The 72,089-nt window shown below is 36.6% G+C and overlaps 1 protein-coding gene across 1 annotated transcript; it reads right to left on the reverse strand.

Moving 5' to 3' along the window:
• Positions 1–12,789: 12,789 nt before the first annotated feature.
• LOC145789330 ((-)-alpha-terpineol synthase-like) lies at positions 12,790–27,284 on the reverse strand. Its single transcript, XM_082913304.1, has 3 exons — positions 27,210–27,284; positions 26,696–26,960; positions 12,790–13,082 (listed from the first exon to the last, which is right to left on the reverse strand). The coding sequence occupies exons 1-3, from the start codon at positions 27,282–27,284 to the stop codon at positions 12,790–12,792; spliced, it is 633 nt and encodes a 210-aa protein (XP_082769430.1).
• Positions 27,285–72,089: the final 44,805 nt, after the last annotated feature.

The following is a 72,089-nucleotide window of genomic DNA, read 5'->3' on the forward strand; positions in this document are numbered from 1 at the left end:
GTATGTCTTCCAACCCTCATTTCTTTCTCCCTTTTATTTGCCCACTTACAATGATAGCATAGAGCATCAAGTTTACTTAGCATTCCCATGTTGGCATACACTCGTGTCGCATTCATTTGGGTTTGGCTCATCATGCTAACCAATGTCAATTTCAACTCCAATGTTTGAATACGTGAATATCGCATGTCTTGAATGGAATCATATACCATGCTAGTAGCCAAACCTATTTAATTGCATGATTGTATGTGTCACATTAGTCATTTTGCATAACATAGGAGCATGCATGTTTTCTAATTGTTTCGCTTTGTTTGGCTTGGCTTGGCTTGGAGTACTAGGTGAGTAATTATTGTTTTAGCATCTTGCATTGCGTGTGATTGTTTCCATGCCAAGCATAATACCATGAGGCTAATTGCTTAACTGATATAACTCTTTGAATGCCTATGGACGAAGGTTAATTGTCAAAATTGGGATAAATTGATTAATGCACATACAAACTCACTATTTTAAGTGACGCGTATTCAAAACAATTTTTAAACAAACATGAAATCAAATGTTCCAACTTTTGCAATTTAGTCTATACACGTGTGCATCACCTAGTAAAGTTAGCCTAATAAACTAGAATAAGAGCATATAATGTAAATAAAAATCACATCATGATTAGTAGAGGTTGATCTTTGATCGGGCAAGTGGGGTGCTCAATTCATGACCTTCCCCTCTCGTACCTAAGTTCCCGAGCCGAGACACTTTGGTGATGACGAATAAGTGGCCTTTGGCATGAGTCTTGGGTTTCCTAAATTTCCCAAAAATGTTTATGTGGCGACTCTGAAATCTGGAAAAGCAGTCAATTTTGGCATTTCATTCAAACATCGATTTTTTAAAAAAAAATTGTCAGATTTGGACTCATTTGTGTTTATCTGTTTCACATTGCACTTGTGAAATCAGATTCTGAACCACATGAGTCCAAACTGAACGGCTAATCGTATCCAAAAGTAGCACGAAAAGCATGCTATAGTGGAAAACTAGCAAAATCCTTGGGAAAAACATCTAGATATTCACAAACTACCCTTGACAATTCAACTCGAACCCTATCACTCTCACTACCCAAAAGAGTTGCAAAAACACAACTAAGCTCGCCCATGCTATAGCGATCCCGGTTGTCCTTTTACTGTTCAGTTGTATTCTGGACTCGGTTCCGTGGAGTTGGTAGTTGTATCTATCTTGTTGTCGTCCTTTAAATCCATTTGTTTGAGTTTTAGGATATGTTGGGCTTGGTTGTTACAGGTTGGTAGAGCTTGGCTCCCATTGTTGTTGCCCAGTTTTTGAATGGTCCGCTTGAGCGGGTCATTTTGCGCTCGAGCGGGGTTTACACCCTTCCAGCATTTCGTGTCCCTGTAAAACTTCTGCAGATGTGTTTTCTACGCTCGAGCGGGTTTCTTGCGCTCGAGAAGGTAGCGCTCGAGCGGGCTTGTTGGCGCTCGAGCGGGTAGTTCTTTTCTGAAAAAGTTCTGAGAGATGAAAATCTACGCTCGAGCGGACTGGTTCTTTGCTCTTGAGCGGATGTGTTTTGCTTTTGTTTCTTGGTGCTCGAGCGGGCCTCCTTGCGCTCGAGCGTGTCCAGGTTTTTGTTCTTAACGCTCGAGCGTTCTATTCTCCGCTCGAGCGGGAATGTCATATATCAGTTGGCAGCTAGGCGTTTTAAAATCACTTTTTACATTCTCTCTCTCTCTCTCTCTCTTACTTTCTAAAAACACTTTTTTGAGAGCTTCTCTCTCTAGGATCTCCCTTCTCTCTAGGGTTTGATCTAGTTAGAGTGTCCCCCTATCCTTCGACCTTTGTAAAAAGGGTGTTGATTGTCGAGGGCTTCGTTTTGATCCATGGATCTTGGTATTTGGAGCATTTTGGTTTTCTTTAACTTTTCCGTTTGAGCTCTAACTTCGAGGTAGGGATATCCTACTCCTCTTTATGAGCTTTGTCTTTGAATTTTAGCATTTTGATATGTTGGGGGTTGTTGGGTAATTTTGAGAAAGTTTGGGTCTTCGTGTAATTTTACAAAAGATGGGGTTTTATTTATAATTAAACCTATATGCATGTTTAGCATAGAGAAACGAGATAGATGATGAATTATGGATGAAAATAGAACCTTGGGGTTGTTATGTTAATTATGGGAAAATGCCCTAATTAGATGGATAAATTAATTTGTATAATTAATTTTGAAAAATGAGGAATTGAATTGAGAATATTCAAATTGAAAGATTATGGGACTAAAGGGTGTAGTTGGATTCATTTAATCACTCACCTAGGTTGAATGTTGATGATATATCCTTTTAGTGCATTTATTTTCTGTTTAGAAATAACTGTTTTGGGCTATCGGTGGAGGATAGTCTTGATTATTATAGACAATGCATCATGATTAGGCAAACTAAAACTAATCGACTGAGTATGCTATCGAACATAGCGGTTGGAATAACACATCAACTTTATATATTGGTTAATTATGTATATGATCTATGTTTATACACATGGTGTGTATGGGAGGAGATAGGGGATGTACTCCACGGTTTAGGAAAAGATAGGGGATGGACCTCTAAACCGGATTGTGTGTGACATTGATACAGCACTACAATGTGCATCAAGTGTTGATTGTGGAAGTGTTTAAATTGATTTGATATAGCACTAAAATGTATATCGTTATCAATTGTGAAGTATAGAAGTGTTTCTATGTTATGTTGATACAGCACCAAAATGTGTATCGTTTGTACAGTATGGAAGTGGTCTACGTGTTATTGATACAGCATCAAAATGTGTATCCATCATGAACTTCAAAAGTGTTTTAAAGATGAGTCTTATCCACATTAAGTTATTTGGTAAGTTTTGAGCCTTGTTGTCAAACTCAAGGTTGAAAAAGAAATGAGAAAGGAAATGTAACATGGACTTAAATGTCATGAAACAAGAATGTGATATAAGTGGGTGTATCGGTGTTGACCATCTATAAACTGCTAATCTTTTAGTCATTGCTCATAGCTGGTTTAGTGTATTTCTACTGGGCTGTGGCTCACCCTTTATGGGACATCATTTTTAGGTACAGGTAGCATGCCACCTCCAAGGACATAACTTGGGAGGCTAAAGGCAGACAAACGGCTTTTGTTGTTTGCTTTCTTTTGATATATTACATGTAAATTCAAGCCAAGGGCTTAATATATATTGAGTTAGCACTCTTCTTTTTTGTAACCAAGTGTTAACTTGGAAAGCTGTAAGCCCGTAGGGCATTTGCTTTTGTTGTTAACATGTAATACTTTTGTAAGAACTACTCTGATTAATGGAAAGATGGTTATTTTCTTATATCATTGCATGTCTAAAATGATGGGTTTTACGTATTATTTTGGGGGCGTTACACATGCCATGAGGGTCATAAACTAGCTATAAGACTCTATCAGCTCAGTCCCCAGAAAATAAAAACAGTTACCACTTGAGGTGCACACCATAACTCTTTGATGGTAACAATCAATAACAACATGATATGATGACAACTAATCCCTGCCCAGGATAACATCAAAACCTGACATGTCAAACAATACAAATGCAAAAGGAAGTCGGCGTCCAACAACCTCTATCTCACAACCACGACATCCCCGGTTCAAGTCAACCTTACCTCTAACTGGGGACTCTACCCTGAGCAAAGACACTAACTGTGCCACCTCTAACCCCAAAACTGATTTGAATGTGGATGAAATAAAGGAATGTGATGCACCAGTATCAATCAACACATTGGCAATAGAATTGAACAACAAGAAGTTACCTCTCAAAACAGAGGGTGTTGGCAACTGATCTGGCATGGTAACAACATACACACGCCCGGTAGGTCTTTGCTCTACCTGCTCACCCTTCGAAGTATAGGATTGGTAAATTGATTAAGCTGAAGAGGCTCTTTGTGCAGCCCTTGAGGCCTGAGCTAACTGGGTAGGCTGATGGCTTTGTGTCTACCTTGAACCAGACTCACTAGATGTGCCACCTGCTTGAGAAAAAAACCTCCTTAAATGCCCCAACTACCTACACTGATAATAGGTAGGCGGGGCAACCTTCTTCCCTGACTCTGGCTTTGAAAATGAGCCATCGACGGTGCAGATTGTTGTCCTCCTCCTCTCTGCGAGAAAACTAAAGACTTATGGCCCGGCTGGCCACACTTGAAGCAAATGATCCCACCTTAACTTCCTCACCCTAAACCAGAACTCGATATAGGAAAAGTGGATCTAAACTATATGCTGCCTAGGGCTACTGTAGGGTAGAATCCTTCTACCTCTTATTGTCCTAAACTTCCCCCTTAACCTCCTGACTCCTCTGCCTAGAGCCTTTCATCGTCTCCTCCTCTTACTAAATCACGGTATCTAAGTGAGTCGCCGTAAGACGACTGTAATCCCTAATCATAGAACCAACCACCTTTAATAGGAGCCTGGTCATCAGCCTTTTCTCAAACTCAACACAATGGCATTCCTCCGTAGGCACAAGCTCTGGTGCAAACCTAGAGAGGCTAGAAAAGCTGCCTCAAACTCAACTACAGGCGTGTTCAGTTGCTTGAGCTTCAAGAATTGATCCCTCAACTTCTCCCTAGCATTGGAACGTAAGACTTATCCTAAAAGGCTTTAACAAAGGCCTCTCAAGTCACCCCAATACGCCTACGCGCATACTTCCACCACTGAATCGCGTCTCACCCCAATTAGTCTTGTTGGCTCTTTATACAAGATTCTTTCTAAGGTCCTAGCTTCTAGGCTAAAAAAGGTGTTGCCCAAAATTGTTGGAGAATCTCAATCGGCTTTCATTGGTAGAAGGAACATATTGGATGGGGTGTTAATAGCAAATGAAGTTGTGGATTAGTGGAAGAAGAAAAAACAGAAGGGGTTGATTCTAAAATTAGACTTTGAAAAAAACGCCTATGACACTGTAAACTGGGAGTGACTTTTTGTCATGATGTCAAACTTTGGGTTTCAGAATAAATGGATCAGGTGGACTAAGGAATGCTTACAATCTTCTAGAGTTTCAATTCTTGTTAATGGCTCGCCCACTGCTGAATTTAGCCCTGAAAAAGGACTCAAACAAAGGGATTCAATGTCACCTTTTTTCTTTATTATCGTAGCTGAATGGTTAAATATGTTATTTCAAAGGGCTAAAGCATTGGGGTTGATTAAAGGAGCTATTATAGGTCATAAGGAAACTAATGTCACGCACTTGCAATTTGCAGATGATACAGTAGTGTTTTGTAAGGCTAAGGAGCAGGAAATTCTGCATGTGAAAAGAATTCAAAGATGCTTTGAAGTGTTGTCTGGATTGAGGATAATTTTTTACAAAAGTCATGTCTGTGGGGTTGGAGTACAGGAGGAGGTTCTGGCTGGTTTTGCTGAGAAATTAAATTGTCAGAGTAAAAAGTTGCCATTCATGTATCTTGATCTGCCACTTGGTGCCAGCCTAAAGAGGAGGAGCATATGGTTGCCTGTGATCAATAAGTTTAAATCTAAGCTTACTTCTTGGAAGAGAAAGTTACTTTGTTATGGGGTAGGTTAACTCTAATCAAATCTGTGTTATCCTCATTACCAGTTTACTACCTTTCTTTATTTAAAGTACCTGCTGGTGTGGCTAAGCAGATTGATAAAATTCAAGCCATATTCTTGTGGGGGGTTCGGAAGATAAAAAGAAGCTTCATATGGTAAAATGGGAGGAGGTTGCAATAAAGAAAAGTTTGGGAAGGCTGGGTATTAAAAGGTTGAACAATTTTAATGAGTGTCTTCTAGCTAAATGGTGGTGGCGATATGGTACTGAAGATACAACATTATGGAAAGATATTGTGATTAGTAAGTATGGCAGCTTTGGTGGGAGATGGAGACCGTTTTTGGCTAATGGTGTCCAATGCTCCAAAATTTGAGGAGATATACTTAATCTGGAACATAGCAGCCCCAATCTATGGAGTTTTTTTTATGAATAATTCTGTAATTAAAGTGGGAAATGGGTTGCGGATTAGTTTTTGGGAGGATCCATGGGCATCTGATGGGTGCTTGAAAGATGAATTTCCTAGAATTTATACCTATCAGCAGATAAAGAGGTCACCATTAAACAGATGTTGGACATGAGAAGTTTAGCAGCTGGGTGGTCCTTTAATTTCAGGAGATGTCTGAGGGCTTGGGAGGAGGATAAAGTGGAAAGATTCAGATCATATCTTTCTTCTCTTGAGCCTATCTTATCAGATAGAATGGATTCTCTAGTTTGGAGTGCTTCATCCGCAGATGTATTCACTATTAACTTAGCTTATAGTAGGAATGAAGTGGGTTAAGGATTGGGGTTTACAAAGTGGATCTGGATTAATATTTCCCCACCAAAAGTGAAATATTTTGGCTGGCTTGTTTGGAAGGGTAGGATTAAAACAAGAGATTTTCTTCAAAGGGTGGCTTGTCTCAGTCAGGATGCTAGCACAGAGTGTGTTTTTTGCAGATGTGGTGTTGAAACTGATTGTCATGTTTTATTATAGTACCAGTTCGCTTGGAGGGTCTGGACAAATATCCTGAATTTGTGGGGTATGCAATGGGTGGTACCTGCTAATGCTAAATGTGTAATGGATTGGTGGAGAGGGATCAAATAGGGTAAGTTAGAAAATAAAATTTGAAATGCAATTCCATTTGCTGTTTTTTCATCTATTTGGAATATGCGTAATGACTGCATATTGAATGGAAAATATCATCTTTTGGAGGAAGTCTGTGAGTTAATTAAGATTAGAGTTGCCATGTGGACCAAAGCGAGTACTAGTGAGTGTAGACGCGCCCGTGGGCCCCATGCTACAGTTCAGACTCAAATTGTCACGGTTCTTAATCTGAACCAAAGAGTCCAAATCCGACAAATAGTTTTAAGAAAACAGATTTTTAGAAAAGAAGTGCCAAACATGGACTGCTTTGCCAGATACAGAGTCGCCACCTAAATATTTTATTTTTGGGGAATTTAGGAAACCCTGACTCGGTGCCAAAGTCCACGTGTCCGTCATCACCAAAGTTGCCTCGGCTCGGGAACTTGGGTACGATTGGGGAAGGTCAGCTATGAGCACCCCCGCTCGCCCGATCAAAGATCGGCCTCTACTAACCATGATATCTTGTTTTGAAAACATTATATGCTCTTATTCCGGTTATTAGCCTAGAATTACTATGTTATGCGCACAGCAAACAAGTATAGACCAAATCGCCTAAATTGGAACAAAACATTTCATGTTTGTTCTGAAAATGGTTTGTTACTCGCAAGTAGGCTAAAATGCAGATTTTGCCACCCTCAAGTGGGCTTTAGAAAAGATGCTTTTGCCACTATCTAGTGGGCTTAAAACTCACAGTTTTATTGCATTATTCCAATTTAGGTAATTCAACCTCCATCCACAGGCACTCAAGCAGTTATATCACATAAGCAGCTAGCATCATGGTAAGTATGCTGTCATGGCAACACTCACACTCATGCAAGATGCTAAAGCATAAAAGCTTACCTAGTACTCCGAGCTAAAACAAAAGCTAGTTAGTAATCAATGCATGTTCCTAACTCATGTTAAGATGGCTAATGCAACACATACAAGATGCAACTATAATAGGCTCGGCTATTCTAAGATGGCATGTGATGATGCTACAACTAACATGTATTCAACTTTGGAATTGAAATACAAATGCAGTTAGTATGATGCGCCGAGCCCGGTGCATGCAAAACGAATGAATGGATGCAAACGTGCTATCATACTGTATGCTAATTGAAACATGCCCTAGACTAACTATCGAAAGCTAGTAAATAAAAGGGAAGAAAGACGTGGGGTTGGGAGACATACACACACTCACGCACACTTATTACGCAATTGCCCTCACTTGGAGGGTCCGAATAAATATTACAGTCCGAATAAATAATACTAAATTAATTATTACAGAATTTCTAATTAATTAACAAATTAAATGCAGAAAGAAGGTGGCCATAGCCCTGCCTCGGGATGCGTGAATGATGCATGCTTGACTCGTCTCGCCCGGAAACTCGCTGCCATAGCATTGTTGCCTCTGTTAACACTGCCCTGCTCCTTTGAGGACTGTGAAAATTCTTGGGGCACCTCTGAACTGATTCTTGATCACTCTGGAATATCACCGACCAATTCAAAGCACCACCGGCCATGGGGATGGGCTTATCAGCTAACTGTTGTACCACCGGCCAGCCACCGATGGTCGGTCGGCACTGTAGGTGGCCGGCCGGCCATTTCTTCCTGCAGAATCCTGCAGTTGACAACAGCAGAGGGCAAGCAGTGTATGGCATGGAATTTTCAAGCAAATGTGAGCATGGCCACACTCCCTATCATGCAATGGACTCAAGGGAGCATGGCCCTTGACCCTCGGGCTATCAATCACGCATTTCAATGCATGATGGCCCAAAAGCCAAGTGTGCAACTTCGATATCAAATGAAATGCAAGCACAAAATGCATCAAAGGGCCCCAACCCCTATCATGATTGATCAAAAGACAAGGGATGAATGCTCAATGAAATGCAACCTAGGCATGGAGGCAAGTATACAACATGAACATGCAAATGAGCAACGTATACTAGGCACGCAACCTAAACATGTAAACAAACATGGCATGCAACAACATGCGATGATGGACTTAAACTAACATGGATAGCTCGCAAGCATGCCAAAATCAGTGGCCATGTGATGAAAATGAGGCAACCAAGATGCACGCAAACATGCACAATGCAATGGCCCCGAGTCTAAGGCACAAAACACAACTCCACAAAGGCATTGAAAGGATGAATTATGGCATACAATAGCATATGTTCCAGCACTGAAGTATGATGCTCAATGGTCCCAAAACATGCAAATATGCCACCCAATGCATGAAATAGCCCCCGAAACTCAAAACTAGGCACATGTATTGAACTCTAACTATGCAAAGCAAGCATTATTTGACCATGAAGCATAAAGACAGAGCCAAGGCAGTCTCAAAATATGTACAATACTAGTTTAAAGCATGGCCAAAAAGTGCTAACATGTAGGACTAAAACAATATGCAAGATTGGCTAGTAAGCATGGTTTATACCACACCTATATGAAGCATATGAAATCTTACCAAACCAGCCAAAATCAGTGAACAAAACATGTCAAAAAAGGCCCAAATACCCACTGAAATGAGGTCTACACATGCAAGAACGATGAGCTCCTTTGATAAGCTACAAGAGGGGTTACTCTACACATGCATCAAGGATACTAAGCATAGCAAAACCAACTCTGAAAATGAGTTATGGGGGTCCTAAAACCTACTAAAAAATGATAGAAACAAAGCTTGGAAGCTTGCAAATAGGGGGTCCTTTGGAAGGCCCAAAAGGCCATCAAACAAGACAAGGAGAGAGGGGGGTAACCCCCCTCTGATTCTAAGGCTCAAGAATACACCTAAGCCACTGAAAATCCACTAGATTTCAGTGGCTAAGAGGCCAAACCAAGGCCAATGCAAATGCTCTAATGCGTAGCCCTAATCATGAGGAAATGAAGCATGCAAAGGGGAAGATGACCCCAAACAGAAAAATACCCTTAATCAAACTTCAAGAGGGGCTCAAAATAAGACTTTTTTTAGTTCATAGAAAATCTTGAAAATGCTTGCAAGTAAGGCTAAGCTAGGATGCAAAATTAGCCCTAAAAGAGAGATGGAAGATACAAGAAGGTAGAAGACCTCAAACAGAAAAGTGTCGTTAACCAATATTCAAGAGGAGCTCAAAATATGACACTTTTTAGTTTATGACAAAGTCCAAAAATACTTGCAAGTAAGGCTAATCAATGGAGCAAAAAAAATGCAAGTTTAAGGGGAATAGGTGCTTACCCTTGGAGAGCAACAAAGCTGGAGCCTTTGGACCAAGTTGGTGAACCTTCAACCCTTGCAAATCAGTCCCAAAGTGCTGGAATGGATGATGGAGGTGTGGTGCTAAGGGTTGTAGTGCAAATGGTCCAAGAAAACTAGGGTTTGAAGGCTCAAGTGTAGAGATATAGAGAGAGTGAGAGTTGTAAGCCTCTGGAATTTCAGACCCCATGGCAAAGGAGAGGGGAGCCTTCCTTTATAGAGCCAAGAGAATAAAGCTTCTCTTAGAAGTTTCAAACCAAGAGCAAAGATCCTCTATACACGTATATGGAGAATCCAGTCTGTGCCCTCCAGCTAGCACAACTAACATCCATTCAATCTGTAGAATACACCGGAAGGTCATTAGCTAGAAAAATTGGTCAGCCAGCTACTTTAACTGGTCAGTCGGCCATCTATTTGGTCGGTCGGCCATCTGTTCTGGTTCGTCGGTAGGAAAAATCTGCTCTGCAGGTCCAATTTCAAATGGGCATAACTCCTTCATGTGAACTCCTTTTCAGGTCATTCTTGTGTCCAAATTGAAGCCCCGGAAGTAAGATTTCCAATGGAACCAGCCTTGCATAAAAATTTCAACTATGCAAAAATTTATGCTTGTTTTGGTGAAGGTTGCTCAGTTTCAGTCCAACCGGGATGATGCCCAACTTCAACCAATCATATCTCCCCCATCCGGACTCGGCCTTAGGATATTCTTGAGCGAAAAACGAAGCCCCAGAAGTCTTCTTTCCAACGGTGGTGGCCTCATAGCTTAACTCAGAGTGCATAGACAGATAAACCTAATTTAGCGAGGACTACTCGACTCTCTCTTAGCGATTCATACCCAACTTCTTCCCCAGCTAGGTTTCTTCTCTCTTCTCCTCTTTTCTTCAACTCTAAACCCCTAAAAAAGGTGTTTTGGAAAGATTCTTCAAAGATTTCATCTCTTTTTCATTCATTTCCACTTTGTCCTTGCTCGGTTTATCGAAAAGCGCATCATTTGACAAAATGTGAGCCTCAGAACATTGTAGAAACTTTATTTCAAAGATGTTTTGAAAGAGAGGGTTCTAAGGTCTAAAAACCATCCAAAATAACTTTGGTCCAAAATGGGGTGTGAAGTTGAGATTTGTCTCTTTCCTTACCGAAGAAACTGAACCTTTGTCCTGCACACCTTTCTCCACCAAGTAAACCATCAATAACGCCCAAGTCTTGAGGGCGGTCAAAAATAGGGTGTCTACAGTGAGTTGCAATACTCTGTTCTGCTTTGTTGGTAGAGTTTTGTTGCTATGTTGTTGATGGTGTTAGTTGGGTGGGGTTGATAGTTGGGCTCTGTTGCTGATCCTGGGGTAGTAGGAGCTATGATGTGAGGCTTGAGAGTTTGTCGTGAAGCTGCAAGGGTAGTTGGCTGCTGTGCAGTACAGAAGTGTAGATGTTGTGGTTAACTGCTGTTCAGTATAGAAGTATAGAGCTAGTGGTGAAGCTGCAAGGTATGTTGGCTACTGATGCTGTTTTGTTAATGATGCTGGTTCTACTTGGTGAAAATGAGTATATTCTCTGTGGTGTTTGATCTGAGCTGTTGCTGATGTTTTTTATTTGAAGCCAATTCTTACTAATTAGGTTTGCTGCCTGTTTGTGGGGGAATGATTTTTTTAGGCTGCTGCAGCTGTTATTATTGTTGTTGTCCTGTTGTTTTGTTGTTTGCTACTTTTGGGTTGTCTAGTGTGTATTAGGCTTGGTTAGATTTTACTTAGGTGAGGTTGTTTTAGGTGTTTATGGTTGGTTCCTCACCAACTCTTGATGTTGTACTAGCATATGATTGGATGATCCTATTGGTGCCAACCTAGTTGAGATTGATTTGGCTCGCTATGATGTTCTTTGCACTCATCCTCTTTTTCGTTTATTGATTTATTAGTTTTCTGCTTCATCAATAAAGTTCTTTTTTGCTGATCAAAAAAAAAAAAAGACAAAATATCACATCAAACCATAACCATTTCACTTTTTCTCTCACAAACATCACATCCATCTACAAAACAAATCCAATCATCTTCCCAAACACACAAATTTTAGCCTACTAAGATAGCCAAAAACTAAAATAGCAACTTCCCAAACACCCAGATTATATCTATTATTTTCATTATCTTTTTCTTGTTCCTCTATTACTTCTAATGCGTCTAGACTATAGTTACTTAGATCTATTTTTTTATTTTTCTGGTGGTATTAACTCAAAAGGTTCTTTGGGAGAGTTCCCCCTGTAAGGATATGAAAAATTATTTTTAGGTTTTTCTTGATTATTTTTTATTACAGCTAACTGCTTATTTTTATCTAATCGTAAATGTCTAACTTCGTGTATAATTTCTAATTTATTTTCTTTAAGATTTTCGTTAAGTTTTTTTCAATAACCCGATTATAGTATTACATTTTGTTCAATTATTATTTGTAGTGTAGTACTACTATTTAAATTATCCAATTCAACTTCTTTAGTGTATCTAATGCTCACATATTAATATTGGTATGGCTGAAAAATCATATTTTGATATAAATTTCAAACACATACAAGTTTATAGGGATTTTATAATTATACTAATAAGGAAATAGGGCCTTATAGTAATTAATAGGACTTTGGGGTTTTTATATTACTTTGAAGGACAAAATTGAGTCAAAATTGAAACTTGAGGGATTTAAGTGTCACAATTGGAAATACAATGACTAAAATAATAGAGATATGAGAGACTAGCTATAAAAAAACACCCTAAATAAAAACACATCCAAAATATTCACACAAATCTCATACAAGTAACTATTTTTCTGAGATTTCACTTTCTGCAGCTAGAAGTGTTGTATAAATATGATATGTATGATGGTATTGTGAATTTTGCATGCATTCCATATATGATCAATGAATATATATATATATATATATATATTTATCTCACCTTGACATATGCTTCAGATCTTCTTGGTAAGTTGCTTGCAAAATGTTATAATCCAATTTAGCAAGGTGAAGGAATGTTGGATTCACATCCGGTCTTCTCTCATACACATCAATGAACCACCTTGCCTCCAACCTTAGCACCCTCCAATGCAGTGGCATCTCTGAAGCATGAGCCACTAAATTGACAAGATTTTGATCAACCTCCTTCTTCAGGCTTTCTTTGAGATTTTTAGTTGTGAAATCTCTAGCATCCTCCAATATACTTTCACCCTCAATTGCAAGATACGAGGCTCCATACAAATATAGTAACCTTTTACATCCTCACAAAAGCAAGCCTTGAAATTTCCCATCTCATCCTTAAAATAGTTAAAAACTTCTGAAATCAAAGGTACCAATTACTATTAAGATAGAAAAGCTAAGAGCATCAAATTCATCCCTATCTCAATTATTATCAGTAAGGAAAATATTGATGTACCAAAGAACCTAAGAGCAGTGCTAAGTGTACAAAATTAGAACAATGCTCTGTACAGAAAATATATTATGTGGCTGATATTTATTTTAAGAGTAAAAAGCACTTTTGACATTGAAATATTTTACTCCCTTTAATTTGAATATATGCAGATACTTCCCATATAATTTTAGACTAATGGGCAATCATGATGCCGTTAACCGTAGACATTAAAATGACTAAATTAACTTAAACACCATAGTATATTATTATAAAATAAATAATAAAATCACCTTAATTAATTTTTAATTTTATAACATTTTAAATTATATATATATATATATAGAGAGAGAGAGAGAGAGAGAGTAATTGATGGTGGATGATCCTCTGATGTAGCTCTGGCTGAGTGGTGGAGTGTTGTATTGCTCTCCATCTTTTGTAACAATGAGAGGTTTTTGGAAGATTCAATGGGTTTCACTTGGTCCAGTCTGGCTTTTCTCAGCCTTGGCTGGTTTAGGGGTTTCTTATTGGTTGATCAAACATTATGGTGATCTTGTTTTGGGTTCGTGTGATGTTAAGCTTGGGGCTACAAATGGACAATTCCTAGGTTCGAATGCATCTCGCATGTATTCCCTATGTAGGAGTGTAAAAATGGCCCGTGAGCGACCCGAAGCCTGCCTGCGGCCCAGGATGGGCCGGGGCCTTTTAGGCCCATTTGGGCTCAAGCCCGAGCCCTTGGGCCATCGTTTTGAAGCTCAGCCCGGCTCGTGGCTCAGCCCATCAGCCCATTTAAGGCCCATTCAGGGCCTGGCCCAAAGCCCGACCTAGCCCGCGTGAGGCCCAGTGTATTTTTTTTTTTTGTGAAAAATGATAAAGTTTCGGTAAAAAAAATAAATAAAATAAAAAATAAATGGTCAGGCTGGCCTAAGCACGAGGCCTTACTCAGCCCGACCTACTAGCCTGTCTAAGGCCCAAATATACCAGGGCTTGAGCATGTGCCTGGGCTTGAGCCTAATTTTTTGGCCTGTGAGGCGGCCCGAATTTTGGTGGGAGCCTGTGAGGCCTGACATGGACTGGCCCGAGCCCGAGCCCGAGTGGGCCCGGCCAAGTTGGGCCGGGCCAGATTTTACATATCTATCCCTATGAAACTTGGGTTCATTTTGTCTATAATCCTTTAAAAATTTGGATTTGTTTGTGGCATGTAATTGAGCACTATTAGTATCTCGGTAGTGGGTCTCTTTATTTGAATTGGATTAAATTAAGCCGGTTATCTGCTATCTCTGGGATTGAGTTCACGGATACAGTAATGATACTTTAAAATATTTTTTTTTTATGATTAAAAAAAAAATCACATGGGTGTCCTTTGATTGGATAGTGGGGACCACCTATGATGGGTATATGATGTGTATGAGAGTATTCTTACCAGACTATCTAAATTTTACCCTAAAATATTATTAAAAAATTCATTCTCTATTTTAAAAATTACTTTTTTATTTACTTTTTTCAACGAACTTCCAATTCTTTTTCTATTTTATTAAAATAATACTTTTAACTACTTTTAAATTTAAATATTTTTCAATAATAAAATAATAAAAACACATGCAACATCACAACATGTGCTAGCAGCAAAGGAAAGCAAACAGGGGCTGTCAACTGGCCGAGCGACCGGGTTGTCGGCCGGTCAAGTTAATTTTGGATATTTTTCTTTTTTAGCTCTAGAATACTCACAAGACATCTAGGGGACGTTCGGGAGGACATCTTTCTCACCTTCAATGAAATAAAATAAGAATTTATCAGATATGAAAGAGCTACAATGACTCTCTACAAATTGAGAGTCACTACAGCAACACTTATATTTGGAGGTTTGGATAAGAGAACTGCTAAGGTGTGTTTTGATAAAAAAATTTCTATTGGAGGTTTGGATAAGAGAACTGCTAAGGTGTGTTTTGATAAAAAAAATTCTTATTTTAACTAAAGAAGTAATATAAAGGAAGAGATGGAGATGCTCCATGTCTCTCGTGGATAAGTTGTGGCTTTTCCCATCTTGAAAAAGTTGCGTTGGTGGGAAAATCAAATTCGTGGGTGTATCTATTGGAGTATATTTTGTGTGTATTAGTTTTTTTTTGGCAGAAGGTTACAAGTTATTTTTTAATTTCTTTAGAATTATATTATTTTTTATACATTTTTTTAATTTTTTTTAAAAAAAATTAACAAATTAACTTTTAATAAACTTTTCAAATCATAGAGACCTAATAAATGATCGAGGAAATTATCTAATGACATGACACCTGTGTAATGCCTGGCCTATCATTTCAAAATTACTTGAGTTACTATTGAAACTCACGTGAGCCGTACACAATCAATTCTACCGAGTAGCGTAGATTTATTAGACTATTTGATTGCATAAATTTATATTATATATATATATATTTATTTATTTTAAAAAATATATTCAATATTACAACAAATTAAAGTTTTTTAAAAAAAATTTAGAAATAAAATTATTTTTTATGGGCAAAATATTTTTGTTTTAAAAAATATCATTATTATATTTTTATTTATAAATTTAGATATTTAGTAATGATTCATTTTTCTTTTTTAGATTAAATTACTTTGTTACCAAATTTTTTAGAAAGCTTTTCAAAACAATCTTTAGCGATTATTATAATGATAATAAGAATTGATCCCTACATATTTTTTATAATAAAATTTTTATTTTTAGAAACAAAAGAAAATTAATTTTTAAAACTCTTATTTGTTATATATGGGTATTAGTATCTTCTTAATAAAAGAGGTGAAATTAAATTATTGAGTAAATTATAAATAAACACTTTGATATTTATTTAAAATATAATTTGTCTTATGTAGTTCTGAAAATTACATTCTATATCTTTAAATTTCTAATTGCATAACATATGAGTCATTTTATTAATAAATAACCAACTCAATTAACAATTTTTAATAACATTATAAATATATTTTTATTAATAATTTAAGTAATTTTATTATTGTATAGAAGAACAATTAAAAATTTTATTTTTCTATTAAGTTTGTTAAATAATAAATTCTGACAATGAGGTACTTATAATTTTCAGTACTATAATGGTCACTCCATATTTTAAGCAAACTTTAGAAAATGTATTTGTAATTTACTAACAAATTCTTTTAGAGAATGAGGTAGCTTAAGGGTGCTTTTGGCAATAGACTATTATAGTTTTTTTTTTTTTAAAAAAAAAAAAATTCAATCTTTCAAGATTTGAGTATTGTAAAAAAATAAATTATAAATTATTAATTTTATTAATTTAAATCCTAATCTTTTAACTTGTTTTCAAGTTAAACTATTTATTTATTTTCGTTACGTATAACTAATAAAAAAAATCAGTCATTAAATTCAATAGAAATTGAAATATTAAACATTTTCTGTATAACATTGAGTATAATGATTAAAATATTATGTTTTCATCAATTTTACTTAAAGAAAATAAAAAATAATAATTTATAGTAAAAATAAATCAAAAAAATATTATTTAAATGAACCAAATTAAAATTTTAAGATTATTATAACAGTCAAACCTTTAATTTTTTTTATTAAATTATTTTTTGAATTTTTATAAAAAAAAAACGAAAAAACAAATTCAACACCAAAAAGAGAACTGTACAGAGAATCACGTGAGTGGAGCACAATGGTAGGCCCTTTTGTTTGGTAGTTCAGTCGGTCATTATGTTGGGGTCTGTCTGGGCTTGCTTTGTATTATTGTACGGCCCACCAGTGTTATGGGCTGAAAAGGTTGGTGTACTCTTGGTGGTTTCTTGGGCCCACGAGTTGTTTGAAATGTGCTGTTTGCGGTTTGATTTTTATCCGTCCGCATCTATGAGGTTTGGGAAAAAGTCAACCCGCAACCATCCGTAGTGTAATTTGCGATTTGTGCGGATAGAGTTTGCAAATGTGTGGGCGGTTGCGGGCGATTTACGGTTTATACTTTTTTCTTTAAAAATTAATTTTTAATTTTTTTTTTCCCATCGAATTTAAGTTTCAGATTCTTTTTATATATTTATGATCATTTGAAAACAATTTTCTGATGAGTTTACAAATAAAAATTGAATATCAATGCATTAAATGAAAGTACCCAAAACAAAGAGACCCTACACTAGCATTTTTGTCATGAAAAAATATATATCAATGCATTAAAGGTTATACTCAATTAGAATTGTCAGTTCAGTAATCAATAATCAAACTAGAAGCTCCATCGATCACTAGAAGGAAAATTTTATTAGGAAAAAGTGGATGAGTCACCAATAAAAATCATATAATAAACCAAGTTTAGGACTTGATAATTCTACGACATTAAGAAAGTTGAGAAATATTTAAAAATAAGAATCCTAATGTCATAGAGAACATAATGGTGCTCCTGTTAAAGTTACAAAGTTGGTATATAAAAAAAATAATAATAATAATTAAAGTGCAGGCGATTTTTGCAACCCGCCCACAACCCGTAAATTTGTCATATTTCAAACCGCATCCGCCCGCATTATATTTGCGAAACCGCCCATTTATATGCGGGTTGGGCGGTTCGGATAAACCGTTGCCCACTCCTAGTTTGAACCATGTAGAGGTTGTCAAGCAGATCTATGGCCTAGTTTGAAACAGGTTATTTTAATAATTTTTTGATTTTTGATTAAAACATGAGGTAAAAAAATTAGTATGTTTTGAATGAATTTTTATTTTTTTATGACAAGATGTGCAAAAAATAAAGAGAAAATGAAATCTTTAACTTTTTTTATATAAGTTATAGACTTTTTGATTTTTTTTAATAATTTTTTAGCTTTTAGATTAAAACTGTTGCATGTCAAACGAGACCTTAGGACTCTTTTTGAAAAGATGGTTAAAGTCAAATTTTAATTTTTAATCTATTTTGAGTCATATTATTTCTCTATTTTTTCACACATTTTTTTAAAAAATTAAAAAATTAATTTTTAACTAACTTTCCAAAATAACTCTTATTTTTTGTGCTCCATGTGGTTTTTTGGGCCCCCTTGTGAAGAATTCAATTTTTTGCATCAGGTGGGTATTTTGTCGTGGCTCATTGATTTGTAAGTGTATCTGTTAGGTGTTGTATGTCGTTTCTTTTGTATACTTGTCCATATATATTTCCTAAGTTTTCATCTATAATCTTTGATGGTAAAGGTTATTTGGAGATAAAAAAAAAAAGAAAAAAAAGGACATATAGCCAATTTTGAATTTTTATAGTTTGCTATGGGTTGTTTTTGTTAGTGTTGCTAATGTATTACCTTAATTTCTTTGTCTTTTTTATTGGTGGCTTGAGTTATTAGGGAAAAATATATTAGTAATACGTAGAATTTTTTTTTTTTTTTTTTTTGGGCTCCCCCTCTTTTTAGGGGGGTGTAGGGAATTATATGCCTTGTAGGGAATTGTAATAACCTGAGGTATACCCCTTATAGACATGTATATTTTGCCGTTTTATTGTATGACTTACTTTGTGATATTATGCATGAATCAGATATATCATGACGAATTCTTCAAAAAAAAAAAAAAAAAAAAAAAAGTTTCTTCCACAATGGAATCTAACAAGTGAGATTTCGAGTAAGTGTTTACATAATCTTCTTATGACCAAAGAAATGATTCATCGAAAAAATGAGTCACTATCGACACATTTGAGATCGCCAAATGTTCGGGAGTTCCTTTATTCAATCATTTTCCTTCTTTTTGTAGTTATATATCTCGTTCATGTTACACCCAGCGGTGTGTGTGTAAATTAAATGTGTAAATAAAACAAACAACAAAATAAAATAATTTAGAAAATAATTATGTAAATTAAATTCCGAATTAAATGCTTATAGTGTAAGAATTTATTCTTAATTAGGCTGTCATTGACTATATTTTGTTTGGTTTGTGAAAAACGAGTTGAACGTGATTCAGATAGATTGATTGGTATGAGCTCAAAATTATTATTGTGATCCATAAAGTTTGGACCATGGCCATCTTAGTGTATATATTATTTTATATGTGGATATGTGATATGGAGGTGTAAGGCCTGTTTTAAGTTATTTGGGTTCCTTAATGGGAGGGCCCAGTAATTGTTTTATTTAGGCCCAGTCCCCTCTCCTATCCTTATTAGGGTTTACATATATCTATATATATGTAGATCAAAGAGTTGTCAGTCCCATTGAAAGACAACAAAAAGATTAGAAGAATGAGGGGAAGAGCTAGTGCTAAGGTTTTCCGATTGTGCATACCACCTTCTTTCAAAGAAGTAAAACTCAAGACAATCATGGAATTAAACGGTATGTATTTAAGTTTATATTTTAGTAATTAATTATATTCATAGTGTTTTGATTTCTAGTATATAGATCCTATAATCTTACATGTGGTATCAGAGCAAGTTTATACTAGAATCAAAATCATGGCAGATTATTTCAGTAAAATTATTTTATATAATGATAAGGAATAAATTAATATTTCTTTTACTGAATAATGTTTTTGCATCTCAAAATTGTGCTTTAGTAATTTCAAGCAAACTTTTTCAATGTAACGAGTTCATACTGTTTGAGTATTGATAGTTTGCTTCCAATTGTATTATATATATATATATAAAAAAAAAAAAGTAATTTAGATCTAGTAGTTTTACGAAAAATGTGAAGTATGGACATGTGTATATTGAATCTGTATTGATATATATATATATATATATATTTCAAATCTTACCTAATCAAATATTTGCAAAACATATGAAACATATTTGAGAATATTAATTGTGATTATGAAACATATGAAACATATTTGAGAATATTTGCAAAACACATGAAACATATTTGCAAAATGCTTTCTATATATTCAGTTTAAGAGTGATACATTTTAAATATTTGAGAATATTAATTGTGATTATAAAATTATTATTGTCCATATATAATTCAATGATATTATATTGAATTGAAAGCAATGAAATGAGATATTTTTATGAAAATCAAATTTACTCCATTAAAGTTTTGGTTGTGAATCCGTAAATGGATATTGACTTAGTTTTAAATCTAACTAATTTAGATGGTGAAATACTTGAGAATGCACCTTCTTAACCATTTATATTAACACCTCAATATAGTGTGAAAGATTGAAATTATATTCAATGTTAACTATTTAAGAAAGTAGAGTTTTAAAATATTCACTAGGTGATTCTTATAAGAAAATCTAAATTATACTCTACAGTGCTCTATATAATACATTCGACTTTTACAAATCGTTATCTCTCTTCAGTATTTTATGTTTTCATTTTCAGAATATTCCGCAAATCTCTTTATATATTATTAACTCAAGTAAGAAAAATTCTTTAGAATTTTTTGTGAGCTATGACGCTCTTCCCACCTTCGGAATATCCTTATTTATTTTTAAACTGCTTTTAAAAAAAAAATGCTTGTGTTGATCAAAATTTTATTTTATGGTCAAGTTATTTAAGTTATAGTTTAGTACTGATCTTATTTTAAAGAATGTTATTTTTATATTATCCATGAGATACAGTTCAATTTTAATGTCAACAAAATAAGCATTGTTATTATTTTTAATTTTGGTAATAAATAAAATAAAAATAATAATAATTGAAATAGATTTTCATTTATCATAAGGTGTGTGGGAAAAATTATTTTATTAATTTCATAAATGAGTATTGATGTTATGCATTTGTCTAATCTCGTTTATGTTGAAAAACACACTGATAAAAATTTTTAAAATTATTAATTGAAGATCGCTATTATAGTGAACATGATAATTTTGGTTAATATGCATAACCTCTTATTAATTTTTTTTTATAAAATTGTGGAATCAATTTAAACATGTCATGCTTGTAACTTCGAAAGAAAGTTGAGTACTTGAGTGTCGTAATTGGACTCCAATAAAATGATGAGGTGTATCTTAACATGTTTAAATTATACACGTTTTTGTGATAAAATATTTTTAATTACTATGTATACTTATGTATACTTTATATATGGTACTAAGTTAAAAATATTTTTAAAACACTTTTGAATTATGAACTAATATAAAATTTAGTTAGAATAACTTTTGAGTTTGGGATTATACAGAAGTAAAAAAAAAATTTATGATATTTTTTTAAATCAAAATGGGACCTATAGCTATTTGTTGTTACTTTGTAAGTTGTCAATGGTTCTATTATCTTGCTTCTGACATAAGAATCTTTTAAAATTTTAAAATGTGAAGTTATTAGATTGGTGAACAATTTAAATATATAAATCTTCGTGTATACTTGTGCCTATTGTAATAAATTGGTCCGTTCATTCTCACATAGAGAAAGTGAGAGTGCAAGTAGAATCTGAAGTGTCTATTCAGTCTATTAATAAAAGTTGAACATGTATGACATGTGCAACCTTCTAGACATTCTCATACAATTAAAAGATCCTTGCGATTATATTATTTTTTCTAAATGAGCAATATCAAGAGATTGAAGAGATGATTGTTACGTATGATGAAAATATTGGTGATTTGTAATATGGTAAATGAATTGGTACAAATTATTAATTAGATATGAGATCATGTTATACTTTTTAAAAGTTTGAAATCTAATAAGTATTTTTTTTAAAAAAAAAAAAGATAAATAAATAAATACAATGCTATTGCAAGAGGTTGTGATTTGAAAAGAGTATTGTTCTTACCAATGTCATAAATATAGGTTTATAATTATTATAGTGGTATTGTGACATTTTTATCTTTTGCTTCGCCAAACAAAATAAATTTGATTTGTAAGTTAAACAAATTTATCTATGGTTTTAAACGAATTTCTGAGTAATGATATTTAAAGGTTCACCAAATATTATTACTTGGCTTTATGGATAATACTATTAATTTATGCATACATCTCAAGGTCAGTGGGAGCAATTTATTTTTCTTGATCCTTTATAGCGATGGAATTTTACTTATTAGTAATAATTTCGAATTAATACTTGATGTGAAGATATTGTTGTTAATAATTTTTTGGTATAAAATATCTTGATAAAGTATTTTATATGTTTGGCATTGAGATTGAAAAATAACTTAGAGGATTATTTGTCTCATCTCAAAGAGCATACCTAGATCACATTTTTCACTGAATTTAATATGCAAAATTGAAAGCTTTACGTTGCTCTTCTTAATGATCGAGATTAATTAAATAACATTCAGTATTCATAAAATGATTTTGAGAAAAAGTTCATGAGGAATGTCTTGTATGCTAGTGTTGTGAGAGTTTAATGAATTATTTAAACTTGGTGCATATGCAATTAGTTTGTTAGACAATTATTATTTTAATTTAAGCCTTGACCGTTGGGTTGAAAGACATAAAGTGTCATGATATTTATAGAGAATTAAAGATTATACAATTAGCTATGGAAGAATTAATCACGTTAATATTATTGGTTGTATAATGTCGACTTTGGAAGTTGCTCAAATGATATATAGTGTCTGTTACTGGTTACATTTTTTATGTTTGCATGAGATCTTGTTTCACGAAAGAGTTTCATAAAATCTCTTATAATTTTTCACTATACAAACATGTTTTAGAGTTCGATTTGAGTTATGTAATTAAAGAATTTTATTTCAGAGTTTGGAATTGTTAATTTCATCTCCAAACCTATAAAGATGTATTATGATATATGGTTTTAATTTTCTCTATGAAGAATAACAAAAACTCTGATGGTGTTAAATACATAATTTTAAAGTATTTCAGAATTACAGAGTTGTTAAAGATGATATTCTTTATGAGCACATGTTATAGAATACATACTAGTTGATCCTCTAAATATAGGGCTTAGGCCAAATTTTAGTTTGCTAAATATATTGAGCATATGGGTACTTTACAGTTTTTTATGTGCTTGGTTAAAGAAATTTTTTACCCATGAATATTATCTATGGTATATTTCAGTTAATAAAGTTTAATGTGCTTATTCACATTTTGTTTATAGTTATGTGTGTGTACGCATAAATGGTAATTGTCATATATGTATACCTCTTACATGAGCTCTTACAGTTATATTTTAATTTTGAGATATAAAGATTAACACTTTGGTTCAGAAGTATATATGGATCCATAAAGTATGATGCTTGGTTTAAAGCATGAAAGACCTCGATTTAGATGAATAAAGGCTTCTTTTGGAAGTGTAAAATGGAATAAAATTCCTTGCAGGGTCTTGTCAAGACCATACAGAGGATTGAATGTGGAATTAGCATATTATATAATTTTTGGATCAATTATGCCGAAATTCCATACTACACTTTATCACATATAGGAATCCATGTTGGTGAGATATTAGTGTTTGTAATTGTGGAAGGTGTTATGTTGTTCAATAGCATAATTACCGCTACAGTTCGATATTAATATTTCCCATTGAACGGGATTTTGTACTGAGATGTTTTTATTCTGAATCATGTTTATGTGGCCACTAAAGTTGTTTAACCCGAAAGTCATCTTTCTTAAATAAAATATTTTCTTAAAGTAGTAGTCAATGTTGCCTAAGTGGGAGAATGTAAGAATTTATTCTTAATTAGGCTGTCATTGACTATATTTTGTTTGGTTTGTGAAAAACGGGTTGAACGTGATTCAGATAGATTGGCTGGTATGAGCCCAAAATTATTATTGTAATCCATAAAGTTTGGACCATGGTCATCTTAGTGTATATATTATTTTATATGTGGATATATGATATGGAGGTGTAAGGCATGTTTTAAGTTATTTGGGTTCCTTAATGGGAGGGCCCAGTAATTGTTTTATTTAGGCCCAGTCCCCTCTCCTATCCTTATTAGGGTTTACATATATCTATATATATGTAGATCAAAGGGTTGTCAGCCCCATTGAAAGACAACAAAAAGATTAGGAGAAGGAAGGGAAGAGCTGGTGCTAAGGTTTTCCGATTGTGAATACCATCTTCTTTCAAAGAAGTAAAACTCAAGACAATCATGGAATTAAACGGTATGTATTTAAGTTTATATTTTAGTAATTAATTATATTCATAGTGTTTTGACTTCTAGTATACAGATCCTATAATCTTACATATAGAAAATAAAGTCGAGGCTTGTGTTGGATACAATCTCCTTAAAGTAGATTTCGCCCTCGCTCTAGTGCTTCGAGTTTTAACCAGCGTCTACTTCCTAAGATGAAACGACTAACACTTGAATTTGCAGCACTACAAAATCAAGTCTGGCGAACCAAACGATGCTGTAACTCATTCTCTTTTTTTCCTAAAAATAAATGCAGAAACAGATGCAGGAGCAAAGGAGGACAAACAGAAGAAGAAAGGGAAGAAGTTTGGAAAATTTTTGATGGAAATGAATGCTAGATGGCCAACTATTTATAGGAGAAATGGTGGCTGTTCGAATAGGTACCAAACAAATAGAAACTTGTTTGGATTGATTCGGTTGGAATTCAACAATTATGAACCTGTTCGGGTGGGTCTGAACCTATTAGGGATGTGTTTGGGTGAAGGAAAAAATTCAAAAAAAAAAAATAAAATAAATTATAAATGTTTTTTGTCCCAAAAGATAAGTATTGAGTCGGACAAGCCCAACCTAACTTCACACTACGCACACACGCCCAAGCCCAGCCAGACTAGACGAATAGCGGAGCGCGCATGTGGTTTTTGTTTTGAGTCCAATGGGTCTAACCCACTTCACCTATAACCTCACCCTTCTACAAACTTGGGTACCCCTTGGGGCCTATCCCAAGTATCTCAAATTAAGGTATATAAACCCAAATAAATCCTTAAGGCTTTCCAATGTGGGACAAACACATTTCACAAATGTGTAGAAAGCTCACCAAAAGCTAGTTCCATGAATCCGAAAACGTGCATCGAATTCTCATTCATTCGGAAATGGTTTTGAGCAACCAAATACACAGTTTTATTCACTACGCGGCATTAAACATGAACCCAATTAGAAACGTTAAAAATAACGCTTGGGTTTCACCTTAATTAATATTCAAAGTTAGCAAAAAATAAGAATTTTGGAAAGCTATTTTCCAACAGTTCGTACACATCTTCCCTTTATTTAAGGTAATTTTATAATTTGATTTTATGGTAATAAAGGTGTTTTTGGATGGTTTGGTTAAATAATAACGTATTTGATGTCATTTGCTTATATAGTGGATGACAAGGTCATTTTGGTATTAAGCACAAAATCATTTTTGAAGGGAAAAACATAAAGCAGAGGCATACATATACATTAGGCGCATGTAACTCACCTCCTGTTTGTTTAGATGGAAAATTAACAGTTACACATTAGTCTAAAATCACATGAGAATAAAGTGCTTCAAAGCCAAACCATATATGAGGGGTGTTGTACTTTTTATCATTATTTTAAATATAACCCACATCATACTCAAGATAAATTTTAACTACACAATACATTTTTTGTGCACAACTTAAGTTTTAATTTTTCACACCTAATATTATTGTGAAACTAATTGGGATTTATGTAGTTGGCCAGAAGAGGGTAAGGTTTCAAGCTTTGCAGAAGCAAGACTCCCCACCCCAATCCATACCATAATCTTTATTGTACAAGTAATAATAAGGACAAAATTCATTTTAGTCCTTCGTGGGTTAAGACTGGAGTACTTTATCTCATCAAAAATGATTGGTGGCCCTAAAAAATTTGCCCCTAATGCCCCTAATTTCTAATTTTGGAAACTGTTTTTTTTTTTTCTTTCTTTTTTCCTTTTTTTTTTTTTTTTTTTTTTACCTTAAACGGAATTTCGGGGCATTCGAGCCCCGAAAACGTCGGGCCCTCAATCACTGCGCTTATCTCATTATGCTTCAAATATAATCAGAATGTCCCCACTTAGTTTTGAGAGTAAAATGCATCTGTTTATAAATGGAAATGACTTTAATACCCTCAAGCCCAAAGCCTTTTTTTGTTATTTTCTTTCTTTCTTCTCTCTCATACACATAATTTATTATTTTCTAACATTAATTTAATTAAATCACAATAAATCATAAATTCTTAATTATTATAATTCCTACCTTTTTAATCTAATTTTAATTTAATTATATTTTAGATCACAATTAATCTTTATACTTAATTATTTATTGTAATTATGAATATCATAATATAATTTTAATTTAATTATATTTTAAATCAATCCTTAATTATATTTTAATTTAATTCGGTTTTAATTAAGATCTTAACTTAATTTTAATTTTCAAGAAGATGAGGGTAAAATTATCCTTTGGTTAAGTTAATATCACTTTATTTTTTCAGAAAATTAATCCTACTTTAAAAAATAGTGTGTGATACACCTTCCGTTAATTTGGATTGAAAAACTAACGGTTGCACCTTGATCCAAAATCATATGGGAGCTTTCTGGCGACATTTGAACTATAGGGGATAAAGTGGTTCAGTCTCAAACCACAAGGAAGTAAAATGAATATCGATAATAAAAAAATAAAAATAAAAAAAGAACTTACCTTGAGAAATTTTGTAACTATGTTGTCTGAAAAGTCTAAATTTGAGAGCTGTAGCATACAAATCCTCTGTGCTCCAATTGTAATAATTTATATTGTTGTAGATGCTATCCAAGACTCTCTTTATTTCATCCTCAAAGTGGTAAAACACTCCAAGCCTTTGCAAGTCACCAATCATCTCAAGTCCAGCCAATGGATCCGCCACTTTGTCAAGCATTCTCTTTACATCTTCCTTCAACTTAGCAGCATGTTTTACATACATGTCTCCCTACAAAAATAGAACTAAAATGTTAGCAAAAGCAAGCATTGCTTCCAATAATGTACAACAATTTCAAAACTACACAAAATACATTAACCATGTATCTGATCTGATCTGCTCTACCTTATATTTACTATCTAGTGTCTGGTCATAGTCTCAAATGGGAGGTTGGTAGTTGGCAGATCGCCTAACAATCTTTTGATCGCAAGCCATGCATCGAACGGTATGCACAACTCTGCCATGAATGAACAACTTTACTTGAGAAGATGGTAGTAGCCTAATACTACTAGTGTGAAGAGAGTTGGGAACCACAGGGATAAGAGCAAAAGCCATTGCACTCTCAGTTTCTAACAAAAGTTGCTGTTAATCATCTGGCTAGGTTGCCTGACCGAAGCTAGACTTAAATAAGAGTAATATTAGAAACTAACCCATTTACATCTACAAATTCACCAATAATAATATGGCATGAGAGTTGTGCCCACCATTATTGTGTATTAAATCAGAAATTAACACATATCCGACCAGTAGCGGAGCCAGAAAATTAAATTAGAGGGGGCACTTATTAATTACAATATCAAAAAATTTTACAAAAATATGTCATGCAAATTTTTACGATTGATTTCGAGAAACATCAAAAAAATAATGTTATTTATAACTAGTGTATCATGGATAATATAAAAAAATATGGATACTAGTCTTAAAATAAATTATATAATGATAAAAAAAAAATTTATACCAAATTTGATTAAAAATTCAATATAATGGTAATACCACGTCATCATTGATATGTGATATTACCAACTAATAATACATAAACACATGGAGAGTGAACCTCACATGTCAAATATAACTAACAATCTAATAAATTTCATATCTTTATAGTGAAATTACTTATACTTGAATATCAATAATAATGACATCACCGTTACATTCAAAAAATTTCATAAATAATATGATTTAAGTAGTCTCTTCATTTTCAATCAAAACAATCATTATTGTTTTCATAATTTTTAAAATGTCATTGACATTTCACTCTAATAATATTTTTATAATTTTTTTTATTTAACATATTTTCTTTATGTTTACAAAATTAAAAAAAAAAAGAAAAAAATTCTCAAAATCTAGGAGGGGCACGTGACCCCCTTAAGCCTGACTTCCCACCGCCACTGTATCCTACTACATTATAGAATTGTGGATATTTTTTAGGGTCTTAAACATTTTTCCTTAAATAAAAGAGGAACCACCATCACACTTGTAGTCAGGAAAATTATTTACATAAACATAATAAATATTAGTAGTTATAATTATAATTTTTTTTACTAATTTGTCATAATTTATCAAAACATCTCCTGAATGGTAATTAAAAACATAGTAAATATTAAAAGCATTAATAATTTTAATTTTAATTGTTTTTAAATATTAAAAGCATTAATAATTTTAATTTTAATTTTTTTAACTAATTTATATTAATTTTTTAAAACATCTCCTGAATGATAATTTTCCCTAAATAATATGCTCATGTTACTGTTTGAAGGCTAATGCTATATATATCTAACATTTTTATGGATTGATGATCCTTTTTTGTCTTTTGCTTTTTTGTGTTTTTTTTTTTTTTTTTTTTTTTGGGTTTTGGGTCGGTTGAGGGAAATAGGAAAAGAGAATCTCCACGCTCGAATTCAATAATGCACTACAAGAAAATGCAGAATTGGCGACTAAAATAAGTATTTTCGTCGCTGAAAGTAGGACAAATGGCGACTAAAATCAGTTTAGTCGCCAAACTTGAGCACTTTTGCCGACTAAAGCACTTTAGTCACCGAATATAGGGCTTTTAGCGACTAAAAGTCAGTTTAGTCGCCGAATATAGGAGTTTTAGCGACTGAAAAAATTTTAGTAGCTAAAAGGCACGTTTTTTGGCGACTAAAAGCATTTAGTAGCCAAAACTATAGGTTTTGGCGACTAAAAAATACTTTAGTCGCCGAATATAGGTGTTTTACCGACAAACAAATTTTTTGTAGCCAAAAGTAAAGGTTTTTGGCTACTAAAAAAAATTTAGTAGCTAAAAGTGGACAAATGGCGACTAAAACTGAGTTTAGTCGGCAAAGGTGGAGCTTTTGGCGACCCAAAATCAGTTTAGTCGCCGAAAGCTGTTTTTTTGGGCGGAAATTAATGTATTTAGCGACAAAACAGCATTTAGTAGCCAAAAAACATAGAATTGGTGACTAAAATTCATATTTAGTCGCCAAAAGTGCTCCCCTATTTTTTTTTAGTAAATACTTTATTTTTTTTGTAAAATATATTAAATAAAAATAATTATTTATATATATATATATATATATATTGTTTTCTATTAATATCGGTCAATATATTATATAAATAATATATGTTGCGAAAATATTCATGTGAAGTTCTTGTGGCGTAGTGGGGAGAGTGTTGGTAAAGGTTAAAGTGGCTGGGACATCAGTGGTTCGAAACTTGGGAGTAGCAATGGCTGAATTTTTTTTTTCAGAAAAATGCTTTCAGCGACTAAACTGTTTCGTCGCCAAATGTGTTGTTTTGGGCGACTAATAAGTTTAGTCGGCGATTCATTAGGTTTTGGCGACTAAAATATTTGTCGCTAAATGGATAATTTGAATAAGTGGAATTGAGTATTGGCGACCAAAAGTTTTGTCGCTGAAGACCTGACTTTTTGCCGACTAAAACGTTTTTAGTCGCCAAAACCTTGGGCGACCATTTATTGGCGACAACACTGGCGACAAAAAAAATTAGTCGGGGAAGGTATAAAAGTGACTTTTGGCGACTAAAAATGGACCTTTGGCGACTAAATTTCGCCATAGGTGATTTTTGTTGTAGTGATGGTAGGGGAACACCATTCAATACTTGTAGGGGGAACACCATATCAGTGTATATTTTGAAAAAAAATTCAAATTAATAATAAATTTTATCAACTTCAATTGTTAAGAGTATAAATCTTTTCATGTTTATATAATTATTTGTTGTTAAGAGTATAAATCTTTTCATGTTTAGATAATTATTTTTAAAAGTATAACTGATTTGTAATATGGCCAAATTTGGCTATCCTAAATAAGTACACACTTTTTATCTTTTTATCTTTTTATCTTTTTTTCATCATATCATCTCTCTATTTTTCTGCATATCTTTTCATAAAAAGATAAAAAATATACTTATTTAGGTCATCCCAAACAATCCTCGGTGAGAATTGCATAACTGAAGTTAGACTTAAATAATAGAAAAATACTAGTGTGTATACCATGTGGCATAACTCACGTCATAACTACCAAAAAAAAAAAAAAAATTATAACTAAACATGACATAAGACATAATTGAACATATTTTAGATCATATGTAAAATAATGTCATAATTAACAAAAATGCTAGAGGCCCCAAAAATTTTATCAAAAGTTTTACCAAATGTCTCACATGGGTGTAGGACCCACATGGGTCCCACATTGTGTGGGTCCCACACCCATGTGAAACATTTGGTAAAACTTTTGATAGAATATTTGGAGTCTCTAGCATTACTCCATAATTAATATCACAAAATGTCATAACTAACATTACATTAGACCATAACAAAAACGGTGGTGTTACATGCACTAATTAATGTACATACTAGTGTACCAACTAGTGTTATACCATTATTACTGACTTCAACCATTATATAAATTATAAATACTCAAAACCTCTAAGATTATGACACATCATCTATTAGTATACTAATTAGTACATTAATTAATACATATACCATTATTCTAAAAAAAAAAAAATGCCCATAAAATTTCCCTAAACAATATGCCCATGTTACCATTTTGAAGGCTAATGCTAAGGGTTATTTTAAGATATTTTTTTATTTTAAATTTTACAAAAAGGTGTAAAAAATATAAGAATAGTTTTTTTTTGTAATAACTTTTTATTTTTATTACTTTTAAATGATCTCTAATGATGTGATATTGAGATTAAATCTCACATAATAGAATGTTTGATAAATTAAAATTTAACATTTATCAGACACAATATTAAAATTATTTTTTAGAAGTAATAAATTAAATATGAGATATTTTTCTCTAATTTTTTTTAACTAAAAAACTAACTTTCCAAAATAGGTTATAACAAACCATTTTATATAGATTGATGATTCACGTGGCTTTGGATTTTTTATTTTTTTGTTGTTGTTGTTGTTTTTTTTTTTTTTTTTTTTTTGGCTTTTTGGGTGGGTCGAGGGAGTTCAAATCCTCTCCTTGAGGATCTTCTTTCATTTCCTCCTTACAATGGCTGTGATCAGCCATTGCACATTCAACGGTTATAAAAATATATATACTAAAACAAATTCAATTTTTGTATTCCTGCCCAAATGTATATACAGGCTTAGCTATCATTCTCACCTAGGTCCATTTGAGCTCAGCCCCTTTTTCCTCCACCGAACCTCTCCTTCACCGACGACCCACCCCCGACGACGGCGAGAAACTCATTAAACCCAACCGGCCGACGCCTTTCATTGGTTCTCCTTGTTGTTCAAAATTGTGAAATTAAATAAATAGATTTATGAAGAAAACAAATTATATACCAAGAACATATGCTGATAATTACAACTAAATCTCAACAGAAATACACAAAAAACAATAAAGGGTAAAGGGACAAAACCGAAGCCTGCACGGAAGCAGTTTCCTTAAAACAGATTTCGCCGCCTCACGGGTCGAGTGCTTGAGGAAACCCGGCATCTGTCTCCCAGGATACGACGGTCAAAACCAGCTACGGCAGAAGCACTATCTGTCTAGCTTAGCGAATAAAACAATGGCAGCACTCTCTCACAATAGGAACTATCAAGCAAACTGACTTATAAAATGGAAGCAAAAATTTCTATCTTGAAACTTGACAGGAGGGTCTCAATTTATACATGTATAGGGGAGAGAGGAAAAGCCTCCAGCCTTTAAAACTAGTCATTAAAACACCAAGCATCCATAGCCCCTTTCCACAAAATGAAAAGTATGGATGCCCAAAGGATTCACACCCTTTAGTCAAGAAAAAAATATTTAAATACTCTTTAAAATTCTATTCATGAATCTAACATCATGAAGCAATTTCTTGGCAATTTCTTGATTGGGTTTTTGGCTCACTTGGACCCAACACAAAAAATGGTTAGGACCCACTTTAATATTTAATTAAAGTCACCACACTTTAATATTAAATTAAAGTCCCCAAAAATCATTTTTTCCAACAATCCTCCACATGAATAAAAATTGACCAAATGACTCAACAAACGGACATCGTTCAACAATAAAGACTCTGAGAGAGAGTACAACGGACTAACCCCGACATCAGAGAAGGCAACTTTTGGCTTTGAACCTCTCCCAGTGAAAACCTATCGAGTTTACTGGCAGATCAGTGAATAAGACATCTTGAACTGCTCTACCGTTTATATAAACTGAGACAATAGATCTCACACGGAAATTACTCCTACCACCATTATGTTCTCACTGGTGTGCCCTGTGTGGCCCTAGACACTAGCCTGGTTCAGCGAGTGGTTTCAAAGAATCTTGGCCTGCCCAATTCTTCTAGAAGCGGCCCCACTTCAAACTCACATAGGTGACTCTACTAAAGTATCCTGCAATACTTAGCTCAACAGCTTAACACATAAGAGTCATTAAAAGCTCAGCTTATCCTCTACACTTGCAGGTATCACTAATAGAAGGAATGGCTGGAGGTTTAACCTCCTCAGTGACATACCACCGTTACACGCAATTAGGTTGTCCCATTGAACCTAGATCTTGGGATCTCCAGTCAACTAGGTTGGGTTTCCATTCTGGTAACTTCCAAAGGCCTTAACCCCATTCCTTTTGACGACGTTTCGACTAACACTCGACTTAACCCTTTGGTTAGCGGATCCGCAATGTTGTCCTTAGACTTTACATAGTCTAAAGAGACAACTCCATTCGAGAGTAGTTGTCGTATGGAATTATGTCTACGACGGATATGTCTAGACTTTCCATTATACATATTACTCTATGCCCTACCAATTGCAGATTGACAATCACAATGAATACAAATAGTTGGCACAGGTTTAGACCAACGTGGAATATCTTCAATGAAATGGCGAAGCCATTCTGCTTCTTCCGTTGCTTTATCCAAAGCAATAAACTCTTATTCCATCGTTGATCTAGATATACACGTTTGCTTGGAAGATTTCCAAGACACGGTTGCCCCCACCAAGAGTGAACACATATCCACTAGTGGACTTTGAGTCCTTTATATCTGATATCCAATTCGCGTCACTATATCCTTCAAGCACCGCTGGATATCGAGTATAATGCAGCCCATAATCCCGAGTGTAGCGTAAATACCTCAACACCCGCACATAGGGATGGCAATTTGAAACCGGCCCGACGGGGATCCCCGATCCCGACCCCGATTTAAGCGGTTTTTCCCCGAAAAATACCCCCGACGGGGAGGTGACGGTATTTGAAAATCAATCCCCGATCTGTCACGGGCCGGGGACGGTGATCAGTGTTTGATCCCCGGCCCGGCCCGATCCCCGGCCCCGCCCCCGTCCCCGGCCCCATTCCCGAATTTCCCCGAAGTGAAATTACTTTTATACCCTTATATTTATATATAATAATAATAATAATAATAATAATAATAATAATAATAAAAAACCAACTCTTGAACTCTCTCCCTCACTCTCATCACTCAACTCTCACTGTCGTTCATCTCTCTCTCCCTCACGCTCATCTCAACTCTCTCCCACTCTGTGTTCATCTCGCTGTCAACTCTCTCTCGCGGTCACCGACGGCGACGTCAGCACCACCGCTGGCCCCGACTCCCCCTCTCTCTCACCGACGACGACATCACCACCACCGCCGCACAACGTCTGCCTCTCTGCCACCACCACCGAACCCACAGCCACCGCCAGCCACTCTCGATCTCTGTCACCACCACCGAACCCACCGACGGCGTCGCTCAGATCTGTCTGTGTGAGATCTGTCTGTGTGTGTGTGTGAGAGATCTGTCTCTGTGTGTATGTGTGAGATCTGTCGCTCAGATCTGTCTGTGTGAGATCTGTCGCCGATCAAATTTTTTTTTTAGATCAATTTTTTTCTGTGTGTGAGTGATCTGATATGATCTGTGTCTGTGTTAGATCAATTTTTTTTTTTAAAGTTTAAATCTGTATTTGTTGTTGTTGATGATAAAACATAGTATTTTTTGTTTCAGATCTGTGTTTGAGGCATCTGAAATTTTTTTTTTTTTTTTTAGCCGGGGAATGCTCGGGGTCGGGGAAACCCGATCCCCGTTGGGGGCGGGGGTGGGGGCAGTGATAGGATCCCCGTCGGGGATCGGGGCCGGGACAGGGGAAAATTCGACCATCGGGGATCGGGGACGGGGAGTGCGATCCCCGGCCCCGGCCCGCCCCGTTGCCATTCCTACCCGCACAATGCCCTTCCAATGAGAAGCATCAGGATTACTTGTGTATCTACTAAGCCTGCTAACCGAGTGAGCTATATCTGGCCTAGTACAACTCATTAGATACATTAAACTTCCAATTACCCGAGAATATTCTAACTGGGAGACACTCTCTTTATTATTCTTGGTAAAGTGTAGACTTAAGTCTACAGGTGTCGATGACACACTTGTATCTGATCCACTAAACTTCTCAAGTATCTTATCAACATAATGAGACTGAGAAAGTACAATTCCGCCAGAGATTCTGGTAATCTTAATTCCTAGAATAACATCTGCAATGCCCATATCCTTCATGTCAAATTTAGAGTTTAACAACTTCTTGGTAGTTTTGATCATTTCATCGTTACTACCTATAATGAGCATATCATCAACATATAGACACAAAATGACATAACCTATGTCAGTGTCTTTGACATAAATACACTTGTCACACTCGTTGATTCGAAACCCATTTGACAACATTACATTGTCAAACTTCTCATGCCATTGTTTAGGCGCTTGCTTCAAACCATACAAAGATTTGACAAGTTTACAGACTTTCTTGCTTTGTCCGGGAGCTGAAAACCCTTCAAGTTGCTCCATGTAGATTTCTTCATTCAAATCCCCATTTAAGAAAGCTGTCTTTACATCCATCTGGTGTATCTTAAGATTGCGCAAGATGCTATCGCAATCACTATGCGAATGGATGTTATCCTAGTTACAGGTGAGTACGTATCAAAGTAATCCAGGCCTTCTCGTTGCTTGTACCCTTTGATAACGAGCCTCGCCTTATACTTGTCAATAGACCCATCGGCCGTCATCTTTCGTTTAAAAATCCATTTGCTACCTAAAGGCTTACAACTTGGAGGTAAATCTACCAACTCCCAGGTGTGGTTCTGTAAGATGGAGTCAATCTCACTTTTGATTGCTTCTTTCCATAAAGGACTCTCAGGAGAAGTCACAGCTTCGTGGAAAGTTTGAGGTTCGTTCTGAACCATATAAGTCAAGAAGTCTGGACCAAAAGATTTGGATGTCCTAGCCCTTTTACTCCATCTGGGCTCATCTAAAACCTCAATTTGATCATCACCTGGATCATCAACATGATCATCCTCACTAGCAAGCTCATCAAATTGCTCCAAAGACCTTGGAACCCCTGCATGGGTTCGGCAAGGAAAAATGTCTTCAAAGAAACATGCATTCCTTGACTCCATAATGGTATTCCAGTGTATGTCTAGAATTTCAGACTTATGAACAAGAAACCGATATGCACTACTATTATGTGCATAACCAATGAATATACAATCCACAGATTTCGGGCCTATCCTAACCCGTTTGGGTGTAGGAATCGCCACTTTTGCAAGACACCCCCACATTCATAAGAATTTATACGAAGGCTTAACGCCTTTCCATAACTCATACGGCGTCTTGTCCACCTTCTTCTGGGGTACTTTATTCAGAATGTAATTTGCAGAGAGAATTGCTTCCCCCCACAAGTTCTGTGGCAATCCAGAACTTATCAACATTGCATTCATCATTTCCTTTAGCGTCCTATTCTTCCGCTCAGCAATCCCATTAGACTAAGGAGAATAAGGCGCCGTGGTTTGGTGGATAATCCCAGATTGAGCACAAGTCTCAATAAACGGAGATTCATACTCACCACCACGATCACTTCTTAGAGCCTTAATCTTGCGGTCTACTTGATTCTCAACTTCATTCTTATAAAGAACAAACTTGTCAATCGCCTCATCTTTGCTTTTGAGCAAATAGACATAACAATACTTTGTTCAATCATCAACAAAAGTGATGAAGTACTTATTGCCACCACGTGATTGTATAAATTTTAAGTCACACACATCACTATGCACTAAATCCAACGGTTCTGAACTTCTTTCAATAGAATGAAACGAAGATCTTGTCAACTTCACTTCAACACAAGTTTCACACTTGTGTTTCGGATTAATCTTAAAAGATGGTATGTGATCTAACTTGATTAATCTACGTAAAGATTCAAAGTTCACATGTCCTAGTCTACCATGCCACAAATTGGAAGACTCAAGCATGTAAACAGAAGAAGATGCACCTTTATTCATCTTTAGGATAACAGTCATAACATTGAGTTTAAACATACCCCCCAACATATAACCCTTACCCACATACATTTCGCTTTTGGTAAGACCGACCTTGTTGGACTCAAAAACCATGCGAAAACCATGTTTACTAAGAAGAGACCCTGAGACAAGATTTTTACGAATGTCCGGAATATACAGGACTTCGTTCAAGGTCAGCTCCTTTCCTGACGTCAACTTCAGGACCACCTTTCCTTTCCCCTTAACAATCGAGGTAGCAGAGTTTCCCATAAACAACTTCTCACCATTTGTAACCGGTTCGATAGTTGTAAACAGTTTCTGCTCGGAGCAGATGTGGCATGTAGCCCCAGTATCAATCCACCATTCTCTTGGGTTTGAACCCACCAGATTCACCTCAGAGATAACAGCAGACAAGTGCATATCATCCTCCTCATGGGAGTGCTCTTGTAAGTCTACCATATGAGCATGAGGTTTGGTCTTGTATGGCTTCTTCTGCTTGCGGCAGTCACTAGCCCGATGCCCCTCGTTACCACAGTTATAACACTTCCCAAAGAACCGATAACCAGGTTCGTGCGGCTTGTAAGCCGACTTCTTTGCAACACCACCCCTTGGCCCCAGCTTAGAGCTCTTGTTCACAGGGGGCTTCTTCCTTATCCCAGAAGATTTGCCATGCTCAACGACATTGGCCTTTACTGAGGAGGTACTCCCTCCTTTCTTTCTATTATCCTCTTCAATCCGGAGTCGGACAACCAGCTCTTCAACAGACATTTCCTTGCGCTTGTGCTTCAAGTAATTCTTGAAATTCTTCCAACCATTGGGAAGTTTCTCAATGATCACAGCAACTTGGAATGACTCGTTCAAAGGCATCCCCTCAGCATGAATTTCATGCAAGATCACTTGGAACTCCTGGACTTGGCTTATCACAGTTTTAGAATCTACCATTTTAAAATCAAGGAAACGGCCAACCACAAATTTCTTTGCCCCGGCATCCTCAGTCCTGTACTTTTTGTCCAGAGATTCTCATATTTCTTTTGCTGAGCTCTTGGAACAAAACACACTATAGAGTGAGTCTGCTAAGCTGTTGAACACATAGTTCCGGCAAAGATAGTCTGTCTGCTTCCATGTGTCAAGCGCCATGACTTTCTGCCTGTCAGGCTCATTCTCTGCCACGGCTGAAGGATCCTCACTCAGAACCTTGGCAAGGTTTAGCGTGGTCAAGTAAAACAGCATCTTTTGCTGCCATCTCTTAAAGTTTTCCCCAGCAAATTTTTTTGGGCGCTCATGGTGACTAAACGGTACTCCGGAGGGTTGACCACAGAGGTCACAGCAGTAGGGGTTGGCAATCCAGTTGCCCCGGGGTTCAAATCCCCACTAACATTAGCAGTAGCAGCAGCATCAGTGATAGTTTCCATTTCGAAAATTACACCAGAATATCACTTCTGTGTTTCCAGAAATTAAACTTAACCCTTAGAAAATCCCTTAGAAGAAAAATTAATTCAAAAATTAGTCTCACCACAAAACCTAGAATCGAATATGGTCAAGAAAGTTTCTAGGAAGACTGGAGGGGTCACATCGGTCCCACTTAAAACCCAGTTAACCTTTTGACAAAACTTTTAAGAGCATGTTGACTCCTAGTCCGTGATAAACAAATTAAGAATTAAATTTTCTTAGGGATGAACTAGGTTAAAGCAAACCAGGGTCCAAAACTTTTACAAGTAATGTAAAACCATTGCTACAACAATATAAGCAAATAAAACTTGCTACTACAAATTGGTAAACAAATCAATTGCATCTCAAGCAAACATGCTTCAAACATTTTGATAAAATAGCCAAACCATAAGGATTCTATGTAGTCCAAAAGTTTTTCCACGCTTAGGTATTCCTATTCAACACAAACGTTAGTAGTCCAAACATTTTTGTTTTTACATCCCAAATTCTATTCATTTGGTTTTATATTTGTTTTTTGCATTGGTATCCCTACAAAGAAAGTTAGTAGCAAACCACAACAAAATACAAACAAATAATCTAAAAAAATTAATTATAATAAATAATTGAAACCATCTAGCCAACTATTAATTATATAAGTAACCAACTAATATAAGGTACCAAAACAAAATACAATTTGTAACTTCAAAATTAAATTACAACTTTAAAATAAAGTTCAATACTCATGAGTCATGAATGAAATTAATTCATAATAAATATTTAAACTAATAACTCCAAATAGATAAGTCAAATTCAAAGTTAATGCACCCAATTAAATAATTCAGATTAATGCATCTAATTAAATAATTCAGATTAATGCACCTAATTAAATAATTCAGATTAATGCACCGAAATAAATAATTTATATTAATGCACCCAATTAGATAATTTAGATTAATGCACACAATTAAATAATTCATATTAATGCACACAATTAGATAATTTAGATTAATCATGTACACAATTCATAAAACTCTATAACTCCAAATACATTAAATTATGTAATCTAACCTAGAAAATAATAAGCATGTAACAAATTGAGACTAGAATAGAATTAGCATGTCAAAATTGCAACATCCATAAATTATATTTTATAACCTTAAAATTCATGCAAATCATGGTAGGGAAATGATGAACCATACGCATAAAACAAGATCATACTAATACAATTAAGTATGCAAATTATAATAGAGCATTCTAATTAAACTAAGCAATTAGAGAGTACCATTGCATAATTTACAATTATTGAAATAGTGAGCAATTCCGCAACAATTCATAGTAACATTATACAAAGCTAAACTAATAGTCTATATAAATCTATTCGATCAATTTCATAGAAAAGATATACAAAATCTGTTTTAAGCTTGTTGTTCAAAATTGTGAAATTAAATAAATAGATTTATGAAGAAAACAAATTATATACCAAGAACATATGCTGATAATTACAACTAAATTTCAACAGAAATACACAAAAAACAATAAAGGGTAAAGAGACAAAACCGAAGCTTGCACGGAAGCAGTTTCCTTAAAACAGATTTCGCCGCCTCACGGGTCGAGTGCTTGAGGAAACCCGACGTCTGTCTCCCAGGATACGACGGTCAAAACCAGCTACGGCAGAAGCACTATCTGTCTAGTTTAGTGAACAAAACAATGGCAGCACTCTCTCATAATAGGAACTATCAAGCAAACTGACTTGTAAAATGGAAGCAAAAATTTCTATCTTGAAACTTGACAGGAGGGTCTCAATTTATACATGTATAGGGGAGAGAGGAAAAACCTCCAGCCTTTAAAGCTAGTCATTAAAACACCAAGCATCCATAGCCCCTTTCCACAAAATGAAAAGTATGGATGCCCAAAGGATTCACACCCTTTAGCCAAGAAAAAAGATTTAAATACTCTTTAAAATCCTATTCATGAATCTAACATCATGAAGCAATTTCTTGGCAATTTCTTATTCAAAACCCAATGGTTTTTGGCTCACTTGGACCCAACACAAAAAATGGTTAGGACCCACTTTAATATTTAATTAAAGTCTCCACACTTTAATATTAAATTAAAGTCCCCAAAAATCATTTTTTCCAACACTCCTTACACAGGCAAGCTCTCTCTCTCTCTCTCTCTCTCTCTCTCTCTCTCTCTCTCTCTCTCTGTGTTTCAGGAATGAGTTTTTGATATGCAATGCTTCATGATCTGAACCTGGTTCAACCTGTTTTTGATTTTTTCTACCCTTTTTCTTGTTTGCAATTTCAATGATAGATAGTTGAAATAGGGGATTGGAACAGTGGATTAGAAGCAAAAAAAGAATAGTGGTATTTTCAAAATATGTAACGGAAAGATTTAAGGTGAACAACCTTGAAGGGCTCATTGTCTATTCTAAAAGAAATGCTAGGAACATATTTCAGCCAAACAGGAAATTCCATGTTTTCAAACAGAGCACAAAATAGAGATTCATTCATTCAATATATAATATAAATATAAAAGTACATTTAAAATAAAACCGATTACTAAATACATCCATACATATACATCATACAATAGAGGTTTTCTTCTCTCTTTTTTTTTTTTTTTTAAATCAAACCCACTAATTTTTTATTTTGTTTTTTAAGTGGTGTAATAAGTTCAAAACAACATTCATTTGGCAATTAATTCTTAAAACAACTTGGGTTTAATTATAAAAATAAAATAAAATACAACAAATATTAAATGAATATTGTAAGTAATGCCCAAAATTCCATTCAGCACAAATATAGGGGCCAATCCTGAGATGAAGATAAAGGCCAGCTTGTTGCACCAGTTTGATGAACTTAACCAAAGCTTGGTTGGTTCAACTGAATATGATTGTTTATGATCTAAATCAAGTGTTTGGTTGAATAATATTAATCCAAGTCAATAGTGTCTTTGTTCTTGGTGCCAAAATAATTAAACTGATTCATAAATATTTATTTTTCCTGTTTGTTTTTCAGGTGGAACGCACTACGAATTTCGGTCATAGCAGCTGATAAATTTTATTGTTACTGCTGCTACTGTCCATGTGTTGCTGATAAATTTCATGTGTGTTGTTGCCCATATAGTGTCGCTGTCCATGTGTTGCTGCAAGTGTTGCTGGCCTTGGCCGTATTTTGCTGCTGTCCATTTTTTGCTTACGTGTTGTTGCCCATCTATTGTTGAAAGTGCTAGTGAAGTGTTGTTGCTGAAACAGTCTTTTATTGTTGCTAAAGTGCTGCTGCTAGATTTTTTTTTTTTTTAATCATGTTTTATTATGTTGCTTAAGTTCTTATTTTTTGTGTGAACATGTATGAGGTTGGATAATATTTGTTTTTCTTTTTTATGTTAATTAATATTTGAACATGTATGAGGTTGGATAATATTTGTTCTTCTTTGTTATGTTGGTTGGTATGGAATCTCGTTAAAGCTGTGCAGAAGTTGTTGAAATTGGCCTGAAATTAGTGTGTTATGGAACTGTTGCTTACTATAGTTTTTGTTCTTGTTTTTATATGTTCTTTACGAATGGTTTTGAATGGTTTTCTGATATAACTAGTTTGATATAACTAGCTTAAACAGTTTGTATGTTGGAGCTTTGCATCATGTGATTGTTTGGATGATGGGTCTATATTAATGAGATGAGTTTTGTATTGACCAAGTCCATCAGATGAATTTTAGAGTGGTATAAGCTCATCAAATATATTGACAGTCTTGTTTCATAAAGTATATTGACCCTGCCATACTCATGCTACTGCTGTTGCCATCTGCTGAAAATGCTACTGCCATACTCATAGAAGCATAACATACACTTAACCATGCATATCATACAATTCAAAACCATCCTTTACCATCTAAAATCAGGTAAACTCATAGAAACATTCCATCACTACATTCATGAAAACCATCTATACTCAGGTAAACTCATTCCATCCATTTAATCAAACCCAAAATTCATGAACACCATTTAAAATTCATTCCATAAATATAAAGGCAAAATGCTACAAACGCCAACAATACATCCGTTCAGTTTCACATACTAATGTAAAAACACATAACATGATATCTAAGCTTTGTAACAAATTTAACTTAAAACTAAATCAATATAAATTAATAATCAAAGAATAACTAGAGGAGCCCAAGCTGTGGATTTTAATTGCAGGGCATTAATAGAAGCAAAAGGAATGCTCATCAAGGTAAGGGAACTAATAAAGAAAATTGGGTATGGGCAATGAAGGACTCATGTTATGGCATTGTAATCCTACAGATAGTGGTTGCATTGTATATGCTATTGGCAGAAATTAGATCCTTGAAAAACATATTATGTTTTCTTTTTATCCACTGAAGCAAGTTAACCTTAAGCCATGACTGTTTTTTTTACAACATAAACTAGATCCTTATGTAGAGACATATACACATACCAAAACCAATGTACATCAATCTAGAAGTCAATTATTAACAAAAACAAACAGGATTTCAAGTACCTACCCCACTGTCAGTTGCAACAACAATTTAGGGAATGGCTGTGCCTTATACCCCCAGTGGGGGTCGCACCCCCAGTGAGGTGGCGTGCCCCCACTGGCTGCCAATCGGAAAAAAAAAAAAAAAAAAAAAACAATTTTTTTCGCCCAATCATGGGCTTCCACCTCATTGGGGGTCGACCCCCAGTGGGGGTATAAAGCATTTTTCTTTAGGGAATGTGTTTGCATCATGTTTTTCGTTTTCAATTTTGATTTTTTGAGTTACGAAAGATACAATAAAAAGTTTGAAAACACAATTGTCACCAAATTGAATCGATTTTCTTGTGATCCTAAGTTTCTAAAAACTGATAAAGCATTTTAAAAATAGTTTCCTGAAAATAACTGTCTAAAGAAATTTTCCTCAAAAAACATTTTCTGAAAAACACTTCCACCAAATGCATTATCCGTCACTTTCATCTTGAGAGCAGAAAAGTCTTCAACAGCTATACCAAATAAGCCCATGATACCACAGAAAAAGCCACCAGTTTGATATAATTTTTGCCTGTTTGAATCCCAAATCAAAGCCCTAATTTTGGAATTTCAAATCTGTATCTCTCTCTCTTTCTCTCGCGTCTCTATCTCTGTATTTATGAAATCAAATACAAAATCAAAAACAGGTTGAACCAGGCTCAGAGACACACAGAGAGAGAGAGAGAGAGAGAGAGAGAGCTTGCCCGTGTAAGGAGAACCAAGGAAAGGCGTTCGCCGGTTGGGTTTCAAGAGCTTCTCGCCGTCGTCGGCGGTGGGTTGCTGGAGAGGGTGGGTTCGATGGAGGAGAAAGGAGCTGAACCCGAAGGGGGCTGAGTGAGAATGATATACAAAAAGCTGTATAACCTGTTTATACGTTTGGACGGGAATACAAAAATTGAATTTGTTTTATTTATTTATTTATTTATTTTTATAACCGTTGGATCTGCAATAGCTGATCTCAGCCGTTGCAAGGAGGAAATGAAGGAGGATCCTCAAGGAGAGGATCTGAACTCGGGTCAAGGGATAGTAGAATCCCAAGGTTTGAATTCATTAATTAAAGGGGAATTTATACACAAAACTTATTTTATGATTTATACTCTATTAATAAATCTTAATTAAAACCTTTTAGACCTTCAAATTCTATAACTTTGTAATAGTGAAAATTACCTTTTATAATGATTATTTATCATTTATAATTGTTTATAAAGATGTATGATGATATGATATTTATTTATTTTTTAAAACTTTAAAACATCAGTTTTAAAATTGAAAAAATTACAAAAATAATTTGTGCAAAATCGAAAAAATTGAAAACTTTTTGTGTAGGACTTAAAATTTTCTATTTATAAAGGAGCATAATAATGGAATATTTCTGTATAAAATTGAAAATTTTCTTAATTTTAAAATTAAAAATTTTGATAATATTTTTAATTTTAAAATTTAAAAAATCAGATAATATTACTCTTTTTGTAATAAATTTTAATTTTTTAACTAAAAGCTAACTTTCCAACAGGCTATAACTACCATTTTTGTATAGATTGACTCACATGGCTTTGGTTATTTGTTTATTTATTTATTTTTGTTGTTGTTGCTTTTTGGGTGTGTTGACAGAGGTGAAATGGGATAAGCTTCCTTCATACCTCATATTTTCGTATTTTCCTATACTCTTTTTGTAGGTTTTAATCCACATTTATATTGATGGTCCGAATTGTCTATTTTATAAGTCCACAACAAAGGTTATTTATATAAAAAAATTAACTCCACAACAAAGGTTATTTATGTAAAAAAATTAACTTCATTAGAAAATTGTAAGGAAAAATTAGTGAAACATCTAATTCTAACTTTGAGTAGTAGGATAGATCGAATATGTTTTTATTTATTTATTATTAGTTAAGGTTTCTTGATGAAATTTGTTTGTAATCATAGTAGAGAAATTTTGAATTTTCTCTGTGATCATGTTAAAGAAATTTTCAAAATTTCTCTATAAAATCGGAGAAATTTCTCTGTAAAAATTAAAATTTCTCTGTGTTGGAATGAAATTTGTTTGTGTTGAATTTTTTCTATACAAATGTTTAGGGACCCTAACTACTATAAAAATATTGTATGTCATTTATCGTATAAAATCTTAATATTAGGACCTTAAAAAAAATTTCAAATTGTAAATACAAAAATAAATCGCATTTTGTTTTATAAAATGAATGGTAAATATAATTAAATTTAAACTACTTATTTTATAAAACAAAATGCAATTTGTTCTTATGTTTATAATTGTTCGATTAAAACTAATTTTTTGGTTGCAAAGCTTATGAGATAGACGATTTAAATCATTAGTGCATGTCTGAATTACAACCCATAAAAAGAGTATGAAAAAATATGGAGGGAAGCTTATCCCAAATAAAATAGTATATAGGAGAATCTCGAGGTTCGAATTCATTAATTAAAGGGGGTTTATACACAAATATCATTTTATGGATTTATATTATTTTTCTGAAAAGTAAATTACACTTAACCCTTGAGATTTGTATCTAATATATATCACTTCTTGATATTTAAAAAATTACACTAACTCTTTTATTATTATAATTATTTAGACGAAATGAAAATATTAAACTCATATACTCTCTCTCTTTTTGCTTTGCTTTACTTTATTTTTTTTTTCCCTTTCTTTTACTTTACTTTTTCTTTTCAATATAATTTTTTCTATTTTTTTACTAAGAATAGTTGCCTTTTATAGAAGTAAAAAATTTATAAAATGAGACTATTAATTATAAAGGTAAAAATATCATTTCTAAAACATCACAGAATGAAATGTAATTAAATCAAATATCAGCCGATGTCAGTGTAATTTATCCTTTTCTTAATTATTGTTTTTTATTTTTTTTTCAAGTCTCATAAAATTAATAGGGGAGGTGTTCACGGGTCGGTCAGCACGGGTTTATCATGGGAAACTTCACTTGAACCGATCCTTTTTGTTGTTTGTTTTTTTCGGTTTTCCGAAATGATTTCGTACAAAAACCATATACACAAATCAGCGAGAGAGAGAGAGAGAGAGAGAGAGGGAGATGAGATTTTAGAGAGTGAAAAAACTCAATACAACCATCGATTACAGCAACATCCATCATTGATGGCCAATGCTAGTGCCACAATTGCTCAGCTAGAGAGTGATCTGAGAGAGGAGATTAGAAATGGTGTGAAGAGGCTATGATCTCCACCATCGATGATTTGCAGTGTATGAAGGGTGCGGCTATATTGATCAGAAGTTAGAGAGAGAATTGAGGGACAGGGAGAGAGAAATGAAAGGCTGGGTTACCAAGTCCTATGTCATTTTAAATTCTCTAGAAATTTTTTTGAATAAAATAATGAGCTACACTTTTTGGATTATTTAGGATTTTGAATGAAAAAAAAAAAAAAACAGAAATTATGATGAAAGTGAGAGTGAGAGAGAGAGAGAGATGAAAATAAGGGTGCGTATGTTTGGATGGATTGGATAAGGAGGGATTGTAATCCATCGGACTGTTAGTCCCGGGACTATGAATCCGGATCTTCTGTCGCATTCCCCTATCGCCTTCCCCTGTCGCCCCCAAAACGACGTCGTTTTGGGGGCGAAATTTCAAAAAAAAAAAACGCAGAAGAGGGAGGAAGGAGAGGAAGAGGGAGGGAGGAGGGAGGAGGGAGGAGGAGGAGGAGGAGGAGGGCCGGCCGGACTGGAGGGGGCCATAAATACAGGGGAGGAGGAGGAGGCGGAGCTCGACGGGTCGGAGGCGGAGCTCGACGGCGGTCGCAGCACCTGCGACGAGGTGGAGCTGCTGCAACGGCTGCGACGGCGGCTGCGACGGCGGCGAGGGACGACGGCGGTTGCGACGGCGGCGAGGGCGGCAGCCTCCTCCTCCTCCTCCTCCCTCCTCCCTCTCCCTCTCCCTCTTCCTCCCTCTCCCTCTTCCTCTCCTTCCTCCCTCTTCTCTGCGTCTCTTCTCTGCGTTTTTTTTTTTTTGAAAATTCGCCCCCAAAACGACGTCGTTTTGGGGGCGACAGGGGAAGGCGACAGGGGTAAGGCGACGGGTGATCCGGATTCCGGGACTATTTAGTTGGATTGGATTTGTATCCTATGTTTGTTTAGTCATGGGATTAGATGTCTGGATTGGACTATTTTTAGTAAATCCAATGTTTGGTTAGACGGACTGAATAAGGATAAATGTTCAACAGACTATTTTACCCTTATAATCTATAATTTATAATTTAACAACACCAAAAAAATTTAATTTATAAGGCCACAATTTTTAATTTATTATTTTCAATTAAATTAAATTTATATTTTATACTTTATATTTTTATTTAATATATAATTTTAAATAACGACAATAAAAAAATAATTTTATTTAATATATAAATTAAATTTTCAACAACACTAAAAAAATTTAATTTATAAGGCCATAATTTATAATTTATTATTTATTATTTTTAAATAAATTTAATTTATAATTTATATTTTTTATTTAATATATAAGTTTAAATTAACAATACTAAAAAAAAATTATTTAATATGTAAATTTAATTTTTTAACAACACTAAAAAAATTTAATTTATAAGGCCATAATTTATAATTTATTATTTTAAATTAAATTAAATTTATAATTTATAATTTAAATTTTTTATTTAATATATAGTTTTAAATTAACAACACTAAAAAGATAATTTATAAATGTTCAAAAGACTATTTTACCCTTTTCTAATTGTTCACTAAGTAATAGCATGGAGGGTAAAATGGGCATTTCACAAAATAATCCCATGGGATACCAATCCCATGGTTTCTATCCCACCCCCCATGGGATAGGATAGTCCCATGTTTGTGGGACTAATAGTCCGGAACAAAATTTTTCAAACAAACAATGGACTATTAGTCCGGTGGAACTACTAGTCCAATTCCACCCTCTTATCCCTCAAAACAAAAATGCTCTTAAAAGTAGCCAGAATTTTTTTTCGTTGCTTCTCCTAGAAAATGAGAGAGAGAATAGAAATAAAGAGGTCATGCTTTATCTTGGTAATTTCAAAATTCAATATTTTGGTGACGAGTAATTTTATGCACAATTAAATAAACAGTGCAGCTTGCCTCCAGTTTTTAATCGGATTAGACGGTGTTGTTCAGTCTATAAGGATTCACTATAGGTCTCATTTTGATAATCTGAATCGTTTAATGTGTAGAACTCGTTAAGTATTATATGCTTGTAAAAAATCACGTTGATCCGATATTAATAGCTATCTCATCTTATCAGTTTTTTGTCAACTGTTAATTTATTTACCGTTCATTTTTTTTTATACAAAACTGATTTGATTACATAGCTATCGATATCCGATTAATGTGATTTTTTACAGGTATATAATACTCGACGAGTTCTATATATTGACGGTTCGAATTATCAAAACGGGACCCGTGGTGGACTCCCACGGACTGAATAACACTGTCCAGTCCTATTAAGGACTGGAGACAAGCTGCTCTCTTAAATAAATATTATGAAACTAATTTAAGATTGATTGTATATCCTATAATAAAATATAGAATTTTTGGTAATAAGTCTCTCAATTTCAAACTTTATTGCTAAAAGGACAAATTATAAACATTTAATTCATTAAGGACAAAGTTCAAAATATTTAAAAAATTTGACAATAATACACTCAATTTATATCATTTTCTTACATTACCACAACCACCACTGACTATTGTTTGCCATCACCGACCACTGTTCGCCACCGATGAACACCCCGGCCAGCAACAATTTTTCGGCGCCTACTATCGGTCGGCAAAAAGTTTTTGGCAACATTCTTCGGTGACAGTAAAATTCTTGCCTTAAACTTTTACTTTATTAGACAGTAAAATTTTACTTTATTAATTTGGATAGTAAAATCTTACTATTTACTTTAAACATATAAATAGTGAATTTTTTGCTATTGTTAGCACTAACCACCACATCTACTATAATTATTACCATTATTCATATAGACATTAAATGAGAAATTAGTCAGAACATTGAATTAATAACGTTAACAGTAAAACTTTATTCTCACATAGAGAAAAATTTTACTATTTTGCTATTGAACATACTGATAATGACAAAAAAAATGCACTAAAGTAAAAATTTATACATATAGAGAGAAAGAGAAAAAGATAGAGAGAGAGAAAACACATATCTCAAATCTAGTTCAAACTAGAGTAAAATTTTATTGTCTGAAAAACAAAGTATCACGAAGAGACAAAGAGAAAGAAATGGAGAGAATATAGATCTCAAATGATAGATCTCATATCTGAGGTCGTCAATATCAAATCTGAGATTTTAGAGGTGAAGGATGACGATGGTGGTTACCGGTGGTATAGTGGCATCGAATAGTGCTGGTGGTTGAAACGGTGGTGATAGAAATAGTGGTGGTAGTGGCGGTGACGAACGGCGCTAGTGGTAGAGACGGTGAAGTGGTGGAAATGGTGGTGGTCGTGGTGGTCGTGGTTGTAGAGAGAGCTCTTAGAAAGAGATAGAGAGAGAAATAGCTATGAGAGAAAGTTGAGACAGACTGACAGAGAACAAGATAAGAAAGATAGAGAGAGTGTATGCGTGAATGGGTATATTTGTCACACAAAATATAAATCTAAATTTTTTTGTCCTTCATACAAGATTTCTTTATTTTGGAGGAATTTATGAGCCAACAAATTAGAGTTTCCCATTTTCAAGAAAAACGGGCTCTAGGATAGCGTTAGGGCCAAAAATCCCATAAAACATTACAAACTAATCCAAAGGTGGAGAATTTTTGTTGACTTTTTTGGCTTTCAAAAGTTTTTTTTGTAATTGTGAGCATGCCAGCAAGGATTCCTTACAGAATATTAATTGCCAACTAATTATCAGACGATTGTGTTTTAGTTCTTTCAGCCTCAATGAAGAGGACTTTTACTGGTGGCTTTGCTTAGGAGAATTAACTGACAATGATTAAATGAAGAACAATTGTAGCATTTCATTAAGTAAAAATGAAAGACTTACAATGATCCAATTCAGCCTCGTAGAGGTTTACAACAACAATCTACTTAAAACTACTCCTATGAACGAAGTGCAGTGCATGAATTTTAAAGTACAGAAATGTAAAGAACAGAAAATATAAAAATTGGAAAGGAAATAAAGTTGATAAAACTGTTTTTTTTTATCTGAGTTTGAGGTCTTTTTCTGGGGCCTTCTCTGCTATTTATACTTCTCAAAGATAAACATCGAATTGCACTTTTAACCGTCAAACCGCTCCTCCATGATCGCTGATCATGTTGCCTTATAGTTAGCTCCACTATGCCAATACCTGCAGTTTGGCTTCCCTCCTGATTTTGAATTTAAATGTGAGTAACCGTTGAAGCCACATCACTTTACATCTCTTTGCTAATACAGTACTACACAAATCTTATGAAAACCAATACTAACTGCCACGCGTACGATCACGATCGAAGGTTTGAATTGTCTTCCCGTATTATCCTCAACCTGCCACGTGCTGAACTGTGATTGGCTTTATACAAAATATGTAGCCAATATTACCCCCCGCACTAATATACCCAATACTTGGTGATATTAGTGGATCAAGGTATTTTATCTACGTTTTAGAACGTGCATGGGCTTTGCATTTTCCAGAAATGCAACCATCATTCATCATCTACATTAAATTCTCCCTTAATCCTTTGAGCATCCCACTTATTCCAGTATTCGAAAAGACTGATACATCTTTGATGGCTAAGCCAATCTTCTCTTACGTTGATCAAGCATACGAAGAGTTGTTCGGTGATGCTATTCTTCCTCGAAAGAACGTTCATGCATTTATTGACTACCTTTACCCACCTTCCTATATTCAAGTCATGGAAGCTTTTGCAAATTATCAATCTTTGGACTACGAACCTGTGATCCACGATTCTTTAACCCAAAATTTTGTAAATATGGATATTGGGAGCTCTTCTTCTAACCGAAAACCTCCTGCGTGGGATGAGGTTGTAGCTGCTTCTTCCTCTGGAGCTTCTAGTTGGAGAAGTTGGCCCGAACCTGAAGAATCAGAGTTAAGGGAGCGAGTTAATCATCATTTCGTCTAATTTGTCGACTCTCTAATTTTTTTCTCCTTCTGCTCAGAGCTCAGTGGTTTATCCATATGTATCCATTGACCGCTGCTGCAGTTTGGAGGACAATCTGCTCGTAGCATGGTACACATCCTCCATACCTACAAAGATAGTACAAGCTACCCGACGTCCAGAAGAAGCACAAAGGTATAGCCCATCGTTCTTAGCCCAGAAGGCAAAGCTTTGCTCTTCTGACTGGCTTGATTACGTTAACACCCCCCAGTTCCCTCATTCTTTCGAGATGGAAACTTCTATACCTCATTCTCCGCAAAATCCCCACTGGATAGAGAAACTGAGGCTTGCCTTCTTTGAGGACCAGTTTTTTCCCCCCTATAATCCTCCACCTCTCTCTACTCCAACTTAGTGAAAGCAAGCCCAACTTCTGCTTGCGGCCTTTTCTCACTTGCCCTTCAAAGTTCTTGAGGATGATGTTCTTCACAAGAACTTTCGATGGGCCAGTGATGTTATGACCCGAGGTCATGTCCTCAACCCCATCACCCAAGCAGAGCTCCAGATGTTTTTGGACCAACTCCCATTGCTTCTTCATTGGCACCAAACTTCTATAGCCACCACCCAGTCTTTGAACCAACTTTCAGCCCTTCGAGTTCATATGAAGCAGAGAACTTCATCGAAGAATATGATGACTTCAAGAATAAAAGCTCTGCGTACTGGGATGACTTAGATATGGATGGGATAGAACAAGGGTTAAAAGAAACAGAGTTTGAAATAAAGGCCGAAAAACTCTTTTGTCAAGTAAGAGCACACCAACTTCAGTAACCAAGCCTGGAGAAAATAGAAGATAGAATAAAAAAGACACAAAATTTTATTGACCATAACTGGACCAAATTCCATGACCTTGTCATTTATTCTGTTCCTTACTTTTATGAGCTTGAATATGTGCCTAAGCAAGGCCTCTGATGTAATCATACTTATCTTAATAAAGTGGAGCGATTTTGTTTTGTTATTTGGTATGGTCTAATTTTACCCAGAACCAACAAACTTGTGGCTTCGAGATCATCGATTTTCTCTTTGAAAGCTTGACTCTCAATAAAATATTTGAAAATCAATTTGAATTCTCTCGCCATATGGAAGTCTCCTTTCAGAATCAGAGCCTCGAATTTGACAATCTTGCCCCTTAAAGCTTGCTTTAATCATATCTAACATATGGTTAGTACGATCAATCAGTTTTAAATTGACCAATTTTGCTTCGAACAACAGTCTATACTTTCAGAAATATGGAAGCCTTCTTTAAGAACTGCATTGTTTTATTCTAAAAGAGCAATCTCTTATGTATATTATCAAACCAACTATTGGTTTGAAACTTAGAACAAACCATTCCTAACCTCGAGGGATTTCAAGTTTTGCTTCGAAGGATTTACTCTCACTAAGAAACCATAAAATAGGTTCTTAATCCTTTTGAAGTAAACAAATATCTAAACACTCTTTCACCATAAGGCATGCAATGTGCTTCGAAGTAAGCTTTCGACATTCGAAGCCGTTTGTCATTTCATTTTGGCACCAAAAATTGGCTTCGAAGCCAAATATTTTATTTCGAAGCTGACATCAGCATCTGAGATGTGTTTCCCTCCAAAAGTATCAATATTGAAGGAAACTCTTCGTATCTGTAGTTTTAGTACTTCTTTATGAATTACACGATATATTTTCCAAACACAAAGGTTTTTAAAACCCTTTTTACTTTGTGCTCTGAATTCACTCGTTTGTTCAATACACAAACCCTTCCCTTCTACTAAACCTCTCTTCCTTGCTACTCGTCACCAATGGATTCTTCTTCACTGAAAATACCAACTGGCGAACGTATAAGCCCAACCATCGCTTTGAAAAGATGTATTGAAGAAGAGATTGCTAAATTTAAAGCTGATGGGTCAAGTACCATAGACGGACGCCTCTTTGTCCCTCGCCATAGCGACAAACAAGAATATATCCTAGGTCCCATTTTTCGAGAAGCCCCTGCTCAACTTCTAGCTTTGTACCATCGTTTGGAGGACCACTTTTTTCTTTATGAAGGGGGGCTCGACTAGGGAAATTGGAGAATGAACCGACCTCACCGTTGCTGGCCAACACTGAGGGTTGAGTGGGAGGAGTGGTACGACAGGGTTGTGCCTGTAAGAGAATGGGACTTACAAGAACTCTGCATCCTTGATGCCCTTCGTCTTTCCAGGTTTATTATTCCTGAAGACCCTTTTTTAATTCCTACTGCTCTTTGTTTCTGGAACATGGCTTTTAACTTTTTTCAGTTTCGTTGTGGTATGATGGCTCCCACCGTTCTTGATATCTGCCATCTCTTAGGGCTTTCGCCTCTTGGTACCCCTTTTACACCCAGTTACCCAGATCTTTATGTTAAATTTTCTCTTCCACCTTTGAATTCTTCCTTTAATGACTTCGCAAAGGCTGAAAACAAAAGGGTAGGCCCTGTGGGCGACCGAGAACTCTTCTCCTTTATTTTATATTGGTTGTGCAAATTCCTTTTTTGTACATCATCTCAACGAATCATACCTGAATTTGCCCCACTTGCAAAGGCTCTTGTTTTGAAGAAACGAATAGCCTTGGCTCCTTATCTTCTGGGTCATGTTTATAGAGCCTGCTCCCAATTCTGTGAGAAGCCTCTTGATATCAACTAAGGAGGTCCCCTCTGGGTGTTTCAACTCTGGCTCTTCGCTTACTTTACTGATTTGCACCCCAAGTGCTTAAAATTCTTAGTTCACGATCCAAGCACTTATGGAGAGAAGTATGCCAGGATTGCCCTCTATCCCACTTCTTTTGCTTACTATCTTACTTTTTTCCATCAGCTCCCTGTTTCCCCAACTGCCACCTTCTTTTCTCCCTTTGATGCCAATAAGGGGCCAATTTGGCTAAAGGCATTCTTGGCTGATAAACAGTGTTCCATTTCATTGCACAAAGACATGTGGGCTTCTATTTTGTTGCCAAGGAAACTTTTTATTGGAACTTTAAACCCTCGAGCTTATAAGTGCATATCTGAGGTATACTGCCCTTCCCAGTTTGCCAGGCAATTTGGGCTTACTCAAGGGATTCCCATTCCACTCTGCAGTCTCTCGAATGTCCTTCTCACAGCTAGAGACCTAAAAGTACCCAAATCCAAACTAGAGGAGAAGACATTTAAACTGTTGAAAGATTTGAGTGAGTTCAAATTTGTCCACTTCCTCCCATTTGGCTTGGCTTTGAAAAGATTTCAAAATTGGTGGACAGCAAATATGGAAGTGCATCTAGCAATACATCCTCATGATTTACTGATAGGACTAGGTGTGCCTTCTAAGGTTAAACCAACGACAGCTGAGAACATTCCCTCTCTTTGCACAGCTGTCAAGACTGTTCCTGCAGCCTCACCCCCCTGCTAGAGTTACCAGAGCTACTTTGAAAAAAGGTATGTATTTTCAGGATTCTTTTATTTTAGACTTTTCTGTCTGTTTCCTTTACATTCATCCCTCTTGGTATAGGGTCTCCACAAGAAGAATCTCCTAAGAGAGCTGGAGCTCTAGCTATTCTCAAAGACAAACATCAGTAGAAAAAGAAAAGGAAGCTAATACTCAATCCTGAAGAGTCTGAGTCTCAGATTGAAGAGAGAGAGATTGAGAAAGAGCAGGAAATACCACTACAGAGAAAAAAGAGAAAGAAGATGAGTGTCTCTCCTTCTAATTTGGTCGAAGACCCTACTCATGAGACAACTGTCAAAGTAGTAGAGGAGGAACACTCCAAAGAAATAATTATTTTTTCAAAGAGCTAAGAAAAGGCGACAACAACAATTACTAAGAGATGAAGCAGCTGCCACTGATGCAACCCAAAGGGAAACAGTGAAAAGGCAACACACCGCCGAGCATTATCCTCTCCGTAATTCTCTCGTTATTGCCACCACCTTCGAAACCAGTAATCTCCTTTCATGTCTCCACTTTCTTTTCCCAAATTGTTAATATTGAGACTTAACATTGTTTTGTACTTCTTCTTTTTCAGTGACAATTACTGTGTCTATCCTCCCAATAAGGACTCTTTCAGTTTCGGTTGAAGTTAAACAATCTCAAAATGTGGAGCCTATTCAGATAATACTCCCACTTTCTGGCACTATATTTTCTATACCCTTCTTGCGGTCAAGTATTCCTATATCTCTTTCTTTTGGCTTAACCTCGTACTCCCCTCATTTATCTTTCAATCCTACTCAATTTGATTTCCCTTCAAACCTTGCTTCTCCTTCTCTTCCTAAAGAAATTCCAGCTGTTACATCATCTTTACTGATAGCTGATCCCTATAGAGAGGGTATTGGTAACTCTCTAACTCATGGTCCATTATCTCTGCCTAGTTCCAGCCCCTCTTCCCTTGATCTATTGGTGGCCAGAACTATAGAGACTGCTAAAGATGCTCCACCCTCTTCTCCTATTCCTATGCAGTCCTTTCTTTTTTCTACCAGAGCTCTTTCTGCACCTTTCATGTCCACGGATGAGGTGGATATCTTCGAAGCTAGACTAGCTAGTCTCTTCGACATACCTTCCACCTCTCCAATGGCTGGCAATGAGACTGAGCCATTAGTTCTGGCTGATTCTCTGCTAGAAATTTTTGAGAGCTCTTCCACCAGTAGTAAGACTTCTTTGCCTCCGATAGACTTGGACAGTTGTCTGGAGCTGCTGGCATCCTTTTCGAGGATTCCTTTCGAAGCCTTACAAAGGCCTATAATAAGAAATGGCTTCCTCCAGTGCTGCAAGATTATTAAGCAATCTGGCATGACGGTCTCAGGTTGTTTGTCTCAGGTGGCAGCCACCATCGATTTTTACATTAACACTTGCCATGCTGCCAAGGCTGCAGAGGAGAAATTGGTGAGGGATTGAAGCTTTGTTTCCAAAATACATACTGAGGTGTCAGAATTGAAGGAACAACATTTCTCTGTCTCCTAATTTCGAGCTCAACTATTGGAGAAGAAAACTCAACTTGAACAGGAGCTATCAGCAGTCAGCCAAGCCTTAGATCGAACTACCACCAAATTGTAGATTACCAATCAAGGACTGGCTGATCGAAAGTAGGAGATGACTACAGCCATCCAGTTGTTCCCATCACTTCAGAATAGAGCATCTATTGTAAAAGAACAACTGAGACATTGTACTGACTTCTGGGCCAATCTATGGCTACACGTACTCAACTCTTTATGAAATAAAAATTCTTATTTATCATTGAGTGTTCTTATGTTCTTTTATTTAGCACTTATTCTATTCCTTGTGTTTCCCATATGGTTAGATAATAAGGCTTCAAATATCTGCCATTAATTTTCTTGGGATGTACATATCCATTCAAATTTTTAAATGATATGCTCCCATAGGCAAGACTCTATGAACTTGATACGATCCTTCCCAGTTAGGTGACTGTAGACACCCCATTTTTGACCGTCCTCAAGACTTGGACGTCATCGTTTGAACACTCGATGATCATCCATGTTCATGTTCGTCTTGAGTTCTCGGAGGTTTCGGCCGCGCGCCTTACCTCAAAACCTCTCGACTTGTTTGTTTTGTGTTTGGTTTTGCACCAAACACTTGTTGTTTTGCTTCTGAGGGTGGGAAATAGCTTGTTGGCCATCCCCACACCTCACCGACCATGGCTTGAGGCCACCAGCCCTGTTTTCTTGCTACCGGCCAAAGGTGTTGGCCGGTCGGCATCGTATTTGGTCGGCCGGCCACTGTTTTTGGTCAATCGGCCACTTTTTCTGGCCGAGACCTTTTGTTGGGGAGGTTTGAACCTTTTGAACCTTGGTTTTAGCTTCTTGAGGAAGCTTGAACCTTTTGAACCCTTGGTTTTAGCTTCTTAAGGAAGCTTGAACCTTTTGAACCCTTGGTTTTAGCTTATTGAAGAAGCTTGAACCTTTTGAACCTTTGTTCTAGCTTCTCCAAGAAGCTTGAACCTTTTTAGCTTCTCCAAAAAGCTTGAACCCTCTGCCTAGCTTCTCCAAGAAGCTTGGCCCCTTTGCTCCAAGCTTCTAAGAGAAGCTTGACTCTTTCTTAGCTTCTTGAGGAAGCTTGACCCCTTTGCTCTAGCTTCCTTAAGAAGCTTGGCCCTTTTGCTCTAAGCTTCTAAGAGAAGCTTGGCCCCTTTGCTCAAGCCTCTAAGAGAAGCTTGCACCTTTGTTCCTCTATAAAAGAAGAGCTTATCTTCCATTGCAAGGGTTCCAAAAAATTTTCTAAGGTAAAAACCATACATATCTCACTACTTTGAGCTCCAAAGTCCATAGTTCTTGGCCCCTTTGCACACCAACTCTTAGCCTAACACCTCCATCATCAACCTAAGGATCTTGGAAGCCATTTTCAGAGGCTAAGGGACTGGTTTTCTTGACCAAGAAGCTGTTGTCCCCTTTTGGCTACAAGGGTAACACACTTTACCCTCTTTTGGTCTTTATTTTGCTTCATATTTTAGCTTTACTTGTAAGCATTTTTGAGCTTTGTCATAAACTAAAAAAAGTCTTATTTTGAGCTCCTTTTTAAGTTTATTGAAGATCACTTTTGTGTTTGGGGTTGTTTACCCCCTCTTAGGCCTTGTTTGGCCTCATTTTGTGTCTTTTTTGTGAGCTTCGGGACCACCTTGTATTGGCCTTCGGATTTTAGTGGTGGAATTGTGTTTTGAGGTCCTAAGAAGGAGAGAGGTGACCCTTTCCCTTGTTGTCTTGTTTTCTAACATTTTTGGCCTTCCAAAGAGGCTCCTATTTGTATGTTTCAAAGACATATTTCAAGCCTTTTTTGATGAGTTTTAAGGTCTGCATAGGCTCTGTCCAGAGCCCATTTTGCCATATAAAGTGTCTATTATACATGTGTAGAGTAATCCTCCTCAAGGCCTTTCAAAGGGGCCTTTACTTGTATGCTTCTTCGGCTCATTCCAGGCCCTTTTTAGTGAGTTTTAGGGCTATCATAACCTCTTTCCAGAGGTGGTTTTTCAATTTTGTATATCTATCATGTATGTGTAGAACAACCCTTTGCATAGCCTTCTAAAGGAGCACTTCATTTTAACATGTATTGACTGAGTTTCAGTGGTTATTTGAGTATATTTTGGCATGGCATATTTTTGTTTTTGGCTGGTTTGGTGACCTCTCATATGCTTCATATAGTTGTAGTGCAAATCATGGTTCACTAGCTTACTTTGCATGCTTTGGTGACCCTTGATTCTAGCACTTTTTGACCATGCCATAAACTAATTTTGTGCGTATTTTGGACTGCCCTAGCTCTATTTTGGGGCCTCATGGTCAAATGTTTCTTGCTATGCATGGTTGTAGTTCAATACCCTTGCTTAGCTTCGAGTTTTGGAGCCTATTGCATGCCTATGTTGAGGTGTTTCTATGTTTTGGCATCATTGTGCATCATATTTCAGAGCTTATATGTATGTCATATTCCCATGTTTTCCACTCTTTAAATGTGTTTGAGAGTTATGTATGAATACCTCATTTTTGGACCATTACATGAGCTTCATTTTGGTGCATGTCAAGCCATCATTTTAGCACATTTGGCCACTGATTTTAGACATGGCTGAGGCTTGTCCATATTAGTTTAAGTCCACCTTTTTCATGTTGCTCAAATGTTGTTACATTGCTTCATGTTTGCATGCTTTGGTTGCATGATGTTTTGCGTGCTCATTACTTGCATTGTTGACGCATGCTTAGCCATATTGCATTTTGTTGCATTGCTTGAGCTATATGACATGTTGTTACATGCTTAGGTTGTAATGCATTTGGCATGTATTCTCTCTTTTAGCCGCTTAACATGTTGTTACATGTTTGTGTGTTGTCCATGTTACATGTTTGTATTGTTTGCCCTCATGTTCATGGTGCATACTTAACTTGCATGCCTAGGTTGCATGCATGCCTTGCCTCTTGAAATCACCATGATTGAGGTTGGGCCTTATGTGTTTGTTTGGTGTGCATTACATTTGACATCAAAATGCACAACTCGGCTCCTTTGGCCATCATGCATTGAAATGCGTGATTGGTGGCCAGAGGGTCGAGAACCATACTCCCTTGAGTTCATGAAATGATAGGGAGGGTGGTTGTGCATACATTGCTTTGAAAATGCATTGCCATTCTCTATTTTCCCTCTGCTACTGTCAAACAGGATTCTGCAGGAAGAGATGGCCGGTCGGCCATCTTCAGTGCCTGCCGGCTATCCATTTTTGGCCGAAAGCACAATTTTTGGTCGATGACCTGTTTCACTTGGCTGGTGGTCCCATCTCATGGCCGATCGCCTCTCAGCATGTCTCCAAGATGTTTCAAAGGTGTCACAGAGGTTGGCACAATTTTCAAAAGAGTAGAGTAGTGTAAACAGAGGCAACCGTGGCATGGCGATGGATTTCCGAGCAAAGCCGACCGAGCATGCGTGCATCCCTCTTCCCGAGGCTGTTTTACTGCTTTGGTAGACTAATTGATTTGTTAATTAGTTAAGTGGTTTTGTAATTAATTAATTAGCTCGTGAGTTAATTAATTAGGTGGTTTGTATTATTCTTTTGGACCCTCCGCGAGAGGGCAATGTTGTAATAAGTGTGCGTGTGTGTGATGCATGTCGTCCAACCCCACGTCTTTCTCCCTTTTATTTACCAGCTTGTGATGGTTAGTTTTAGGGCATGCTTCAATTAGCATACTTATGCTCGCATGTTTGCATTCATTCATCTGTTTTACAAGCACCGGGCTCGGCGCATCATGCTAACTGCATTGTATTTCAATTCCAAATTGAATACATGTTATATGTTGCATCTCATATTCCATCTTAGAGTAGCCTAGCCTATTCTAGTTGCATTATTGCATGTGTTGCATTAGCCATCTTAACATGAACTAGGATCATGCATTGATTACTAACTAGTTTCTGTTTTGGTTCGGAGTACTTGGTAAGTGTTTATGCTTTAGCATCCTTGCATATGTGTGAGTGACTGCCATGATAGCATGCTTACCATGAGGCTAACTGCTTATGTGATAAAACTGCCTGAATGCCTGTGTGTGAAGGTTGGGTTGTTTGAATTGGAACAATTCATCGAAACTCGTGTTTTAGCCTACTTGCGAGTAGCAAACCTCAGAACATTTTTCAAACAAACGGATATGCGATGCTTTGTTCCAAATTAGGTGATCTAGTCTATACTTGTTTTGCTGTGCGCATCACGTAGTAAAGATTAGCTAATTAATCGAAATAAGAACACATGTGTTTTTAAAAATAAGATATCATTTTTAGTTGTGGCCGATCTTTGATCGGGCAAGCGGGGGTGCTCATAGCTGACCTTCCCCAATCGTACCCAAGTTCCCGAGCCGAGGCAACTTTGGTGATGACGGACACGTGGCCTTAGGCAACGAGTCAGGGTTTCCTAAATTTTCTCAAAATAAATATTTAGGTGGCGACTCTGTATCTGGAAAAACAGTCCATGTTTGGCACTTCTTTCTAAAAATCTGTTTTTCAAAACGATTTGTCGGATTTGGATTCTTTGATGATTCATCGGTCTTATATTGCACTCTACGAGATTAGATACAGGACCGTGACATTTGAGTCCTGAACTGTAGTGAACCCCAATAAGAACAAAATGGAATTTTCCTCCCGGGACGTTCGGGGACGTCTACAGTTTCTGGCGACTCTGCTGGGGAATTAGAGAGCTTGACTCGAACTCATGATATCTTGTTTTGACTACACTTATGTGTTTCTTTGCATTGCAGTTGCATTGGTGCGCCTAGGACACCGTGTTGGCCGTATGCTATTCCTGAACGGTTTGCCGGAGGCCCGCTTTGAGAAGCGTGCCATAAGGCTGACCGGTTGCGGGCTCTGCCACGACGAGAACACAAACCCTGGTTTTTACCGGGGCACCCTTTTTGACCATTCGACCTAATACATATTCGGAAGCCATAGTAACCATTCCAAAGCTAGGACAGGTTGCTCACCCGATTATAGGTTGTTTGAAACCGCTGCGTGCGTAGTGAAACCCTAGCTCCTGACAAAATGGGACAGGGAAACCCTACCCCAATATAAGGGTGTTTGGCTCTCACTTGCTTGTTATGTGCTTTTAGAGTGCGTCTCTACAGGAATGCATGTATCAGTTTGCAAGTCTGGGTATCAGGCCTGAGGGCATCAGTATTTGGGAATCAGTTTTACCTGAGGGTAGCAGTTTACAGGCAGAATTTTGGGGCAGAATTCAGTAGATGGCACAGTCATCCTGTTATGCTCATATCTGTTTTAGCGAAATTGGGCTGAGATGCTGCATGTTTTCTCTTTTGCTAGAGGGTAGTCTGGGAACCATAGCTTCAGAGGGCTCCAATATCCCCCGAGGTTCATCGGACTTGTGCTGATAGACTTTGTCAGGTCAGAGATTCAGTTCAAGGGCAATCAGTGTTCCTTTGCCAAAGGTAGGGTAGAAGGGCCGATCAGGCACAGATCACCAGTTCGGCAGTTACCAGATCAGTGGCCCTTATCCACCCCACCAGTGAACAGTCAGGCTGAGGTTTCAGTCTCTACTGCAGGGGTAAATATACCAGTCATTCAGCCGGATCAGCAGAACATGGCAGGAATGGAGGAAATGATGCGTCAACTCCAAGAAAACATGAAAGCTATGCAGCAGGACGCTGCCCGCCAAGAGGAATTTTCCAAACAACAGGCCGAGATCATGGCCCAGCAGGCAGAGATAATCACTCGGCTGCAGCAGCAAACCGGAGCCTCCGCTTCACATCAGCCTCCTTCCACACCCAGAGTTCCAACACTCGGGGAGACAGTTAATGCCCAGGAAGATACAGACATTCCAGTAGAACCGGCTCCGCCCCTGATCCTACCCCAGCTATCTAAAGCGCCGATCAACCTGCCGGATTCACCTTTTGAGTTCGAGATAAACCCTACAGCGCTGAAGGTCAGCAAGCTGGAGAAGATGTTCAAAAAATCTCAAGGAGTGAAGTCCATTCCAGATATTGAGGACGGGTACACCGACGCGGCTGTGACGCTGCCGGACCGTTTCAAGATGCCATAAATTGACTGCTTTGACGGATTCGGGGATCCCATGGTGCATCTTCGGTTGTTCTCAGATATACTAAGGCCGATGGGCCTCACCAGACTGCAGAAGCTTTCATTATTTGGCCGGACCTTGTCAGGGGTGGCGGCCATCTGGTATGCAAAATTGGAAGATGATGTCAAGAGGAATTGGGATGAGATGGTCGAGGCTTTCGTTGCACAATACTCGTATAACACGCAAATCGAGATTACGACCCGTGATCTTGAGATGACGAGGCAGGAGCCTAAGGAGAGTTTCTCAGAATTCGTGGTCCGCTGGAGGGCCAAGGCCTCAATGATGACCATTAGGCCAACGGATAAGGATCAAATACGGATGGTTGTGCGCAACCTCCAGCCCAAACTAATGCAGAAAATGATCGTGCTACCCTTCCCTACCTTTTCAGATTTGCATGAGATGGGAGTACAGATCGAGGATGCCATGAAGCAGGGCCTTATTGACCAGGAGAAGGAGCAGCCTAGGCAAGTGTTTTTCCATAGTTTGAATGCGACCACCAGTGGTGATGCAGCTACAAGATCTTCTGAAGTGGGCATGGTCACCACCACCACATCAAAAAAAACTACCCCATTCACCAGTGCGTCCAGAACTAGCTCACAGAAAACCAAATATCCACCTCGAGTCAAGAGGGCTTTTACCCCACTTTATATGCCTTTGTCAAAGGCTCTAGAGGTCTTAATCTGGAAAGGACATCTGAAACCACTGGAACAACGGCCTTTACCTGATCCTCTCCCTCCAAAGCATGACCAGACTAAGTACTATGCGTACCATCAACAAACCGGTCATGAGACCGATAGTTGCTTTCATCTACGCCATGACGTACAAGATTTGTTTGACAACAAGGTCATTGCCGCACCAGTCTGGCAAAGTCTATCGTCATTGGATCAGTAAACTTGTGGGGGATAATGTGATTATGTGATTGGGGGATGAACCAGCTGCGGGTGGCGCTCAATTTACTCCAAATATAGCGTATGGCACGCACTGTTTTGAGCATTTGCGAATGCTAGTTTCTGACTTGGGTATTTAGGTCAGTTTTGTTGTGTTGTTTTGAGTCTGTCTCTTTGTTTTGAGTCAGTCTTTTTGTTTCGGGTCTGTCTTGTTGTATCGAGTCAGTCCTGTTGTGTTAGAGTCAGGTGATTCCGGGGGTGTTACCTCGGGCATCACTATTTTGTTTTGTGTTTGTATTTTTGCTTTCTTTTGAGTCTGTTTCTGCCAGGAAGCCAGTTGTGCCAACAGTTATGAATGGAACAGTAAGTGATTTTTCACACCCTTGTGTTTGTTTCTGCCTTGCGCCAGTTGTGCTAGAAGTTCGAATGAAGCGATAGTACTTTTCGCCTACTTTTCTGTGCCTCGAACTCATTGCATTGACCTGAATTTTTTAAAACTTTTTGAACATTGTGATGAAAACAAAGATGAAGGAATTCCTCAGAATTTGTAAAAAATTTTGATCAATTGAGAGAAAGAGAGGCATGCTAAGCCCTTAATGAATGAGATCATGCCTGTTAATGTGAGTACTGAGAAGGATCCTGGCTTGATCCAGATTGGTTCTACATTGTCTTCCGCGCGAGCGATTAGTCCCTTTCTTAAAAGATTTCAAAAAATGTTTTGCGTCGTCTTACGAAGACCTGTGTGGAATCGCTCTTGAGATTGTGCATCCTAGGATCGCTCTCAGCCTCGAGACTCGACCCCTCTTTTTCGAACCTTGAACTTAGATTCAGAATGTTCAACGGTCAACCACCATGTGAGACCTGTGTGGCCAGATTCGAAGCAGCTTTTGAACTAGGGGCACGGAAGTCAGATCAAGAAGATCAGGTGTTATCAAAAGAAGCTTGCGAAGCTAGATAAGGAACACCCCTCAAACTAGGGGCAAAAGAATTTCAAATGTGCTCGAAGAGTCAAAGATGAAGATCGGCAAGAATGCCAAATCCCAGAGGGAGGACAGAAGAAAGTATTGCTGAAGAACAACTGAGTTCCGATCCACAACACTAGGGGCAAATTCAGTTCCACTAGATGGACTCCTGCATCGTCGGCGAACATCAGTCACTCTCCTGGATACAGATGGCTTCAAGATCTTAAAACCATTTGACATGGACAAAGCTACACTTTTACCCTTGAGAGGCTCGCTGGGTCGAAAACTCGGAAGGGCCATCCAGGCAAAAGTTAGAGCAAGAAAAAGAAGAAAAAGAAGAAAAAGAAAAAATGCAAAAAAAAAAAGAAAATAAAAAATGCAAAAAAGAAGAAAAGAAACGAAAAAAAAAAAGAAGAACAAAGCTCGCAAGGTTGAAAACCCAGAAAGGGCGGCCTTGGCAAAAGTTAGAGCGCAAAAGGAGAGGTTAATACCCAAGTGTACCTTAACCCTGGAACTACGTAAGGCTTGTGTCACGACCCGAACCCGCCCCCATGGGTTAAGGACGTAACCGGCTAGTAATCCTAAGATTACCTACGGCCTCAAACCAAAACAGACTTAACACATCAGAGTAAAGGGGCCAAAAGGGAAGCAAAATTTAAAACTTTGTCCATAGAGCTGTGCTTACGTGCACATCATAACATTCCATACAAACTCATGTTAATAACTCACGTCAGAAATGTAGTAGCATAAAATTCTATACAGACAGGATCATCCAACTAAGTCAACCCATGAAACTATATACGGACATAATAAAAAACTTCGCCACCATGACAAGATATAAATACATAACAAAAAGGCGAAGGCGGGTCTCATGCGTGAGACACAAGGGCTGACTCTCTCAAACCTTGGTTGCTCCCTACAGACTTCACTGAGGCTGGGTCTGGACTTCTCTTGGCTCACCTACAAACACATGAATGAGCGTGAGCGAAAGCCCAGTGAATAATATCAAATCAAATACAGAAGTTACATAACAATGTAGAACAACATGTTCCAAACGGCCTTAGGCCCAATTCCTATTTCTATTTAACAGATATATGTAACTATATGAAATTCAAATCAAGTGTCTGTAGTTCCAAACATTCTGGCCTTTGGCCCATTCCGATTTCCATTCATATCAAAACGGCCTTCGGCCCGTTCATTTACGTCAAAACGGCCTTCGGCCCATTCATTTCTATCAAAACGGCCTTCGGCCCATTCGTTTACGTCAAAACGGCCTTCGGCCCATACATTCATGTCAAAACGGCCTTTAGCCTACTCGTTCATGTCAAAACGACCTTCGGCCTACTCATTCATGTCAAAACGGCCTTTGGCCTACTCGTTCATGTCAAAACGACCTTCGGCCTACTCATCAATGTCAAAACGGCCTTTGGCATACTCGTTCATGTCAAAACGACCTTAGGTCCATTCATATATGTCAAAACGACCTTCGGTCCACTCATTTCTATCAAAACGACTTTCGGTCCATCCATTTCTGTCAAAACGGCCTTCGGCCCACTCATTATGTCAAAACGACCTTCGGTCCACTCATTTCTATCAAAACGACCTTCGGTCCATTTATGTTCATCAAAATGACCTTTGGTCTATTTATGTTTATCAAAACGACCTTTGGTCCATTTATGTTTATTCATATCAGACTTACGTCCATAATCCCAATTAGCAATTCATAAAGCTTATAAGGGAATAGACAACTGGACATTCACAAGCATTCAAATATCGATATTACTCACAGTGATCGGCTTGTGGATTTGCCCTGGAGCTTGACCCTACACGTTTCATGAACACAAAAGGGTCATTAACAGTTCAATCCGTTCTTTAATTCACATATTCCTCTTTAGGCTTTATTATCATCTCATTAACTCATTTACAATGCTTAACATATGCCTAAGAGTGCTTGCAAGTGAAAGAGAACGGAAAACAGAACACAAAATGCAAAAACAGGATTTCAGAAAATAGGGTCCCCCCTCGAGCGTAGACTTCCCCGCTCGAGCGGACACTATAGGCCTGCAAAAGTACTGGTTGCCTGAAAATTACGCTCGAGCGTTAAATAGGTCGCTCGAGCGGAAGGCCCGTCAAAATAGCTCCCACGCTCGAGCGTCAACTTTCCCGCTCGAGCGGAAACCATGTCTGCAGGAAATGCTGGGAGCTCGATTTCTCCGCTCGAGCGTAACTTCACCCGCTCGAGCGGACATCGAAAATTTGGGTTTTCCAGATTGAGTTCTTGAGCTTTATCTTGACATTCAAAGGCTCTAAATGCATGATTTCGGTCCAAACTTCACAAAATTATATACTATCATGGTACAAACATAGGATTACAACATATTGAAGCTCAATTTCATAATTTATCTACATGCATGTCCCAAAATGTGTCAAACTCAATCATTAACATAACAAATTCATGCATTCAAGCTTATATCTTCTCAATTTGTGCATGCATGTCAATTCTTAACTCCATCAATGCAAATGGTGTTCATTCTCATGGAACACAACAAAAACATGCTTGCATGTAGGATTTAACACTCATATTTCCATATTCATCCCAATACATTCTTGATTATGCAAAAACATGGTGATCCTATACATGCATGTGCATTTTAACTTCAAATTCATCAAGTAGAGTACAACTCTTGTTCTTGATCACCAATTAACCTTTAATTCACAAAATCACAAGTTCGAACTCATGAATTCATAAACAATCACTTACCTAGAAGCTCAATCTATGGTCAGTTCTTGAGTTGGACTTCAAATTCATAACCTTGGGCCAAAAATTACACAACTTTCTCCCTCACTCTCTCTCTAACAGCCGACCTCCTCCCTTTCTTAGAGTTTGATCAGCCAAAAATGAAGGTATATGAGAGAATGAGGAGTGTAGCGCTCAAATACAAGAAGCCCCACTAGCCACATTTAAGATATTAAACAATTTGAGCACAATGCCATTAAATAATTCAATTTAATCTGGCCCGAATCAATTTTTCGATTAAATTTCACCGTAGGCTCTAAAAATTATGCCAATCACAATGGCGTAATCAATTTCGGGTTCTGTGGCCGATAAGGCCCTCAATTATATTTCCAAAGCTGATTATTCAAACAGATATTCCGACGGTGAACAGATAAAATTTCAAGATCACATATATTCACATAATTGGCACACAAAATTATATCAAACATATAATCATATTTAAATTAAGGACCGATTAGCATAATACAGAACATGGATGTCACAGTCTTCCCCCCTTTAGGAAGTTTGGTCCTCCAAACTTAATTTACCTGTAGCTGAAAACAATTCGGAATACTTTCTCATTCAACGGTTCCGTTCCTTTTGATAGTTATCTAGTCAGTCTCAAAATCAAGCAACACTCTGTTCTCAATCAGTCAAAGACTCAACTTTTCCTCCATACAAGACTTGTATGGTGTCACACCAACTAGAGTGTAGGCTGTGGTTGTAAGCAAAGTCTGCCAACAATGGATAAATCTTTCAAATTCCCTGAAAAATCTACTGCATAAATTTGGAGTATTCCTCCCAAAAATCTAAAAAGTTCTTTCTGGGCATACATTAATTTGTGGATGGAAAACAGCGCCGAATCATAATTCAGTTTCGTAACAAATTCATAATTTGTCCAGATCATATACAGAAATCATAAGTCATGATTGAGTTTACGTGATACATCCATTAGCATTAACAGATCAGAACGGAACAGAATAGAACAGAACATATACACGTGAGGTTACGAATAACCAGTTCCATAAAGGAACCTCCGAATCCGGGTAACATAACAGAACAGAAGCTGAGCCCCCATTGCCTCTTGAAGGCTTTTCGGAATTCAAACACATTTAGAATTCCTGTCTAAACAATAGATACTGGGACTCCATGTAAATGAGCGATCTTATCGATGTAAACAGTGGCTAGTCTACAAGCATCATACAAAATTTTATAGGGAGAAATGGGCAACTTCAATAATTTTACCTACGATAGCCCAGATGGGACTTACGCCTTGGGTGCTCAAGGTAGCCCCACAACGAAATTCGTAGCCACATATTCCCATTTCCATTCCAAAATGGAGAGAGGTTGAAGTAGTCCCGCCACTATCTGAAATTCAACTCCGACCTATTGGCACCGAAAAATATTTAGACATATTTACCAACTGCCCTCTTCAAGGTAGGTCACCAACATATTTATTTCAATGTCAGCTAACTTTATCACAGAAGTTCGGTCTATTCCGTGTCACAAAAGTTCAATTCACTCTTCAATAATTCCCCAATTCATGATCTGATTCGGTACCTAGTCCAGTGACTCATCACAATTATCCAAGGTCAATTAAAAGTCTTTAGGAATACAAGGTGGATCCAAATACTGATTCCCAAAACAACAAAGGTAACATCGAAGTAATTACCCACACAATACACATAGTCCAGACATCCCCATAATACTGATTGTAAAGCACAATAACATCGAAGCAGGCAATTTCTGACATAATACACGTGTTCTCAATTCATTCAACAGGTTACGGTCTACAATTCAGTTCAATATTCAATTTCCTGCTCCATCGAGTCTTTCCACACTATTTCATAGTCGCCAAAGCAGAAGGCAATTCATATATTAATCCCCATGATGTCAAAGATAATATCAAAACAGTTAGTCACATGTTAGACCCAATTTACACATCCTCAGAGCCCCAATCACAGAATATAATGGCACTGAGCAGTTATTCACAAGACGTACTGAATTCGCACATTTCCGGATAATCAGGGTTTTTCAAAGATTTTGGATGTTAATAACATCTACATAATACCAAGGGATGACATTCCGAACAAAACAAAGGAATAATCATCTCGGAATCGAGGCACACCCGTTCGCGACCGTCGGTGGCCGATTCCAGATTGATTATTCAAACCCACCCGTACGAAACCGTCGGTGGCAAAAGGTATCTCAATCAAAGGTGCTACATAGGCTTAACGTCCCCTAGCACGAAAGGACACTCTAAGAATGTCATCAAAGCAACACAACACCATTCACTATAACCTGATTTTCCTAAAATCTAGTAACACTGAAGCAATCACTCTCCCTTACAAAACATGTTCTGATCAGTCAAAGACAAATGTTCAGTACTGCTCGAAATCAAATCAATCTACCGTCATCAGTCCCCATAGCATCAAACCAACCAGGATGGGACAATACACAAGCATCGTTCCTTAAGACACCCAATCACGGGATTTGTACAATTCAGTTCATCTATAACACATATGTCCTCAATAGTTGAAGGTTGGTTCTCAATGGTGTTCATAGGTAGATCAATCTATTGATAGCCCACAAAAGGTCTTTCAAATAAGTCAAGCACTCCAAACGGATTCAAGTTTTGGGTCCATCAGTTTTCCTGCCAATAATAATCTAGTCATTTATTTATAGACAATTCTTAACCCCCTTTTACAAAATCAACTTAGATAGAGGTTCTCATCAATCAATCCAAGCAAAGGTCTTGTCAGATTAAATCAAACAAAGGTCCCATCAAATTATATCCAATGAGGGTTCTATCGGGTCAATTCAGACAAAGGTTCTATTGGATCAAGTCAAATAGAAGTTTTCTCAAATAGGGTACATTTGATTCTGTAAAGCTCACTTCGTTTGTTTAAGCACATGGCTGATAGTTTCACAACTGCCCTAAATTTATCAGTTCTCAAGGTCGTATCAGAATCATTCATCACAACTGTTCATATCAAAGTGTTTCAAATCACGTACAATACGGTATTGTCCACATATGTTCAGGTATAGTTACATAAGCATGCAAGTGTTCATATCAAGAGGTACGTACAATAATCAGTATAGCAGTTCCCAAATAAGCCTTACATGCAAGAACATGGTGCACAGTAATACATTATACAAAGTTCCTCGAGTACATACAGTATGAGATTGTTACGCAAAAGTTCCAAATTAGTCACATCACCCAGTCAACTTTCTACCAATCAAAATATATGGTCTCACAATTAGAGTTCATCATTTAGGGCGCTCAACTTGGTCACACGATTACAGAATCATGATTCCAGTGGTTTAGTCATTGAAGGCGGTGACATAATAAATCACCCTGAGCATAGGTGTAGATATATATGTGCATGTGCAAAGTCAATCAATATCCAAAACATATTTCACAAATTTCCCAAACGGGGCATATACCTCCAATGAATACAGTCTCGATCATGTGAGTCTAACCAATCTAGATACACATACAGCAGATATGAAATATATGCCGATCCGAATCAAATAATATCCCAAGCGAAGATGTACAAACGTACTAATTCAGAATCAATCAACACATAAGCATTCATTTGTACACAGTATAGATACCTGGGATGATGGTTACAACATTCTGAGTGCTTTCTGGGATGAGTGTAATTACTCCATCCTGAGTAGCAATTCCTACCACTGGTACGGATTTAGCCAAGGCAGAGGATTCATTCATATTTCGTTCAATCCGGGGACAGTTCCCTGCCGTATGGTCCATTTTACCATATCTATAACGAGCCCCAGAAGTCTGATAACAAACTCCTCGGTGTTTCTCACACTGGTGGTGGCAAAGGTTCTTGCCGTAGCGGCAACTGACACCGCTGTCTCAAGATCTCTGCCAATTCTTGTACTACTCTTTCCGGACTATCAAGTCGGGCTGTGGGAGAACCTTCCAACCCGTATGCCCTTAATTTGCCCATACTCTACACAAATTCTTATCAAACTTTACCAAATACTGGGATGCCCAATACGAAATTAAACACAAAATCACATGAGTACATTCGCACATAGGCACATTGTTATATTCTTCTTTCACATATTGTACGCAATTAATCACTTACGTAACAGATAATTACATATTTATCAAATATCGCATGCTGAACATTTACTAAGTAATTATATACTCAAATCATGTTCATATTTCAAACAGACACCCGTAGGCAGAATTAAATGCACATAAACAACTTTTCATGTACGTGCATTATAACAAAACAAACTTGTTGTACATATTAGTGTAACAATTTATATCTCATATTCGAATCATGTGTGGTACTTCTTTTAGCGTGACATATCATGTTGGTTAAGCATATCAACATATCTCATACATAGGCCACGGTATTATTCCCCCCGAGCGAGGGCCTGTGCCACGGTATTATTTCCCCCAGGCTAGGGCTTCATGACCATAAGCCACAGTATTATGTCCCTTGGGCGAGGCCCTCCGCTAAGGATACCACAATTATGTTCCAGGAAAATTTGGACAATCATTCGTACAAAACATAGCATTCCAGGGTACTTGTCATTTCATATCATTAACAAATATTTAAAGTTAAACATAGCTTTACGGAGTTCTTATTCACCGTCTGATTAAACTTGCATTATACAATATACAAAAGATTCTACAAATATGCATATACTAGAGAGCATATGTAACCGAACAGTTTGCAATGCAAGTACAGCACAACTTATAGCACATAATTGCCCAAATCAAAACACTTAAGCATATTCTCGATGCTTTCGAATTCATACTTATCACATGAATGCATCCTAGATCTTTTCTAGACGCTTATTGCTCTTTTGGACAAGTGCGTGAGTTATTAACTCGTGCTCTGATACCACTCTGTCATGACCCGAACCCGCCCCCATGGGTTAAGGACGTAACCGGCCAGTAATCCTAAGATTACCTACGGCCTCAAACCAAAACAGACTTAACACATCAGAGTAAAGGGGCCAAAAGGGAAGCAAAATTTAAAACTTTGTCCATAGAGCTGTGCTTACGTGCACATCATAACATTCCATACAAACTCATGTTAATAACTCACGTCAGAAATGTAGTAGCATAAAATTCTATACAGACAGGATCATCCAACTAAGTCAACCCATGAAACTATATACGGACATAATCAAAAACTTCGCCACCATGACAAGATATAAATACATAACAAAAAGGCGAAGGCGGGTCTCATGCGTGAGACACAAGGGCTGACTCTCTCAAACCTTAGTTGCTCCCTACAGACTTCACTGAGGCTGGGTCTGGACTTCTCTTGGCTCACTTACAAACACATGAATGAGCGTGAGCGAAAACCCAGTGAATAATATCAAATCAAATACAGAAGTTACATAACAATGTAGAACAACATGTTCCAAACGGCCTTAGGCCCAATTCCTATTTCTATTTAACAAATATATGTAACTATACGAAATTCAAATCAAGTGTCTGTAGTTCCAAACATTCTGGCCTTTGGCCCATTCTGATTTCCATTCATATCAAAACGGCCTTCGGCCCGTTTATTTACGTCAAAACGGCCTTCGGCCCATTCATTTCTATCAAAATGGCCTTCGGCCCATTCGTTTACGTCAAAACGGCCTTCGGCCCATACATTCATGTCAAAACGGCCTTTGGCCTACTCGTTCATGACAAAACGACCTTCGGCCTACTCGTTCATGTCAAAACGACCTTCGGCCTACTCATCCATGTCAAAACGGCCTTTGGCCTACTTGTTCATGTCAAAACGACCTTCGGCCTACTCCTTCATGTCAAAACGACCTTAGGTCCATTCATATATGTCAAAACGACCTTCGGTCCACTCATTTCTATCAAAACGACTTTCGGTCCA

The sequence above is a fragment of the Camellia sinensis genome, chromosome 2 (genome assembly GCF_055761805.1).
Source record: "Camellia sinensis isolate YWXY chromosome 2, ASM5576180v1, whole genome shotgun sequence".
NCBI classification, from domain to species: Eukaryota; Viridiplantae; Streptophyta; class Magnoliopsida; order Ericales; family Theaceae; genus Camellia; species Camellia sinensis.

What these genes read in the sequence shown, in the direction of transcription:
- LOC145789330 (XM_082913304.1), bottom strand. Translation starts at nt 27,284, where the DNA reads ATGGCTTTTGCTCTTATCCCTGTGGTTCCCAACTCTCTTCACACTAGT. An exon ending in GGCTACTACCATCTTCTCAA is followed by an intron (nt 26,961 to 27,209) that starts GTAAAGTTGTTC and finishes CTATTTTTGTAG; the next exon opens with GGAGACATGTATGTAAAACA. An exon ending in TAGTTACAAAATTTCTCAAG is followed by an intron (nt 13,083 to 26,695) that starts GTAAGTTCTTTT and finishes ATTTGTATGGAG; the next exon opens with CCTCGTATCTTGCAATTGAG.